The 72089-nt window shown below is 42.7% G+C and overlaps 2 protein-coding genes and 1 pseudogene across 9 annotated transcripts; all 3 read left to right on the top strand.

Annotated features, from left to right (window-relative positions):
- Positions 1-28704: 28704 nt before the first annotated feature.
- On the top strand, positions 28705-38415 carry ackr3b (atypical chemokine receptor 3b). Of its 5 annotated transcripts, none has more exons than XM_031735089.2 (2): positions 28705-29024; positions 35619-38415. In XM_031735089.2, exon 2 carries the CDS (start codon positions 35635-35637, stop codon positions 36730-36732), a length of 1098 nt encoding a protein of 365 aa, XP_031590949.1. In that variant the 5' UTR covers positions 28705-29024; positions 35619-35634; the 3' UTR covers positions 36733-38415. The 5 variants fall into 5 exon arrangements, with proteins under 5 accessions (XP_031590949.1, XP_039454480.1, XP_039454482.1 ...); XM_039598546.1 differs by lacking the exon at positions 28705-29024 and adding an exon at positions 29031-29104; XM_039598548.1 differs by lacking the exon at positions 28705-29024 and adding an exon at positions 29058-29091.
- Positions 38416-44818: 6403 nt separating this feature from the next.
- LOC116316532 lies at positions 44819-45815 on the top strand (annotated as a pseudogene).
- Positions 45816-50842: 5027 nt separating this feature from the next.
- On the top strand, positions 50843-61606 carry mlpha (melanophilin a). 4 transcript variants are annotated; one of them, XM_039598643.1, is made up of 16 exons: positions 50843-51039; positions 51947-52060; positions 54148-54369; positions 54647-54759; positions 54876-54920; positions 55707-55765; positions 55853-55942; positions 56015-56108; positions 56657-56850; positions 57110-57193; positions 57278-57514; positions 58588-58758; positions 59340-59501; positions 59670-59726; positions 61163-61205; positions 61360-61606. In XM_039598643.1, exons 2-16 carry the CDS (start codon positions 51951-51953, stop codon positions 61398-61400), a joined length of 1722 nt encoding a protein of 573 aa, XP_039454577.1. In that variant the 5' UTR covers positions 50843-51039; positions 51947-51950; the 3' UTR covers positions 61401-61606. The 4 variants fall into 4 exon arrangements, with proteins under 4 accessions (XP_039454577.1, XP_039454578.1, XP_039454576.1 ...); XM_039598644.1 differs by having other exon boundaries at positions 56012-56108; positions 57281-57514; XM_039598642.1 differs by having other exon boundaries at positions 56012-56108.
- The last annotated feature ends 10483 nt before the right edge of the window (positions 61607-72089 follow it).

The following is a 72089-nucleotide window of genomic DNA, read 5'->3' as shown; positions in this document are numbered from 1 at the left end:
ATGACGTGGAAGCCTGAATCTTTCCTTGCATATTCACCGTTTGCTGCATTTCCTGCCTGCTGTGATAAGGCAGACTCCTGATAATACAGGAAATGTAGATGTGCTAACTCATGGAGAGAAAGAACTTGGGATGGAATTTACATTAGAAAAGGGGAGCAAATTTTCATTTTAACAGAAAGTCAAGGATTTCAAATACAAATTAGCAACAAAGACTTAAACTTTACAGTCAAATTTAAATGCATGATGCTCTGAGAGCTCAGGCGAACTGCAAAGATGCTATCATCCTTACCGTGCTTAGCTGATGAACCAGAGGATAAACCCAGCTGAGAGGAGAGAGTTGGATCTCTGGTCTGAAGATGTCTGATCATTATGCCGCTGGCTTTGTCTCCTTTCTTCTTCACTGCGTCAATGATACAGCGTGCCTTATCTGCTCTAACACGGTTCTCCCCCATTATGCTCTCTTTCTCCAAATCATCAAACACACCTTCTGCAACCAGGGCCTCGAGGAGCTGTATGAGGATTTCTTTTGACACCCTCGACACAAACTCTGTCCGCATTTTCCCAAGTTTCTCCTCTACAGGAAGGAGACAGAGACATAAACATGCATCACACTCAGAAAACTGCAAACATTAAATATGAGCTACTGATCACTCACTCTTCCATATGAGTGAAGTCTGGTAACATATCTTAACTCCCTACATGTCCTAAATTTGACTGATGTGCTTCACTGTGATTTATTTACTGCTTCCTGACAAGTTGGTCAAAACTTCGTCGCAACCTTAGAATCAAGCATTTTGTGGTTAAAGTGAACAACCGTGAAGGGCCGAATAAGAAAAAGACTGATTATTTTTAGACTTTAGACCTTTTATCATCATTGTGCGGTTTCTTGCACAGCGAAATTGGGTAGCTGTCACAGTCTGGCAGAGGCAGACTATAGGGAGTGAAGAAGTTGGACCCAAGTGCGAACACGCAAAATAACAAGACTTAATATTAACTGAAAGCAAGCCGTTTATTGAAGGCTGAACTTAGCAATGAAAAAACTAAAGCAAAGACAGAATTAAATCATAACCTAAACTGGGTGAGCTAAACATAACAAAACCCTGGAACATGGACATAGACATAGAGACCTGGCATGGAGACAAGGTAGCATAGCAGACGCTCGGACAAGGCATGAATGAACACACACACAGACTAAAAGCACACAGGTGGTGATCAGGGGAAGTGGAAACACATGGGGAAAAACAGCTGACACAAATGAACATAATGACATGCAGTAGAAGAGTAAGACTAAACACAATGAACACATGACCTCTTCAAAATGAAACAGGAAATACAATGAGAGAGACATGACAACATGAACTTAACAAATGACATGCAGACATGAAACGCATGGGACAGAGGAGACTTAATACAGGGGTAGAAAACACAAAGGGAAACTAACAAACAAAGAACTATAATGACAACCTAGGCATGATAGAATGAACTTAGAAAACCTACAGGATTTACACATAAACCAAAACACTGATCGTGACAGAGCCCCCCCTCCAAGGGCGAATTCCAGACGCCCTTAGCGCGGAAAACAAAAACAAAACAACCCACCAGGGGCGGGCGGCGGGGGCCCAGGACGGAGGGCCCGAAACTGACCAAGGCCAGGGCAAAAGAACACATGGAGCCCATAAAAAGGTCCAAAACAAAAGCCCACAACAGACACTGAAGCTCAGGGAGCAGTTCATAAGCACTTCAGGGGGCCGACCCGGAGGCCGACGGCACAACAGTCCACTGTTCAGCAGGTCAGGGGGCCGACCCGGAGGCCGACGGCACAGGAGCTCATGACCGAGTTCAGGCGGCCGGCCACGGGTCCCGTGATAGCGACGGAGCAGATCAGGGGGCCGGCCACGTGGAAAGTGGTGGTGGTGAAGCGGCCATGGCTGACCACACTTTGATGGCATGGCCGAAGGTCGACAGTAGTGTGGACGTGGCTTGGCGGGTGAGGCAGGACCAGGCGAAGCTGAAGCAGGAGCCGGACCAGGCGTGGATGAGGAAGCTGGAGCCGGACCAGGCGTGGATGAGGAAGCTGGAGCCGGACCAGGCGTGGATGAGGAAGCTGGAGCCGGACCAGGCGTGGATGAGGAAGCTGGAGCCGGACCAGGCGTGGCAGCCACAGGCGACGATGGAGCCGGACCAGACGGTGGCGTGTGTTAAGGTTCAGATATTGAGGAGGAATCCAAAAATAATAACCACTGATCCGGGCTGGTGCAATTAGACGGAGATTTTAATGTACACACATGCGGAGTCCAACACTGTGCAGATTCAGGGTTGAACTAACTTACAATAGTCAGAACAAAGACTTTATAGGGGTGAAAATAGTACAGCCCCTTCTTCTGTTGCCAGGCAGACTCAATACAGCATACGTCAATCCAAAACCACAACTGTTCTGTTGACGACTTTTAACATAGTTTAAAAAAGAACATTGTCTTCGGCTCGAACCCAGGTGCTTCCTGTCACCATCCTGCCCAGGCTTATCTTCTGGAACATCAGGCCCACGTTCTGCACAAACTGTCACTCATGCAGGCACAACTTTGCAGTTGCAAGCAAACCATGACTAAACTCTTACCTATATAAATGAGTCTAATACTGTGTGTGTGTGGGTGTGTGTGTGCTGTCCTTTATTTCACCCTTCACTTCATCAGGTAAACCTTTCCACCAGACAGAAGGCCCGCACGTACACAACTGAAACTATGTGTGTGTATGTGTGTAATAATCTTGACTCACATATAAAATGTATAAAACAAATGTTTCAATCTAATACAACTACTTAAAGCTTAATCAAAGCTTAATCAAAGATAAATGCATAAAAGATAATAGCATCATCGAAACTGCTCCTCAGAATTACTTGCACTCAGACTCTGCTTTCGGTTTCCCTTCCTGCAAAGCATGCAACTTCAAAAACATGTAACTTCCTGTCTTTACACAGAGTATATTTCCTGTCCCTGCAGTCTGCACAGAAACATTTAAGATTATAGGAGCATTGAAAAGCATTTAAAATTATAGATTCAACTCAACAGTTTAAAGTGGTTCTTACTGGACCTGTAATAAAAGCTTAATTGGGTGCCAATATGTTTAAACATTTAAACGCACTATTCCTACTTGGAGATTATGTGATTAATGCCATGGTAATATGAACAATAGCAGGGAAATAATTTCTCTAATCCCCACACGTGGCAGCCACAGGCGACGATGGAGCCGGACAAGACGGTGGCGTGGCAGCCACAGGCGACGATGGAGCCGGACCAGGCGGAGCAGAAGCCGATGCAGAGGCTGGACCAGGCGGAGCAGAAGCCGAAGCAGAGGCTGGACCAGGCGACGGTGAATTGGACCCCCCAGCGGAGACGAGGAGCGGCTGGAGAGATTCTCCTGAACCCCCAGCGGAGACGAGGAGGTGCTGGCCGGGCTGACCAGAGCCCCCAGCGGAGACGAGGGACGGCTGGAGGGGTTCTCCTGAACCCCCAGCGGAGACGAGGAGCGGCTGGAGAGGTTCTCCTGAACCCCCAGCGGAGACGAGGAGGTGATGGCCGGGCTGACCAGAGCCGCCAGCGGAGACGAGGGACGGCTGGAGGGGTTCTCCTGAACCCCCAGCGGAGACGAGGGACGGCTGGAGGGGTTCTCCTGAACCCCCAGCGGAGACGAGGGACGGCTGGAGCGGTTCTCCTGAACCCCCAGCGGAGACGAGGAGGTGCTGGCCGGGCTGACCAGAGCCGCCAGCGGAGACGAGGGACGGCTGGAGGGGTTCTCCTGAACCCCCAGCGGAGACGAGGAGGTGCTGGCCGGGCTCACCAGAGCCGCCAGCGGAGACGGGTGCAGAGCCAGCAGGTGCGGAGACCCCTGGCTCAGCGGACGCTAATTGTAGCGGCACAGGGCACGCAGCCGGCTTAGGATGCAATGGCTGGGGCTGTGCAGTGCAAACAGTCTGTCCAAGCTTTGTCAGTACGACGCTGTCCTTAACTGGCTGAGTGAGCACACAAGAGCTTTCAGCAGAGGATGGCAGTGACTGAGCAGGTGGCTGAGCAGATAACTGAGCTGGTGACAAAACAGGAAACTGTGCTACTAACTGAGCTAATGACTGCGCTATGGACAAAAGTGCAAGTTGTAGTGATGGTGAAACAGCAGGTAGTTGAACTTGTGACTGAGCAGGTGTCTGAGTCTTGGCTGCTCTCCTCCGGGGAACAGGAACGGGTGCAGGGCCTGGCCGAACACCAGCCATCCCCACCCGAGGAACAGATACGGGTGCAGGGACGGACTGGGCTCTTGCAGCCTTAACCCTGGGAGCCGGCGTAGGTGCAGGAGCTAGCTGGACCTCTGCTGCTCCCACCCGAGGTACTGAGACGGGTGCAGGAGTCGGCAGGGTCACAGCTGACCTCACCCGGGGAGCCGGAACAGGTGCAGGCAACGGCTGGGTGTCCATCAACCCCACCCGAGGAGCAGGTATGGGTGCCGGGATGAATGGAGCCTCTACCAGGCTGGAGACAGAAGCAGGGACCAGCTGGACCTCAGCCACCCTCACCCGAGGAACTGATACGGGTGCAAGGGAAAGCTGGGCCCGAGCTGCCCTGGAAACAGGAACTGGAGGTGGAGAGCGAAGCACAGGAACAGTAGCAGTCACTGGGTAGACCAGGTTAATGGTACCAAATGCAGTTTCAGCAAACCATGACTTATGGTGGGCTGGTTCCAGCAACTCTGTACATAAGTTGTCCATGTCATAAGTAGCAGCCTTCAACACAGTCATTATGGGGACAGATTCAGGCTTAGCAAACTCTGGGTCAGTAACTCTCGGCTCAGAATGGGTGATTACAGAAGCAAGTGCGTCTTCACAGACCAACTCAGAATGAACTGGCTGGTGGGCTGCATAGTCCAGAGGTGTAACAATTTCAACCACAGTCTTTTGAGGTGTAAACTCGGTGTTAACAGGGACTGGCACAGAGGCAGGGTGAGCTGGTTTATACATGAATGACTGCGGAACACAAAACTCAACCTGATTCAGTAGTTCTGACGCAGTCCAAACATCTTAGCTAGTTTAACCATGGCAGGTGGCACTCTGTTGCCATTTACATTTACCAGCTGAAGCACTGAACAGTCCCGGGTTTGAGCGGCAGTCCCATAGGAAACAACACCAAAGGGTGTTTCGTGAGGAGCCTCCTGAACGTTCTTTGCGGAGACTGAGTTAGATGCCTGGTGCACAGAGTTCAAATGGTCAGACCGTGGAACACAACACTTAACTGAGCCCATAAGGTTACAGTCATGGATTTCTGGTGACAGAGCAGGTGAGCAGGTAAGACAGTCACTATGAGTAGCTACATGGCTAATTGTCTCTATATTACCAGGTTTAGGCAGAACAGAAGAATGACTTGCTCGCTCATTAACACTAGATTTACTCAGAGGAACAACAGGCACAGAAACAGATGCTACTGAGTTAACTGCCTTAGAACCCTGACACTTTAAGTCTGCTGAGTCCCAATCTACGGATTCAGGTTTATCAAAGTCCACGGAGGGAAGCACAGTCTTACTCACTGAGGGTGCAATGTCCGGAAGCCTGGGAGCTGAATGCTCGAGCGGAATGTGAGAAACACGATCACTCTCACCAAAGGAAGAAAGCTGCTCCGCTGCTCGGGAACGCCGCCGGCGTGAACGCCGTTTTCTTCTAGAAGCAGTGGTTGTGGAGGCAGGCGCTGTAACAGCTGCCATGAAAGTAGCCTCCCGTTGCGGTGACATGGGCATGGTGACAGGTGAGAGTCTGAGAGCGCCGACTTTTACTCCCGTAGCCGGCGAAGGGAGTGTTGCGTCACCGCGGGCCCGGGAAGATTCAGCCCGCACACTGGCCAGCTGCTGTGGTGGATGGAGTTGGAGAGTGGTGTGGAGAAAATCTGCTATCAGAGGGTGTATCACCTCCACAACCAGGGAAATGCCTCAAAACATCCCTGCAGCTGATAAACTTTTTCCTCCCGGGCCTCTCTTTCCGAGAACTCCCACCACGCGCCGCATAACTCCTCCACAGTCTGATTTAACCTCTCTCGGAGCCCGTCCGAGGGGCTTGGTGTCACTGGGTCCGTCATGGTCCGAGCGTTCTGTCACAGTCTGGCAGAGGCAGACTATAGGGAGTGAAGAAGTTGGACCCAAGTGCGAACACGCAAAATAACAAGACTTAATATTAACTGAAAGCAAGCCGTTTATTGAAGGCTGAACTTAGCAATGAAAAAACTAAAGCAAAGACAGAATTAAATCATAACCTAAACTGGGTGAGCTAAACATAACAAAACCCTGGAACATGGACATAGACATAGAGACCTGGCATGGAGACAAGGTAGCATAGCAGACGCTCGGACAAGGCATGAATGAACACACACACAGACTAAAAGCACACAGGTGGTGATCAGGGGAAGTGGAAACACATGGGGAAAAACAGCTGACACAAATGAACATAATGACATGCAGTAGAAGAGTAAGACTAAACACAATGAACACATGACCTCTTCAAAATGAAACAGGAAATACAATGAGAGAGACATGACAACATGAACTTAACAAATGACATGCAGACATGAAACGCATGGGACAGAGGAGACTTAATACAGGGGTAGAAAACACAAAGGGAAACTAACAAACAAAGAACTATAATGACAACCTAGGCATGATAGAATGAACTTAGAAAACCTACAGGATTTACACATAAACCAAAACACTGATCGTGACAGTAGCTGGACCACAAAGGTACAAAAGTAAAGAAAACAATATAAAACGAGGGAAAAAAAGCAATATATATCTATACATATATGTGAGTAAACTATATACATGGTGTATGTGTAGAAACACTGAAACAGAAACATTGTGGGGCTGTATACAAGGGCAGTTATATAATATAATAAATAAATAAATAAGGGTGGAGGGGCTATGGTGATTTAGGGTGGGGATGGTAATTCCACTGAGACCAAAATATTGCACATGATTAGGCTGTGTACAGGCAGGAATTGGACCCAAACGCAAACTCAAGGGAAACAGGACTGAACTCAAAATACAGCTTTATTGCTGACAGAAGTTAAAGGCGATACAAAATAATATGAAACTAAACTGGGAGATACTAAAGGAACTGACTCACACACAGAGGGGCACACTGTCATGAGGGAGGACGCGACATGGACATAAATACACAGAAGGATAACGAGGGACATGGGAATACACGGGGAATACAGCTGACACAGATAATCATAACGAGACACGGCAGGAGTAAAGACAACACTGAAGTACACTGAGGGGAGGCTATCAACGTAAAACAGGAAGTACACAGAGACGCAGATCAGAGGGGAAGAGACATAGACACAGACATAGCGGGCTGGGGAAAGCATGGAATAAAACACAGGGAGGAGAAACGAGGCATGGCACACAGATACGTGGAGGGGGACACGTAAATCTAATAAACAAAACTGAACAACCTAGGAATCATAGAATAAATAAAGAACAAAATACAAAAACACAAGAAAACTAAGAACGCTGGGTCAAAATGACCCAGGACCATGACACACATGGGATGGCAGCAACATAGCTGATCAATAGCAACATATAAGAAACAAACACACGGCTTAAATTCTGACAATGTTTCAAGAGTAAGGAGCTTTCTATGAAAGGCTGGATTTTAGGTTTTAGTTATATTAATGACGCAGATTCAAACTCACAATGAGCAGCTGCCTGAACACTACTCCAACAGAGATCAGTTATCTTGTTAATAATTTTACCTCCTCACTACATATGACTCTGGATACTGTAGCTCCTATGAAAAATAAGGCCTCAAATCAAAGTATTTGACTCCATGCTATAATTCAATTCAATTCAATTCAATTTTATTTATATAGCGCCAAATCACAACAAAAGTCGCCTCAAGGTGCTTTATATTGTACAGTAGATAGCACAATAATAAATACAGAGAAAACCCAACAATCATATGACCCCTATGAGCAAGCACTTTGGCGACAGTGGGAAGGAAAAACTCCTTTAACAGGAAGAAACCTCCGGCAGAACCAGGCTCAGGGAGGGCGGGGCCATCTGCTGTGATTGGTTGGGGTGAGAGAAGGAAAACAGGATAAAGACATGCTGTGGAAGAGAGACAGAGATTAATAACAGATATGATTCGATGCAGAGAGGTCTATTAACACATAGTGAGTGAGAAAGGTGACTGGAAAGGAAAACTCAATGCATCATGGGAATCCCGGCAGCAGCCTACGCTCTATTGCAGCATAACTAAGGGAGGATTCAGGGTCACCTGGTCCAGCCCTAACTATATGCTTTAGCAAAAAGAAAGTTTGAAGCCTAATCTTGAAAGTAGAGATAGTGTCTGTCTCCTGAATCCAAACTGGAAGCTGGTTCCACAGAAGAGGGGCCTGAAAACTGAAGGCTCTGCCTCCCATTCTACTTTTAAATACTCTAGGAACAACAAGTAAGCCTGCAGAGCGAGAGCGAAGTGCTCTAATAGGGTGATATGGCACTACAAGGTCATTAAGATAAGATGGGGCCTGATTATTTAAGACCTTGTATGTGAGGAGCAGGATTTTGAATTCAATTCTGGATTTAACAGGAAGCCAGTGAAGGGAAGCCAAAACAGGAGAAATCTGCTCTCTCTTTCTAGTCCCTGTCAGTACCCTTGCTGCAGCATTTTGGTTTAATTGAAGGCTTTTCAGGGAGTTTTTAGGACATCCTGATAATAATGAATTACAGTAGTCCAGCCTGGAAGTAATAAATGTATGAACTAGTTTTTCAGCGTCACTCTGAGACAGGATATTTCTAATTTTAGAGATGCTGCGCAAATGGAAGAAAGCAGTCTTACATGTTTGTTTAATATGTGGATTGAAGGACATATCTTGGTCAAAAATGACTCCAAGGTTCCTCGCAGTGTTACTGGGGGCCAAGGTAATGCCATCCAGAGTAAGAATCTGGTTAGATTTTCAGGGCTGAGTAAAATGACCTCAGTTTGATCTGAATTAAGGAGCAGAAAGTTAGCAGCCATCCAGGTCTTTATGTCTCTAGGACATTCCTGCAGTGTAACTAATTGGTGTGTGTTATCTGGTTTCATAGATAGACAGAGCTGCGTGTCATCTGCATAGCAGTGTAAATGCATACTATGTCTTCTGATGATACTGCCGAAGGGAAGCATGTATAATGTAAAGAGAATTGGTCCTAGCAATTGAAGTCTATTAGATAGATATGATACAAACTAGAGATGGCACGATACCACTTTTTTTATGTCCGATACCGATATCATAAATTTGGATATCTGCTGATACCTATATGAATCCAATAGTGTATTTTTTTAATCAATAAAACTGTTTTTTTAATATCTTGCTGCATTTTGTATAAGTTCATACTCAAGTTTAAAAAAAAAACAAAAAGCTAAAGCTATTCTGTTAAACCTGTATGCAAAAAATACACTGCACCCAAAAAATTTCATAGTTCAGCAATACTGATCAATCTAATAAACCTACACCATCCTCCCTATTCTGGTATTTTAAAGAGTACTTAGCGGAAATATTAAGCAACCTAACTAATAGGGTTGCCAACTCCGAGCAAAAATAATAGGGAACCACCCTCCGCCTCGCGATGCTTAATCGACGTAATCAACTGTAATTTAATGCACCTGTAAAAAAATAAATAAATAAATAAAAAATGCACAGAAATCAATTATTTTTCTAAAATAATTAAATAGAATCAACATCTTTCTTCCACAGAATTGCACACTGCACAGATGGTACCTTCCCAAAGGAAAAAATACTATAGCTTCAATCAATCAAAACTTTATTCATCACATGCAGGTTGCCCTGCCTTTCTCGGAGATGACATGCCGGTTGGTAGCGAGGCTCCAAATGCTCAACCAGATCGCCGAGAGGTCTTGCACGCCACAGCTGCTCTATCACGTGACGCATACTGCTCCGACATGCTAATTTATGAGCTGAGTTACGCCATGTCGCAAGTTTTGTGAGGTGCTTTCGTGATATTTAATGGATCAGATTACATTTTTTATTTCTCTCCGATATCCGATCCAGTAATTTAGGTCAGTATCGGACCGATACATAATATCGGATCAGTCCATCTCTAATACAAACCACTGCAGTGCAGTATCTGTAATACCTACAGCATGTTCTAATCGCTCTAATAGGATATTATGGTCAACAGTATCGAACGCTGCACTGAGGTCTAGCAGGACAAGCACAGAGATGAGTCCACTGTCAGAGGCCATAAGAAGATCATTTGTAACCTTCACTAAAGCTGTTTCTGTGCTGTGATGAGCTCTGAAACCTGACTGAAACTCTTCAAATAAGCCATTCCTCTGCAGATGATCTGTTAGCTGTTTGACAACTACTCTTTCAAGGATGTTTGATATGAAAGGAAGGTTGGAGATTGGCCTATAATTAGCTAAGACAGCTGGGTCTAGAGATGCTTTTTAAGTAAAGGTTTAACTACAGCCAGCTTGAAGGCCTGTGGTACATTATGTCAGCCTGGCTACAGTGCTGAAGAGAAACCTAGGGTTGTTCTTATTTTCTTCAATCAGACCAGGAGTGACATGTTTAGCCGCATGTTCTCCTTAAATTGCTGGCTGTCTGAGTGGTGTCCAAAAAACGATGTGGGCTTCATAGATAATTGGGAAACTTTCTGGAGGAAACCTGGTCTTGTTAGGAGAGACGGCATCCATCCCACTTTGGATGGAGCAGCTCTCATTTCTAGAAATATGGACAAATTTATTAAACCCCCCAAAATATGACTATCCAGAGCTGGGACCAGGAAGCAGAGTTGCAGTCTTACACGCCTCTCTGCAGCTTCTCTCCTCCTGTTACCCCCCCAAAACCCCATCTCCATTGAGACTCTGTCAGCTCCCAAACAGACAAAAAACCTAAACTAAAAACCAGCAGTGAAATGTGGATTATTAAATATTAGGCCTCTCTCTTCCAAGTCTCTGTTAGAACATGCCTTAATAATTGAACAACAAATCGATTTACTCTGCCTTACAGAAACCTGGTTGCAGCCGGATGATTATGTTTGTTTAAATGAATCAACACCCCCGAGTCATTCTAACTACCAGAAACCTCGAAGCACAGGCCGAGGGGGCGGTGTGGCAGCAATTTTTCACACCAGCCTATTAATCAACGAAAGACCAAGACAGACTATTAATTCATTTGAAAGCCTGATGCTTAGCCTTGTCCACCCCAGCTATAAAACTCAAAAGCCAGTCTTATTTGTTATCATCTATCGTCCACCTGGGACATGCACAGTTTCTGTCTGGTTTCTCAGACTTTTTATCTGATTTAGTGCTCAGCTCAGATAAAATAATTATTGTGGGTGATGTTAACATTCATGTAGATGCTAAAAATGACAGCCTCAACATGGCATTTAATCTGTTATTAAATATCTTTGATCCTGTCTTCCTTCTCTCACCCCAACCGGTTGCAGCAGATGGCCCCGCCCCTCCCTGAGCCTGGTTCTACTGGAGGTTTCTTCCTGTTAAAAGGAAGTTTTTCCTTACCACTGTGCTTGCTCATAGGGGGTCATATGATTGTTGGGTTTTTTCTCTGTATGTATTATTGTAGGGTCCTCCTTATAACATAAAGTACTCTGAGGCGACTGTCTTTGTGATTTGGCGCTGTATAAATAAATTTGGATTGGATTGAATTGAATTGAATGAATATCTCTTTTAATCCAGATCAGATTTTTTTTCTTCTCAGAGTTTCTATGAGAAAACCGTGTGACACCCTGTAAGGAGTTAGGGCATCTCCAGTCCAGCCACCCTGACATTAAGGTTCTGAGTGATGAAGAGCAGCAGGTTCTCCATGGAGACAACAACAGCTATGATTGGGTAGCTTGGAGTGCATGTGTTTCTGCCTCATTAACATGTACTGAGACCAACTACTGATCTCCTACCTGCTGATCCCATCTTCTTCTCCTCTACAGGTCCATCCATCATTACAACATAAACCCGAGGATGGTCCAGTGTGAACTCTAATGCAGAGGTGGATGTCAGTAGAACTGCTGAATGCTCTGATGAGGATGAAGATGAAGTGCTGATCTCAGCTGAACGCCTGTGGGAGATTTTGGAGTGACATGTTAGACAGCATGCTCCACCAGCACCATCATCTAAACACAAAGTAAGGCCACAGGTGTTTTTATTTTAATGGCATTCACACACCAACAGAGTTCATATACTTTTAAGTGAACACCATTGAGGCCTGAAACTGGTCTATACATCCCTCCCCCCATCCATCCATCCATATAACCCAGGGTCCCTTCAGTTATTGTCACTAAGACCATATCTTTTTCTTTTTTTATGTTTTTAGTTCTCGTCTACCCCAGGCTGTGGAACATCAGTGCCTGAAGACATTAACATGACTTTAGATAATAACATGGACCCCCGGCCTCCTACATCAGCAAATGAAAATTCACAGATTTAAATAATTTGACACTAGGCGGAAAAACAATCCAGAAACAACAGGAATCTGCAAACCTCTCAATTTTGAAGTACCTGAGAAGCTTTGGTAGTATGTATAGAGTAGTATAATAGTATAGGCTGGAAGGAGAGATCCTGGTCTTCATAATAATTAGGTTATCACACAAGAAACCCTCAGATATGTCAGGAGAAGAGTGGGTTAACCTGCTTTCAGTTTAAGACCAATGAAATGTGTTCAAGTAAAGCAAACGGTGCCCCTATTTTTGCTGCGCCTGTTCTGGATCTGTCCTGTGATGTTTGGAAAGCCTGATCTGGATCTATTATGATGAGTATTGAGTGTGTGCTGGAATAATGTGACTGTTCACTTCAACAATAACAGAAAGGGCTTCATCAGGAAGGTAACATATCCACAAAGCCAAAGGTCGCCACTCCTAACCTTCATTTATAACGTTAAAATTAAACAGGCTTGACCACTCATCCTCTTCACTCCTGTGCAAGGGCGTAGATTTGGTTTTGGCATTGGTGGGGACGGATGATTCAACCACCGAACCCTGCCCAGTTTCTTTTTTTTTTTCCTTTTTGTCTTTGCTTCTTGATAAAAAAAAGGAGAAATATACTTGCCTACATATGCTATTCTGCATGCTTTTAAACCATTTAAAATTACAATTCATAGTTTTATATGTGAATTATATAATGTTAAATTATCATTAAACAAATGACTGACTAAGTATTTTAGACTTTAGTTTACTTCAGCCATATTCCATATAAATCAGGTATCATACAAAAATAAAAATAGCTTCAAATACAGTCATAACAATAAAAGAATATGACTTTAAGGACTTAACAACTGTTGCGGAGTAGGTTCAGCAGCTAACAAGATGGTGTATCGGTCAGGATACAGGAAGGAGGACAAGAGGCTTCCACTTTGCTGGATTGTCACAGCCAGCTGTTTTATTGCCACCTAGATGAAATAAACCAACACATCAATCTGAATATATACATAACATAACATATGACTCAAACTATACCAATGTTACATCTCTCGCTCCAAACACAGAAAGAACTCGTAGCAGAAACATCCACTCTAACTGTGAACTAAGGGACTTTGGCGCCATCGTGTAGCTGAATAAAATTATTTCATAATGGCGGCAGCAAGCGGCACATGCTTCTAAGCACGAGGTTAAAAAATGCGCTGCTACAACGCAGTAGAAAGTAACTAAAGCCGCGGCAAACATCAGGATCGGAAAATAAATATATTTAACACATTTTTAAGGAAACTTACTTCCAGTCATGAACTTAACACTCGGAGCATCACTATGAAGGATGGCAATCAGGAACACAGCTTATGTGATGAGGTAAAACAGAATTAACACGGAAAAACAATCTCCCCTTCTGGAGTAGCAGCGCGGTACCCCAAACTTCTGCCTACGTCTTTTCCCGCGACTCCACCCCACACAATAGTCGTGTCTAAATTCATGGGCTGCATCCTCCTGAGGACCCGGCCTTCGCGGTCTACGTGGGCTGGGTCCTCAGAAGGTCGGGTAGGCCGGAAGTAAACGGCTGTGAAATTGGATGGTCTAGCCTTCTGATTTGCGTCACCGCTGTCTCGGTGGAGTTTAATAAACTCGGCCGTCTGCTCCTTGCTGTCTAAAATATAACAGGACACTGGCGTAAACTCTCGACCATCTCACACTTCTGTTTAATCAGTTTTCTGTTTGACGTTTATTCAGCTGTGTGAAAACCAAGGAGGAACCCAGCCGGGGGATTAATAAAGTTTTATTTTACCTCGAGCTCCCGGTCAGCTATCGAGCTGGTGGGTAACAGACGTCTCCGAAAACGTCAAAGCACTTTTGCAAATATGCGATATCTTGATAAACCGAGCAGATATTTGAAGTTTACACAGCCACATTCTCGCCTGAAAACATTTTAAAAGTTTATTTTGTGACCCAGAAAGATTAATAAGAGTAATTTTAAAACTTAGTAGTGGCCGCCATTGCCGTAAACTGGAGTTTGGCTGGGCCACGCTATGAATTCTGGGATATGGTTGGCCATGAAAGACACACCCGACACATCCTTCAAATTCGGGGAAAATTTGTCGGCTGCATTCGGAGAAGTCTACGAATTTGGACAGCCTTCGGCCCGTCGCTGTGACGTAATCGGTCTACAAATGCGTCCTCAGGAGGATGCAGCCCATGAATTTGGACACCCCCAATATTGCAGAATTATGCAACATTTTAGGCAAACTATCCGGTCTTTAAGTGATGACGTGACGAATCCTGCTTCCGGGCCCAAACTACCCTGCATTTAATAAGACTTGTGTTTTTAACATGTTTTAATTTAATTGTATCTTGTTCTATTTAATCTCAACAAGCCCCTAAAGACAGTCAGTGATCACTGTCGGCCTCTCTCGGTTTTTATTACCACTATTCATTTTAAAGCTCAGTTTTTAAAACCTTACCATGTAACTACAGCCCAGCCCATGCAGCAGTATATGAATGACTAACCTCGTATTGTGGATGGATTATCTCAGTTGTTCTCCTGACTGAAGTTCGGTCCATTTACAGCATCCTGCCATGCGATTGCATTTGTCCCTTACCACCGAGAATCCTCACGTTAACTTTTATCGAGTGGAAAAGAGTTAGCGTTCATCCTCCAGCTTCCCTGTTCATATTATGCTAACATAGCTGTCGCCAGCGATCACGTAGCACATCGTTATATACCAGGTAGCCAAACTTCAGCAACCCTACAAACGTCACTGTTGTTTAGTTTTCTGTCATCATTGATGTCGGAAGTGATAGCAGAGCTGTACGTCTTAATTTGTTTCCGAAATCCCTCAGTCAGGACATACTATATTGTATTTAGATGGAAGCTAGCGAGCTAACTCCCTGCTAACTTGTAACTCCGTTAAATGTCATAAATTCCGTTTTCATGGATGCCTGGATGTTAAACTTAATTGTTACACCTGGTAGAGCAGCAACGCTGATCATTTTATTTAGACAGTTTTTAACGCTCAGTGATGCCACAGTGATTGCTTGACTTATGCACCTGCAGCGGAGTCTGGGCCCAGACACAGCTAATGACGTCAGACTTAAAGACCGGGGCTTTGGAGTTGATGTCACGGCGGAATGCGTTGTAGGAGCGCGGCACCATTTTAGGAGGCCACTAATCAAAACAAACACACTGTGTTGGAAGGAAGATTGCTTCGAACCATACTTAAAAGCAGCTCAAAAGAAAACGGAGACAGATTGCGTCCGGATGCAAAGAGATGGTACTTGCAAAAAAATAGCGTGCATTGGAAATGTGGACCCGTATGAAATACGGCAGTGGAGTAGAAACCCCGAAGACCAACCGCTATTGACGTAGCCTGATATATTTTCGTGTCTTGTCTGTGGAGTCAGCGCATACACGGCGAACCAATTTCGCAATTATAAATCTCTGGAGGCCCACATCCAATTCACCAAGGATTGGGTACAAGATTTGGCTATTTTCAAGCCTCCACGTTGTGAATTCGCCGTCATTCAAACAAAGGTAAGTCAGCTTGAGTACTGCGAGTAAAATGCGTTTGATTTCCCTCCGAACATTCAGATTAGTGCAAGCATAAATTCATTCATGAGGGGGAAATTACAGTGAGAACATGAGGAGGCTGTTAGATGGATAACATAGTGAGTTCAGTGCATTGATGTCACATTGTCCTGAAGGATTTAGTTATTCTCTATGGTTAAAGAAATTGCACTAATTAATTCATATTTATTATAAATAATCCTAATTATACATCTTGCTTCCGTGTTTACATCCTGTGTAACTAAAAATACATTCTATTTTGGTTTTATACATTGATTAATGACCTGTAGAATCTCCTTATCATATTAAGTGATTCCTAATTGTCACTTAAAGTCGAACTTTATGCTTTCTCCCTCTTGAAAGTGATTACATACTTTGGGTTCATTTTTTGCTGGCAGATATTAAAAACAAAAACAAAAACAAAAAAAAAAGGCAGATTTAGAATATAACATGCAGCGTTCTATAGATGGATACATAAAAAGATAAAAAATTACATGCATGTGCTAACTTTCTAAACACTTTATTTGTTACATTTATGATAAATGGATTTGAAAGTAGAGAAAACACATTTGTGTCAGCCTTGCCTCATTAAAGTTTTTGTCTTTAAATGAACTTTATCTGTGTGTGTTTCAGGTGCTGCATTCTCAAAGACTGAATGAACCAGCATTGCAGCCATGGGTCATTGTAAGCATCACAGGGAAGGTTGAAGCCGCCCACTGCACCTGTATGGCCGGAGTCGCGGAGACCTGTCGCTGCTCTTCTGTTTAAAGTAGAAGCAACAGTGTTGATCCGTGGCACAAGCACTGTTACAGATGAACCTGCATACTGGGTTTTGCTGGGTAATATGATCAAGATACAGCCAGAGGTTGGCCATAAGATAGACTTCTCCTCTTCAGCTGCCCAAAAAAGGCTCTCAATCAAAACATAAACAGACCATCTGTAGTGACAGGTAAAAGAAGCTGTCCTCAGGAAAGAAAAATTCCACCTGCTACTGTGGAGGAGTTGTCTCAACTGATGGGAAAATATTTCTCCAAGCATAGTTCTGTTCTGAATAACCCATGATGTTTTATTTAGGGGGTCTATGTAAATAATTTGCATTTACTGAATATGTACTTACTAAGTAACACTGTTCAAAAGTTGAATAAAGAAACAAACAAATGTTTCCCTTTTTTTTAATTAAAACCACTTTGTTACTGATGTGATGTTCTACAATGTAGAATCCATGCCGTTGATAGTTTACAAATGACAAAATGTTCACATAAAATCATGACAGCATTTAAATAATATCACCCACTACTAGCATTCTGTAATTTACTGTCTCTTTTGAAATCTTATCACTACATATACAGCACAAGACTTTTAAGAGTATTTAACAAGAGCATTTTTCCCTGGTTTTACTACCACACTGGGGCACATGTTCACCAAAACGCAGCAAACCTTCACCATCTTATCCAGAAGGGTCACCTCTTCACCCTCACATTGAAGTAGTAATCTGATTGGCATGGTGGTATGTAGCATGTGGTTTGAAGTAGGGATTTCGCAGTCCCCCATGTGTAGTGTTGGAACCCAGTCAGGATTTGTTTCATTCATTTCACAGGCTGGTTTGACTGCAATAATGAAAAACTATTAGCAACTCTATAAATAGAACGTATGTCTGCAAAATCACTCATTAGGATGTTTGTTCTAATTTGCTATGACCTCAAAGCGCATTGAAAATAAAACTAATAGGCTATAAAGAATAATGTGAACTTATTTAGAACTTACCTGAATGAAAATGTCTGGAGCACACCAACAGATATCTGGGAATGGTAGAGAACTGGATATCAGCTCGTCTCACAGGTGCTATCCAGGCTAGACGCCTTCTTTTGGTAACATCCGATACATAAGCTCCCTCACGTTGCTTCCAGGTGGGGAAATGATAAAAAGAGAGCCTATTTTCCAGCTTATTCCCTTCCCAGTCGTGCGATCTAACATTACAACCGACAACACAGCGAGTGTGAACCATTGCTGATGCTATCCGTGTGCTTTCACTCCTTTGGCCCTTTGTTTGGCCTGCTAAAATGGCACCTCGGCGGTCATGCCCCCTCCCGTGACATCACGCTCCAAAGCCCTATACAAACATTACTGATGAGTCACTCATCAGTAATGTTTGTAGGGTGAGTGCATTTTTAAAACAATTTGTGCAAACTGCACTACAAGGTGGAATATTTGCAAAATCATGACTACCTCATGATATGTGTCCTCATGTCTCAAAAATTAACCCTATGAATATGTCAGTACCATTAGGATGAAATTATTGTGTCACCAACATTTTAACGTTAGTGATTCCTGAGATTGAGGACAAAACAGGTTTTAATTTTCTAAAATATATTTTTTGATTTTTCAAAAATATATTTACATATAATTGTTACACAAAGTTTCGGCTGTCTCACCATGTTTTCGTACAATCTCCCAGGTGTAACATTTTTTAATAATTTATGTTTTTGCTGGAGAAGTGCAAGGTTTTTGTCAACACCATCAGACACAAAGAAATGCAAAAATATATATTTTAAATTAAGTTGTTTCAGCTATTTCGACTATTAGCAGCTTCTCTGTTCTACTGTTTATGCACATATGTTTTCAAACTAATTATACCACGTTTAAAAGTAAGATTGTTTTGGCTTTTTATTATTAGAGTTACAGTCATACATATTTTCAGAAGCTGGTATTTAATCTCTATAAGAAACAATCATATTTAGCAGCATGCAAATTACACATTTATTGAAAAGATTACGTATTTTTATTGGAAGATCAAGAGGGAGGAAAATATATGGTTCTCCAAAAGAGAAAAATAAACAAAAACTCCATATTGTGGAGTTGACAAGGTGCCGACGGTGGTGACACAAATCTGACGGTGGTGACACACTAGTAGAAAACAAGATATTATTTCTTTCAAAATGACCATTAAACCTTAACAACTTGTGTAATATTACAAAGACACATCATAACAATTCTGTTTTTGCACATGTCAAGTTCTACATCTTAATAGTTCACCAGCAAGTAGCTGCCTACTCCTCCTTGATTCCTAAAGTTCTCTGTGGTTGCGTGATCCTGCTGTACTTTCTCTCCTTATGTTTCTCTTTGCTTGTTTCCAAAACCTTCTCTTCTGCCTTTTTTCTCTTTCTTTTAGATCACTGGTGTTCTTTATTTTTCCCTCTTTCACTCTGTTTCTCCATCTTTCCCTTTCCTTTATGAGAAACTCTTTCTTCAACTCAGGCTGGCTGTTAATTTTTTTTCTCCTTCTTTGATACTTCCTGTTCCTTCTCTTTTGTTCCTCTACTGACAGGTTCCACTTTGCTATTCTAGCCTGAAATGTACCATTTTGTAATTACTATAATTTTTCTGAACCATATGCATTTATACAGATTAAGGATGGATATTCACAACACAATTATGTATTAAGCAATAGAGATGCTATCCGGTCTTTAAGTCTGATGTTATCAGCCGTTTCCAGGTCCAAACTCCGCTGCAGATCCCAAAGTCAAAGGAACTCTGCAGCATCACTGAGAGTTACAAACTGTCTAAATTCTTTCATCTTTAATAAAATAATCAGTGTGGCTGAGTTAGAAGTTAGCTCGCTGGTTTCCACCTACATTCTAACATAAATGAAGACAGAAAACTAAACAGCAGTGACTTTTGTAGAGTTACTGAAGTTGGACTAGCATCATATAATGATGTGCTAGGTGATAAATAGCGACACAGCTATGTTAGCATAACATAAACACAGTGAAGCTGGAGGATGAACGCCAACTTTATTCCACTCGATAAAAGTTAATGCAAGGGTTTCTGATGGTTAGGCCAACAGTGATCACTGACTGTTTTAAGGGGCTTGTTCAGATTAAACAGAACAAGATAAAAACCATTAAAACATTTTAACAGCACAACAGGCTTAATAAACAGAGAGTAGTTTGGGCCCGGAAGCAGGATTCATACATCATCACTTAAAGACCACTTTTGTGTCATTTGTCAACACCATTAGAAAAAGGGTCAACACCGTCAGACAAAAATCCTGATGGTGTTGACATCTGATGGTGCTGACAAAATACCCTACTTTCTCTCATAACACATGTTTTTCTGACAGAAGCCATTTTTCATCAGTTGCTTATGGCCTCTACAATCTACCTAAATGAAGCTCTTTTTACAAAAAAAAATAATTAAATCTTGCATTACACACTGAAAAAAAGGCCATGTTGGATTTACTTGATTCAATAGTGGACATCGGTTGCACACAAATGTTTTGCTTTGGCAGAAACTTAAACAATTGAGTTCAATCAACACAACTTATTCATATTCAATAAACCTGTGCATTTTGTGTTCATAAAACGCGATTGAAACATGTTCAGATGAAGTAAGTTGAGCTCTTGGAATATTTTAATCCTTCACAATTTTGTCATTTTATTTCAACACTATTCAATAACTTTTACCCCAATACTACTTGGTCACTTAAATACTACATGTTCTCTTCATATTATGTAATGTTCAACAAAGTCTAGATCCTGGTTACCATAAAAATTGAATAGATGTACAACAACTACCATCCTCCCTCCTCTTTATCCTGGTTGCAGGGGGGCTGGGAAATAACCCTGAAGTGATAGGTTACAAGGCAGGGTACACCCTGGACAACTCATAAGTCTATCACAAACAACCATTTGCACTTACATTGACAGGTAATTTAGAATCACCAATTAACCTAACTCTAACAACTGCATGATTTTTAACTGTGGGAAGAAACCAGAATACCCAGAGAGAAACCAGTGCAAACTAGCCAGACTGTGGATTTGAACCCAGGATCTTCTTACTGTGAAGCAACAGCACTAACCACCATGCCACCAATCCAGACTTAACAAAAGCAGGAAAGCTATGATTTCAAGGCTTGATGCAGAATTTTTTGTATGCGTTTTGTCCTTGACAGGTTAAACCACAATAAATAGCGACAGCATACACGTGGTGTGTGTGTAATTGTCTGCCTCTTATAACTCCAGTGATTTTCCTGCAGTTTGACATCTCGTGCGATCTTGTGAATTTCATGAGTTCAGCAACTAACCACTCTGACTAGATTGTATCAGGTCATCTCAACAAGAACAAATTAAGTTGTTGGATTTCATACAGATCCTTCATGATTTAATTACGTTTATAGAAACATGATATTATTGTGTTTAAATTACAAGTTAGACTTTTTTAATGTAACAACCACCCAATTTGCTCAATTTGACTGAGATGGATGCCTTCCTGAAACCACGATCCAAAGCATACGAGACTGAAAGTTATTGACTTACTTCACTCGAACATGATATGAACAATTTAATCTAGCCTCTCTGCATATCATGTAGTTTCTACACTATATAGTTACACTTAACTTTAAAGCATGAGGCACTTATGTTAAATACATGCAAGATGTTTACGTAAATCCAAGAGTTGGCCAATCCCTTTTTTTCAGTGCAGATTTCTTTTTAAGTACAAAAAAATCAGGAATTATTGTGGGTAGCTTACACTCTGAGGACCCCTTTACCACTTCCTGTTTGATACACATGCCATGAGGTCACTGCTGTGATAATTTATTTTATTTTTATTTCATTTATGGCATACCTTTCTGATAAAACTCTGTGTCACAACCATAGTGTGTCAACACCAAAGTCGATGCACTGAAAAAAAGGGATTGGCCAACTCTTGGATTTACGTAAACATCTTGCGTGTATTTAACATAAGTGCCTCATGCTTTAAAGTTAAGTGTAACTATATAGTGTAGAAACTACATGATATGCAGAGAGGCTAGATTAAATTGTTCATATCATGTTCGAGTGAAGTAAGTCAATAACTTTCAGTCCCGTACGCTTTGGATCGTGGTTTCAGGAAGGCATCCATCTCAGTCAAATCGAGCAAATTGGGTGGTTGTTACATTAAAAAAGTCTAACTTGTAATTTAAACACAATAATATCATGTTTCTATAAACGTAATTAAATCATGAAGGATCTGTATGAAATTCAACAACTTAATTTGTTCTTGTTGAGATGACCTGATACAATCTAGTCAGAGTGGTTAGTTGCTGAACTCATGAAATTCACAAGATCGCACGAGATGTCAAACTGCAGGAAAATCACTGGAGTTATAAGAGGCAGACAATTACACACACACCACGTGTATGCTGTCGCTATTTATTGTGGTTTAACCTGTCAAGGACAAAAAGGTACAAAAAAATTCTGCATCAAGCCTTGAAATCATAGCTTTCCTGCTTTTGTTAAGTCTGGATTGGTGGCATGGTGGTTAGTGCTGTTGCTCCACAGTAAGAAGATCCTGGGTTCAAATCCACAGTCTGGCTAGTTTGCACTGGTTTCTCTCTGGGTATTCTGGTTTCTTCCCACAGTTAAAAATCATGCAGTTGTTAGAGTTAGGTTAATTGGTGATTCTAAATTACCTGTCAATGTGAGTGCAAATGGTTGTTTGTGATAGACTTATGAGTTGTCCAGGGTGTACCCTGCCTTGTAACCTATCACTTCAGGGTTATTTCCCAGCCCCCTGCAACCAGGATAAAGAGGAGGAGGATGGTAGTTGTTTAGATCCATTCAATTTTTATGGTAACCAGGATCTAGACTTTGTTGAACATTACATAATATGAAGAGAACATGTAGTATTTAAGTGACCAAGTAGTATTGGGGTAAAAGTTATTGAATAGTGTTGAAATAAAATGACAAAATTGTGAAGGATTAAAATATTCCAAGAGCTCAACTTACTTCATCTAAACATGTTTCAATCGCGTTTTATGAACACAAAATGCACAGGTTTATTGAATATGAATAAGTTGTGTTGATTGAACTCAATTGTTTAAGTTTCTGCCAAAGCAAAACATTTGTGTGCAACCGATGTCCACTATTGAATCAAGTAAATCCAACATGGCCTTTTTTTCAGTGTGATGGTGTTGACAAAAACTCTGGACACGATTTTAATCACTTAAAAAATGCGTAAAAATAAATTTTCAATTGCATATTTTGATATTATATAAGGTATTGACTTAAATACTTAGTGACGAGAGCCATGATGTTTAATTTTACATTACTTTTAATTTTTTTTCTGTATTTTAATATTATCCCACCTGCTTCTGGACAATGGATTTTTAAGGTACTGGTAATGTATTGTACCATTTAAAATAAATATATAGGTATAAAAAATGCAAAATCATACTTTAGTTGTATAAATATTGCCTTGGTTTGTCTTTTAGTCAGTTGGGTTAACACTTGTATGCATATTTTTAACCCCAAAATTGGGTTTTATCTGGCGGACATGTTTTGTCCCTCATCTCAAGAATCACTGGTTAGACATATAATTTTAACAGCCTCTATAAACTAATGTCCTGGCTTGCTCGAGGCTCTCTCTGACAGTTTTAACTTTCATTCAGTTTCCAAAGCACTTTTTTCATGGTTACATACAATTTTAGACTTATGTGGGCCAAAGCCTAGCATAGCCTGTAACGTTATTATGACCAGTGTTGGTCAAGTTACTTGAAAAAAGTAATCAGTAACTAATTACTGATTACTTCCCCAAAAAAGTAATCCCGTTACTTTACTGATTACTTATTTTCAAAAGTAATTAATTACTTAGTTACTTAGTTACTTTTTAAAAACACAATTTACAACCTGAATACGTGATAAAGCGATAGATCTTTCAGCCCAATTCTACTTTTTCTGCATAATCCATCATACAAAATGTAATCAAATGGAAAAGTCTCTTTTTAAAACTTGTTTTATTAGTTTTAATCTTTTAACTTTATGCATCAAGCAAAAATTAAATTATATGCAACATTCTCTGACTGGAAGAAATTTGTTTAACATTTAAACCTATTTTCTGCACATTCCAGCACATAAAATAAAATATTTTTTTGTGTTTACACTCAGTCTTTCAAATAGATGCAAGTAAAACACAACAGAAGGGATTGTTCTCGGCACCACTGTTTTACTGCTGCTTCTTTTCTGGAAGTGAAGCTTCAGATCTGAGTGGCTTTCTGATAAAGTTCACTTTAGTCTCTCATGTTTGACAGCTGGAGTGTTGTTTATGATAAGGTGTCAGCAGTCTGTGGTCTCAGTGAGCACTCAGCTCGGTTTGCTGCTGTTCAAAATGAGAGCTAAATGATCAGAGACTCCCAGCAGTGACCCTGAGTCCTGACATGACAGAAAGATGGGCAGGAGAGGCAATAAGGAGCTAGGAAAAGAGAAGAGCGGTGACAGAAGCATGCCACAGTGAAGATCACATCCATCATATCAGAGCGTCATTACTGCGCTGTGATTGGAGAATCACAACCTGAGCCTGAAACATGACAGGAATGAACATCTGTGATCCAATCACAGATCAAATCAGAGGAACAGATCAAACCACGATGGCGCCATCTTTGTCTCACACCAATGACAGACTGAAGATAAGAGCGTCACAGATGAAGATGGTCTGCTGCAGAGTGAAGCGCCCTCATGTGATCATCAGCTGTGTGAACCAGGAAGCAACAGATGACGGGCATAGTCAGAGGGGCAGAGTCAGTCTGTGTTTATATTTTGAAATGTTGGAGCATAAAGATATCTGATAAGGAATAAAGATAAAGGTCTGACATTTTCTCTGCTCTCAGCATCAAAGTGAATGCAGAGCTGTAACGTGAGAGACATTAAAACATATCAGAGGCATATTCATAAAAAGTCCACATTAATGATAATTCAATGAGCTACATTTCATTTCATTAGACCGTCATATTTGCTCCATCCAGCAAAGTAACAAACAAAGTATGCGAGTAAACAAACTATTCTTTATTTTTGCACCACTGAGAAATATAAATATCTCGAAATGATTTCACGAGGTATCTTTTACAGTATGAAGTTTTTTTCATTAGTGTGTGCGCTCAAACCTGGGACTTTGCAGGAGTGCTGGACATTGTCCCAAATGATAGATTTAATAATTTAAAATTTCAGGCTTTCTTGGTTAATGTTTCTGTCCTGGTTCACAGTCTGATACTAACGGACCGATACTTTGAGAGAATCATCAGAGACTTACCGCAGTGACACCGAGACCTGGTTTCCTGAAGACTGGTGAGGGCGACCGCAGTCCTCCGAGTCCTCCGAGTCCTCTGATCCACAGCTGCTTGTAATGTTGTTGTCTTACACGGGGGCAGGGTGTGTGTGTGGGTGGTGGTGTGTTGGGTGGGGGGGTTAACCGTGTGCTGTCAGGCCTGAACATGAGCTCATAGCTGTGTGCTTCACGGAGCTGCTGTGACATGAACTCTGACTGTGATGTCTGATGTCTGAGATAAACTCACGTGAGTCACAGTCTGGTGGAGAAAAATCAGCAGAGTGAAGAAAACAAAGTGTCCAACAGACCAAGACAACAGGACAGCATGAGAGGAGGGAGTCAGCTGCATCACTGAAACACGTATAAGAAAATGAAACAGTCCTTCTACCACACAGAGGTCCCCACAGGACAGAGTCAAAAATCAACATCAACTAGAGTTCGTTGATGTTGACTTGGAGTTTGTGGAAGCTGTTTACTGGAGCAGGGCTCTGTCTCCTCTGATCTCCTTCTCTGATCTCCTCCTCTGACTCTCTGATTAAATCAAACTCCTTCAGGATGTGTCTGGGCCTGAAAAACAACTGTTCTCCATCCCACAGATCCTGAGCTGACACAATGAGGAGCCCTGAGAGGATGAATGTATCCCACTTGGGTGGCATCCACACCACCCACCCAGCTCCGTGAGTCCGATCCACTGAGACTCCTCTCTGACATAGTAACGGCACTCTGCCTCTCTCACCTGTGACAGCAAGGAGCCAGTCACTTTTTACAGCGTACAGTCAGGGATGCTCTGTGACTGATGAGTTTTAACTGTAGTTCCTCGCAATAAAATGGTAAATGGACTGATTCTTATATAGAGCTTTTCTAGTAAGTAAGTAAGTAAGTAAAATTTTATTTATATAGCACATTTCTAGATAGAAATCACAAAGTGCTTTACAAGATATAACAGATTAAAAAGACAAAATACAAACAAAGTTAGCAAAAAGCAATTTTAAAAAGATGTGTTTTCAGCTGTTTTTTAAAAGTAATCAATGAATCAGCGGATCGTAAGTCCTGAGGAAGGGAATTCCAGAGTCCAGAGTTCTACTGTCACAGAGCACTCAAAGAGCTCTATACAACATGCCACATTCATCCAATCACTTACTTCTAAGCTTTTAGTGCTTCCTAGCTAACATTCATACACATTCAGACGCCGATGGATACATCTGGGATACTGGAGGAGCCAGGGATTGAACCACCAACCTTCAGATGACCTGCTCATTTATGATTTATGGAGGAAGTCACAGTGAGAGTTGTATTTGAACATGTGTACTGTAACTATAGCTATAAACAAATAAATGAGTACTGGTAGTGGTATAATAAGTATTTGTCAGCATCCGGGTGGGTCAGAGGCAAACAGGTGAGGTCAGGTGAGTCTGTGGCAGCTCAGCATGGACACACTGATTTCCTGTTCCACTTCCTGTCTCACACACACACTCAGAGGACCAGGACATGTCAGATGTGTGTGTGTGTGAAGCTTCATTTTCTCAGGACGAGGCAGGAAGTGCTCCAGGTGCAGCTGAATGAGCACTTCCTGTTGGTAAACGTCGACTTCCTGCAAAGGATGGCAAGCAGCTGAACGATAAAATAGCAACAATAAACAAAAAACATCTGAGACGGCCTGAGGCAACCTTGCACAGCATCATCATCATCATCACTACAATTATTATTGTTATTCTTATTAATCATAGTAGTATTGTATTTTTATTATCATCTTATTTTAATAGTAATTTTATTTATTTTGTTTTCTGTTTTTTGTTTTATTTCCTTTTAAACTTCCTGAAAATTTATATTTATTTTGTGCTTTTCTCGTGATTTTATCGACTTTTTGTCAGTTATTTTTTATTTATTTATTTTACTTTAGGTTATTTGATTTGTTATACATTTATAAATATTTATTTTTCTATTATTTCTTTATTTTTGTTTGTTATATATGTTTTAAATGTTTTAATTAATCTTCTTCTTTTGTTTATATTTTTCTTTCTGTAAATATTTGTATTTATTTTCATGATGATTGATAATTATTGATCATTGATTATTGGGGGCATGACCTTCCTGCTGCCGTCTGCAGCTGCAGTTAATTGGCTGTGTTTGAAGCTCGGTGGTCAAAGGTCAAACTGCTGCCGCTGACATGAGCTGTGTGCTGCAGGTCAAATGTCAGACAGGGCTCGCTGAGCTCCTGTGGTCAAACTGAGCCCTGGAATCTGGATAGCTGAAGACCTCGGCCTGTTGCCACGGTGACCAGCAGGCCCGGGAGCCCTCCCCCTTCCTCCTCCTTGTCTGTGGGAATCCTCGATGTTTGTTCCTCTGAGGGAGCGGAGGAAGACGAGGAGGAGGAAGCTCATTATTTTTATGAATAAAGCTTGTGGATTCAAATACTCAGCTGTGTTCATTGTTCAGCTTCCTGTTTGAGTTTACACTCAAACATGCCTCGGACACCTTTAACACCACAGAACACCCGGGCCTGCTGTTTTATTTTGAAATCCTTCACTTTTAAACTTGCAACACTGTTAGCTCCTTCATAATAAGAGCCTAAATGTCTGAAGCTCAGTTTTGGTGAAGTTCTTAGATTTTATTTGAATGTTTCTGAGTACAGCTCAGAGTCTATGAGTGATGGCCATCTTTAAAATACAGTCTGGACTTTATTTTGAAATTCTGACCCAAATCACTCCATTCATTGGCTCCACACAGAACGTGTTTTAATTTGATGTTTTTACAACTCAGTTCTGAAAAAGTTGTGAAACGTTTCAAACATGAATAACAGAGAACATTTTATTCACATTAGAACAAAGAACACTGAGCTTATTTTAAACTTGGTGGCAGAAAAATGTCTCAGAACAATCCCCCAACCCGAGGATCACCACAACATAACCTAATAGACCTACACCTTAGTTCACAGATTCACTTTATCTAGGGTTTATTTCTGAGATTTCGCACAACCCAGGATTCAAATCATGAATACATAATGGGCTTGGATTTACAACATTATGAATGAAATCTGCTCTATTTGGAAGCACCCTTTCCTTTTGACGATTTGTGTGTGAGACAATTTTAAATTGTTATTGATCCCTTTACCCCTGGTCCTAAAGTGTATATTTATTTTCTTACTCTTCTTATATATATTGTTTGTTTACTTGCACTGCTGTAACTGGAGCCTCGTCGTCTCGTCTCTCTCTATACTGTACTGTATGTAGCGAGATGACAATAAAGTTTACTTTGACTTCAGCTCACTTTTCGTGTATAGAATTTCGAAAAAACATACGTGCAATTTATAAGTCTGTATCATAATGTCTGGTGTTTTCGTGTTTGTTGGTTTGTTTTTATTTTGTTTTATTTTGCGAGTTGGTTAGTAAATGCTGCTTCAGCCAGCCAGTGAATCCCCCCCCGCCCTCTCCTTTCTGTGCCGCAAGCAGCAGGCGCACCTCGCAAAGGGAGGGCGCCCTTACTCCCAGCAAATAGGCGATAGAAAACCTTTCGGTGCCTATGACATTCCCAATATTCGCGGGCATTTTTTTTTTTTTTTTTTTTTGATGATGCCCGTGATGCCGCCCTCCACCACGATGCCGCCCCGGGCAACCGCCCGTGTCGCCCGTATCAAAAACCGCTACTGCTTCCTCTCATAGTTCCTTCTTCCATTCCTCCTTTCCTCCCTGTTCTCTTTCTCTAACGCCTCCGCAGTTTCATTGTTCCGCAGCTGAAGCCGTAATAAATCATGCATAGTGGGGCTGCCTCTGTGGGCGTTTCTTCTTCTTCTCTCATTTAAACCGCAGAGTGAGGGGGGACCCGGGGAGACCGCCTGCGACCCTCTGCCGGACTCTGTGCCCTCTGACCCGCCGTGGATCCGGACTGATCCGGACCGAGCCGACCCGTCCTTGCTGTAAGTTGTGCAGCGTTCAGGCTGATATCCGCTCCAGGGTCCGCTGGGAAAAGAGCCGTTTTTACAGGTTAGGGATGCAGGTAATGGCTGTTTATAGCATCAGGTGTGACTCAGAGATGAACGGGCAATGAAGCAGAGCGGACTCTGCGCCTGTCATCAGTTTTCTTAAATATCTTCATCCTTCTGCTGTAAACTGCTTACTTTTCACCATCGAGCAAACAATTCTTAAATGAGGCGTTTTTTTAAATGGAGTTCGTTGTTGTTCCAGTTTGTGCTCCACTAAAGCTGATCGGAAAAGTTTATTTCTTAATCGGCTGTCACGTTTAGCCAGAATCGGTTTAAAAAAATGTCCTATTTAAGTTTAGTGGTGCGGGCACGTGCACGGTCTCATGCATGCGGAGGGCTAAAAGTTCCCACCAGCCGCTGAAGTCGCCCCATGCCTTCGGCATGCAGCTTGTCCGTCTGCGCAGACTCAGTGTTTGTTTTAGGCAGTTTGTGTTTACCAGCAAACTTTACTTAGCGGGTGTTTTAACGCATTTTTTAGCCCGCAGTCCTCAGTCAGCTCAGCGCGCGTGCACACAGGCAGATAACGTGTGGACGCGCCAACATGAGCTGTTTTTGCAGCGTGCACGTGCCTTTAGGTTAGATGATATCAGCGTGCAGGCACGTGAATTTACGTGGATCTTAATGAGGCCTTCGCCTGCAGCGGGAAGATCCGGGGATTAAAGGGTCAAAGAGTGGGTCCGTACAGGCTTGAGCTGTGCCGGTCCACGGTGCGTGAGCTGGGTTACAAAAGACGGTGCGTGCGCTCACGCCTCACACTTCATGCTGAAATGCCTCAAACTCCAAACAAACCTTAGGGGATTTTTGAACGGACTTTGGCTCTGAGGGACGCTGAGGCTGATTTGTGGCCCTCTGATTGGTGGTTCACGGTGTGTTCAGGGACCTGGATTCCCATTGAATGGAGCTCCGTGCTGACTGTATGTATGAGGACTCATTAGCATGAGCCCCGGGCAGGTAAACACAGGTGTGAACCCAAGCTGCTTTATTACACAAACACGCTGTCACTTATTACAGATGTAACAGTGTGTCTGTGGCCGGAGGTTCATCCAGATGTTTAAAACAGCTGCGCTGACCTTTGTTGGCTTCCACTCTTTTAAAGCATCAAAGCTGGTGCCTGCTGTATGCACACCTGTGTGTAAGTCACATGATAAAGAGCTCATATTTACCGCCATCTGTAATGCATTAAAGCCTGCCGAGGCCCGCTGACTTCATTATATTTAGCAGCTGTGTGTGTGTGTGTGTGTCTTTGTATTTGAGTGTCAGTGTGTGTGTGTGTATGTGGACTGGAGCTGAGCTCAGTGACGTTCTTAGATACCTTTATTTTGTTAAAACCTTTCTTCAATGCTTTTATTTTGGTAGAATCTGAAACTTTCAGTCTAAAAGACACCGGTTGGAGTTTTATTGGAGAGCTAATTGACTCTTTGCCACAACGCTGCAGTAAAATTTTTATTTTGAAGGTCATGACCTTTCAGTCTAAAGTGCCCTGCAGAGTTTTTATGTGCAGCAGCAGTAAAACACTCCTCCTCCTTTTCATCCTCCTGCTGCTGTCTGAGTGCTCAGTTTTCTTCTTCTTCTCTGGTTTTAATGCTCTCAGAACACACGTGGACTCATAAAGATCAGTTTTAATCTGCTGCGACCGGTTGGGGTGAAAGAAGGAAAACAGGATGAAAGACATGCTGTGGAAGAGAGACAGAGATTAATAACAGATATGATTCGATGCAGAGAGGTCTGTTAACACATAGTGAGTGAGAAAGGTGACTGGAAAGGAAAAACTCAATGCATCATGGGAATCCCCGGCAGCCTACGTCTATTGCAGCATAACTAAGGGAGGATTCAGGGTCACCTGGTCCAGCCCTAACTATATGCTTTAGCAAAAAGGAAAGTTTGAAGCCTAATCTTGAAAGTAGAGATAGTGTCTGTCTCCCGAATCCAAACTGGAAGCTGGTTCCACAGAAGAGGGGCCTGAAAACTGAAGGCTCTGCCTCCCATTGTACTTTTAAATACTCTAGGAACAACAAGTAGGCCTGCAGTGCGAGAGCGAAGTGCTCTAATAGGGTGATATGGTACTACAAGGTCATTAAGATAAGATGGGGCCTGATTATTTAAGACCTTGTATGTGAGGAGCAGGATTTTGAATTCAATTCTGGATTTAACAGGAAGCCAATGAAGGGAAGCCAAAACAGGAGAAATCTGCTCTCTCTTTCTAGTCCCTGTCAGGACTCTTGCTGCAGCATTTTGGATCAGCTGAAGGCTTTTCAGGGAGGTTTTAGGACATCCTGATAATAAAGAATTACAGTAGTCCAGCCTGGAAGTAATAAATGCATGAACTAGTTTTTCAGCATCACTCTGAGACAGGATATTTCTAATTTTAGAGATGTTGGGTAAATGGAAGAAAGCAGTCTTACATATTTGTTTAATATGTGCATTGAAGGACATGTCCTGGTCAAAAATGACTCCAAGGTTCCTCACAGCATTACTGGAGGCCAAGGTAATGCCATCCAGAGTAAGAATCTGCTTAGATACCATATTTCTAAGATTTTCAGTTTTATCTGAATTTAGAAGCAGAAAGTTAGCGGCCATCCAGGTCTTTATGTCTTTAAGACATTCCTGCAGTTTAACTAATTGGTGTGTGTTACCTGGCTTCATAGATAGATAGAGCTGCGTGTCATCTGCATAGCAGTGAAAATTTATGCTATGTCTTCTAATGATGCTGCCTAAGGGAAGCATGTATAATGTAAACAGAATTGGTCCTAGCACTGAACCCTGTGGAACACCATAATTGACCTTAGTGTGTGAAGAGGACTCATGAACAAATTGGAGTCTATTAGATAGATATGATACAAACCACTGCAGTGCAGTACCTGTAATACCTACAGCATGTTCTAATCGCTCTAATAGGATATTATGGTCAACAGTATCGAACGCAGCACTGAGGTCTAGCAGGACAAGCACAGAGATGAGTCCACTGTCAGAGGCCATAAGAAGATCATTTGTAACCTTCACTAAAGCTGTTTCTGTGCTGTGATGAGCTCTGAAACCTGACTGAAACTCTTCAAATAAGCCATTCCTCTGCAGATGATCTGTTAGCTGTTTGACAACTACTCTTTCAAGGATGTTTGATATGAAAGGAAGGTTGGAGATTGGCCTATAATTAGCTAAGACTGCTGGGTCTAGAGATGCTTTTTAAGTAAAGGTTTAACTACAGCCACCTTGAAGGCCTGTGGTACATAGCTGATTATTAGAGATAGGTTGATCATATTTAAGATTGAAGCATTAATTAATGGCAGGACTTCTTTGAGCAGTTTTGTAGGAATGGGGTCTAAAAGACACGTTGATGGTTTGGAGGAATTAATTATTGAAGTTAACTCAGAAAGATCAATTGGAGAAAAAGAGTCTAACTTAACATCGATGGTACTAAAAGTAGCTGTAGATAATATTACATCTGTGGGATGATTATTGGTAATTTTTTCTCTAATGATAAAAATTTTATTTGTGAAGAAGTTCATGAAGTCATTACTAGTTAACGTTAAAAGGATGGTTGGCTCAGTAGAGCTCTGACTGTTTGTCAGCCTGGCTACAGTGCTGAAGAGAAACCTGGGGTTGTTCTTATTTTCTTCAATCAGTGACGAATAGTAAGATGTTCTGGCTTTATGGAGGGGGCTTTCTTATAAAGCAGCAAACTATTTCTCCAGGCTAAATGATGATCCTCTAAATTTGTGACACGCCATTTCCTCTCCAGCTTACGAGTTATCTGCTTTAGGCTACGTGTTTGAGAATTATACCACGGAGTCAGGTACTTCTGATTTGAGGCCTTAGTTTTCACAGGAGCTACAGTATCCAGAGTCGCATTTAGTGAGGAGGTAAAATTATTAACAAGATAATCGACCTCTGTTGGAGTAGCGTTCAGGTAGCTGCTCTGCTCTATGTTGGTACAGGGCATTGAAGATGATAACAGTGGGTGGATTATATTCTTAAACTTAGTTACAGCACTTTCAGAAAGACATCTACTGTGATAAAGTCTACTCTCCACTGCTGTGTAATCAATTATTGTAAATGTAAATGTTATCAGGAAATGATCAGACAGCAGAGGGTTTTCAGGAAACACTGTTAAATGTTCAGTTTCTATGCCATATGTTAAAACAAGATCTAGAGTGTGATTAAAGTGGTGGGTGGGTTCTTTTACATTTTGAGAGAAGCCAATTGAGTCTAATAACAGATTAAATGCCATGTTGAGGCTGTCATTTTTAGCATCTACATGGATGTTAAAATCACCCACAATAATTATTTTATCTGAGCTGAGCACTAAATCAGATAAAAGTCTGAGAAATCAGAGAGAAACTCTGTGTAAGGCCCAGGTGGACGATAGATGATAACAAGTAAGACTGGTTTCTGAGTTTTACAGCTGGGGTGGACAAGGCTAAGCATCAGGCTTTCAAATGAATTAAAAGTCTGTCTTGGTCTTTCGTTAATTAATAGACTGGTGTGAAAAATTGCTGCCACACCGCCCCCTCGGCCTGTGCTTCGAGATTTCTGGTAGTTAGAATGACTCGGGGGTGTTGATTCATTTAAACTAACATAATCATCCTGCTGCAACCAGGTTTCTGTAAGGCAGAGTAAATCGATTTGTTGATCAATTATTAAGTCATGTACTAACAGAGACTTGGAGGAGAGAGACCTAATATTTAATAATCCACATTTCACTGTTTTACTCTTTGGTTCAGATGTGGATACTGTATTGTTCTTTCTTTGGGATTTTTATGTTTAAGTTGTTTATTGCTGGTTTTTAGTTTGTTTTTGTCTTTTGGGAGCTGACACAGTCTCAATGGAGATGGGTTTTGGGGGTAGCAGGAGGAGAGAAGCTGCAGAGAGGCGTGTAAGACTGCAACTCTGCTTCCTGGTCCCAACTCTGATTAGTCATATTTTGGGGGGTTTAATAAATTGGTCCATATTTCTAGAAATGAGAGCTGCTCCATCCAAAGTGGGATGGATGCCGTCTCTCCTAACAAGACCAGGTTTCCTCCAGAAAGTTTGCCAATTATCTATGAAGCCCACATCGTTTCTGGGACACCACTCAGACAGCCAGCAATTTAAGGAGAACATGCGGCTAAACATGTCACTCCTGGTCTGATTGGGGAGGGGACCAGAGAAAACTACAGAGTCCCACATTGTTTTGGCAAAGTTACACACCGATTCAATATTGATTTTAGTGACCTCCGATTGGCGTAACCGGGTGTCATTACTGCCGACGTGAATTATGATCTTACTGTATTTACGTTTACCCTTAGCCAGCAGTTTTAAATTTCCTTCAATGTCGCCTGCTCTGGCCCCTGGAAGACAATTGACTATGGTTGCCGGTGTCTCTAGCTTCACATGTCTGAGAACAGAATCACCAATTACCAGAGTTTGTTACAGGTATCATTACTGCTAAAGGAGGCCGAGGAGTAGCTAAACATCTGACACAATGAGCAGGAAAGTGCAGGAGGGACAGGTGAAGTAGCCATGGTGCTAACGAGTCGGCTACGAGCTAAGCTAAGCTAGCGAAACAGTACAGACACAGTGAGTGAATACTTTGGCTATAAATTAGGTAGTGAGTACACAGAAAGGGTGATTCAGATGAAGCACGTTAAGATTATACTATGAAAAAGGGATGTATCAAAAGATTTAAATTAAATTGCTAAGCAGATAAGCTACTCAGAAACACCACTGTGTTTGAGCAGGAACAGGAAGTGATACTATACCACAAATCAAACTTATCGATCTTCAGTTCGTGATTTTGCAGCTGATGAATTTCCTGAGGGTCAAAACAGGAAGACGTGGTCATCTTTTTCCTGCTCAGGTGGGAGCGTCTGCAGCAGTAAAACCTTAAGATTTTACTGCACATTAAGCCATGCTGAAGCAGCCTCTCAGCACTGATCACACACGTTATTGATCTCTGGTGATCACACACTGATGTTATTGTTGGTTCAGTCACTTCAAAGTGTTTCCATTTGTTAATGAAGTCTGGATGTTTGACCTGCTCTGACTTCCATCCGTCCATCCAGCTGCTGGTGTTCTCAGTGTGTGTGGTCGGGTCGATGGAGGGTCGCAGTTTGTCAGCAGGAGTCCTGAACCTGCTAGTAATCAATAATCAATACACCTGATACGACCTCCCGTTCATCTTTGTCCCCTTTAATCTTTATTTGAAAGCACAAAGAAAATCCTTAAATTAAAGAATCTTTGAATGGAGTTAGGTGGGAAAGACTGTCCTTAAAAACAAGCCTGAGGTCTGTGGGCCGAATGTACATCAAGATTTTAATTTGAAATTTGAATACTTTCAGAAAACTTAACTTTCACATAGTCATATACACAGTTTGTACATTTTTATGAATTATTTTGTTTTGGGGTTTATTTATTCATTATGACATTTTCATATTATTTATTATTTTTTTTATTATGTGAAATTTATTCAGTGCATTAATTTAAATGTATTTTTATCAAAAAACCATCTTTATTTTTATTTATTTAATTTTTCTGACTTTCCCTGTTTTCCAGGTGTAACCTCATCGCCATGAGTCTGAGCGCTAACGAACTCTCTGAGCTCATTGAGCTGTTGGAGGAGCTGAACCTGACTGCTGCTGACCATAACATGTCCCATGTGGAGGCGCTGAGGTGTTCGGGCACCGTCAGCCACACAGCCTTCCTTCACACCCTCTCTGTCCTCTACATCTTCATCTTCCTGGTGGGCCTCGCCGCCAATGCCCTGGTGGTCTGGGTCAACCTGCGATCCGACAGGAACCGCTACGAGACACACCTGTACATCCTGAACCTGGCCATAGCCGACCTGTGCGTCGTGGCCACGCTGCCGATCTGGGTGACCTCTCTGCTGAAGGGCGGTCGGTGGCCATTTGGAGAATCCGTCTGTAAACTTACTCACCTGGTCTTCAGCGTTAACCTCTTCAGCAGCATCTTCTTCCTCGCCTGCATGAGTGTCGACCGTTACCTGTCCCTCACGCTGTTTGCCGACACCCCCGATAGCCGCAGGAAGAAGGTGGTGCGCCGGCTAATCTGTGTTCTGGTTTGGATGATGGCGCTGGTGGCCTCCATCCCAGACACCTACTTCCTGCAGGCGGTGAAGTCAACGCACAATGATGGTGCCGTCTGCCGGCCAGTGTACCCACCCAGCAACCTGAAGGAGTGGATGGTGGGCATCCAGCTAAGCTTCTTTGCGCTCGGCTTCGCCATCCCCTTCCCCGTCATCGCCGTCTTCTACCTACTCCTGGCGACGGCCATCCCTCCCACCTCAGACCAGGAGCGGCACGTCAGCCGGCGGATCATCCTCACATACGTCGTGGTCTTCCTGGTGTGTTGGCTGCCATTCCATGCCGTCCTCCTGCTGGACACCCTGTCCCTGCTGAATCTCCTGCCCTTCAGCTGCTGGCTGGAGAACCTTCTAGACGTGTCGCTGCACCTAACGCAGTGTTTCTCGCTGGTCCACTGCTGCGTCAACCCCATCCTGTACAACTTCCTGAACAGGAACTACCGCTATGACCTCATGAAGGCCTTCATCTTCAAGTACTCCACCAAGACCGGGCTCACCAGGCTCATCGATTCCTCACATGCTTCAGAGACTGAGTATTCTGCAATGACCATGGACAGCCCGATGTGAACTTCAGAGCCTTCCAGGACTCTTTCAAAGACTTGTAAATAACTTCCACCTGCTCCTGTTGGTGGCAGACCTAACTTCATCCAGAGGACCTACCACAGCAACGACGAGTAGGCCTTCAGACCTGCACCAGGTCAGGGTGTGCGTGCTGTAGCAGTTCTAACGGACCGGGTTGGCTCGACTCGTTCAGGACCTGCAGTCGATTCTATCTGCTGGTGGTAACTGCAGTCTTTTCCAGCTTGAGCCAGGTGAACCACACCAGCTGTGGTTCCTGGATGATTTATTGACCTGATGGCCAATGAAGCTTTTTAGGACTCGGGAATGCATCCTAACACCTATCTGACACGTTGGGATTACCTTTGGTAACGTGTAAACCACTGTATTTACCTAGAACTCATAAGACCTGAGAACATCCTTTTGAGGAATTCTCTGATGAATTCGTCTTACCGATGGTGATGGACCCAGCCAGTTTGGACCATTGGGACATTAGCCCCAAGATTATCCTCAGCTGTGTCCTGCTCTTTCAGGTGTGCTGGTCTTTGAGGAGGTAGAGCTTCTACATACTCAGAGTTCTCCATATTGCAGCACGTCTGAACGACCACCTAAAGCAGGGCTGAAACGAGTCATATGTTAATGAATCGACTGGTGACATATAGACGTTCTGGGCATCAGATAATCATTTGTATCTATAAAAAAAGACTATTCTTCATGCTCTGCTGTTTGTATCTGAGTAATCAAAACAAAGACAACACAAACGTTTGTGGACAGCACGACTAAACGTGTCAGGGGTGCTCTGATCAGCTGCTTTAACTCACTGAGGTTTTACCTGTTTCTGACACACATGGCTTTCACATTCAGTACATTATGTTGGAGTATTTAATACACAATATCTTCCTAGATGTATTATAACTCTCTTACGTAGAAAATGAATGAAGGCTCAAACATCAGCAGGTCAGTGTTCAGTGTTAGGAACAGCTACTCGCTGAGCCTGGTTCAGATCCTTCACCACCTAACCGAAGCTCACAGGTCAGAGGAACACTGGAATATGTAGAGTGAGCATCCACAAGCCTTCGTTCATGTCGTTGTTTGTCCCGACAGTCAGAGCTGAGGGCTGAAACTCGCCTGAGAGACGACCCGAGGAACCTGAAACTCATTGCATCACCTAAAGAAACCTAAAAAAAGTTGTTTTTTTCCACTTTAGTTAAATCAGAGGTGGAAACATGATGGAGGAAAACATTTTTCACCTACAGTGATGACTCTGAAATCTGTGGACGTGTTTCCGTCCAACAAGCTGGAAACTATTAATGGTAAATTCTGGGATCAAACTGGCGAATGACGCACAAACATCACATCAGCAACAAATTATTAGGGAGAACTTTTTGTCTTTGGCAGAAATTCTTGTTTTCTGTAATGTTTTTGCCAAATATCCACATGCTCTTTCCAGGAAACTTTATTTTGAAACTCAGAAAGAAACAGAAAGTTGTTTTTTTTTAATTATCAGCATATTTAATCTGTCTGCTGTGAGAGTATCAGACTGTGATGATGTGGTTCATTTCTGTATTACAGCTCCTGCACAAGAATCAATGATTCTGACCAAACTCTGTAAAAAAACAGGGATTTTTAGCTCCTTTTTCCTGTATGATCTCCTGCTTGTTTCTGCTTCAGTTTCACTGTGTAATAAAAATGGAGACGAAGATGAGTGTGTGTGTGGTTCATGTTTGTGTGTTTGTTGTTGTGATGAAACCCGTGGTTACAGAAATAAACATCAGTCAGTCACACCAATGGAGGCAATCCTGGCATGAACCAATTTGACAGCAGACTCAGACCTGACCCTGGCTTCCAAATTCTTTGTCTAATTCTGTATATGTGTAAGCATGCTCTTTGAAAGCCGCGAAACGCATGTGTATAACTTCAGTGCTTATGCGTGCATAAGACGAAACCAAAGGGGTGAGCCGCCTTTTCTTTTTGAACTGTTTTCTCCTGTTTCTGGGCTAGGAAGCGAGGGGTAGCTATTGTCATTTGTTTGTTTTGTTTTTTCTCAGAGTTTAGTTAGTTTTCTCTGGCAGGACTTGGAGATGGTTTTGTTTATTATTTTGGCCTGGGTTCACCCTGGAGTTGTGCTTCTTGTCACTCAATAAAATCACCTTTTTTTTTTACTCATAACTAAGGATGGGTACCGGCACCGGTTCTGAAATAAACGGTAGTAACCAGACCGAAAAGCAACGCACATTTCGGTGTTTTATTTCGGTGCTTTTTTTTCCTGAGATGTCATACACTTTGGATTCTAGCCAATCATTTTACCTTTCTGAGGATAGTAGGCGGGCCCAGGTATGTGCGTTCTTTTAGAGCAGAGCTACAGATTAAAAATGTCCAAGGCGAAGCGGTCAAAGTCTGGCTGTACTTCACTACAAAAGATGCAAACTCAGCAGCCTGCAACAAGTGCTTTAAGCTGATACTGTGCAAAGGAGGTAACACCTCAAATTTGATGAAACACCTGGCGACGCATAGTGTTTTTTTAAAAGCCGAGAAATGCGCCGTATTTGAGAGCTTGCTACGAGACCTCACACCGTGCACATCTACTGCGGGTGTGGTGCCTGTTATCGGACCCGGAGTTAGCAACATCCCCCAAAAACCCGAAGAGTAGAGTCCTGGCCCCCAGCCCTGCCAGTGTAGCAGAAATGATGAGGATGATGATGGCAGCAGCAGCCGTTCTCCTCTGAGTCAGTAGCTTAATTTTGTTCGTGTGTAATTTACATTGAGTAGGCTAACCACGTTATTTCATTAATGCACATAAGGTGAACTAGCAAACACCGTTGTAGTTCAATGTGGCTGTCTTCTTGTTTGATGGCAGATACTCCCATCACCCTGGCCAAAAAGGCTAAAATGACCAAAGAAAAAGTGGAAAACAGCTAAACATGAGAGGTTTTTGGACAAAGTTTGTGTTTTTTCCATTGTTTAAGCACTGCTTCCAGCCAAGAGTGATACCATAAATCCCCTATAGCTGCAGAAAAGGCTAACATTGTTATCTTTTTACAAAAAAACAGCTGAACATGAGAGGTTTTTGGACCAATTTTGTGTTCTCCATTCTTTAAGCACCGGTTCAAGCACCGTTTAAGCACCGGCACCGTTTCAAAAGTACCGGTTTGGTACTGGTATTGGATAAAGCCTAAACGATACCCATCCCTACTCATAACCAGGTTCGTGGTTTTTGGTTTGGGAACCAGGGCGGTACTTGCTTCTCTCTCCTCAGAATCTTATGCGCATCTCTACACACCTAGACTAGGGGTGTAACACAGGCCCATGTAGAGCAAAATTTAGTATTATGGTATAGACAACCCCAAATGTGGTGTCTACATATGTGGACGCCAGGTCCTAGGAGGTTACTCACAAATATATAATTATAATGTTTCATTACTACACCAGTGAAATATAAATGTTCAGTTATTATTTAATTTAAAAGTAAAGTTGCAGATTGATGAACTCAGGTCCATCAGATCCAATAACCCCTGCAGGCCGTTGAACACCAAAGACAGGACGCATCTGAAATGTGACAGTAACATGAAAACACGAGGTATCCGTGAGGCTTTGTGACGCCGGCAGCTATTTTGATGTGCATAACTCCACAACTCTTTATTAAAATAGGTTTAGAGTACATAAAGTCATTGTGTTTGATCTGATTGGCCAGCATGTGTTGACCTTGAGACCTCTTCCTGTCAGCAGGAAGTGGGTATTCAACCGAAGGTCTAGAAAGCCTGGAGTGAAGGTCTGGTTAGGTTTTGTGTGCAGCGCTCTCAGACTCACCTTTTTTCCATCCAGGTGAGTCTGAGAGCGCTGCTGCTGCTGCTGCTGGTGGTGGTGGTGTGAGTCACGTCTTCCTCCAGCATCAGGATCAAAAGAAAGAAAGAAAGGAGAGGAACAGATGAGCAGAGCTCAGGTAGCAGGTTAGCCATGCATTATCCATCAGCAGCTGCAGTCAGGCGTGTTTCAGGTGTGAGGTTATTTTTAAAAAGGATTTTCTTTTAAAAACATCAAAGACCAGAAGAAAGTTAAAAACACTCAAAGACACTGAAGCAACAGGAAATTATGTAACTGTAACCATGAAGATGCTTTGGCAAATCAGAGGCCTACAACCTGCGTGAGGTCATAGCATGACTCTGAGGGCAGGTACATCCACACCTGTTTGAGGAAAAGTGGGAGTGGGAGTGGACCTAAAACACTTTAAAACCTCCTTCCAGGAGCTTTCAGGACCTCTCAGCGTGCGTCAGGGACCCTCATCTGAAATCCTGATCATTTTTACCTCTCAGGAAACGTCCTCGTGCGAATTTGATTTGAGCGAAGTAATGAGAACAGGTCTCACCTCCAAACAAAGAGAGCGCTGAGGTCACAGAGACTGAGTGCGCTCAGCGGGTGAGAGGAGGTGAACTCTTTAATAATCACAGAAGGCTTAAAACGCTGCTGGGCCTCTCTGCGGATACTGGGCCGGACGCCATGGCAACCACAGAAAGAAAAGGAGGAGGAGCAGGAGGAGATTCAACAAGCCAGAGAGGGACCTGAGTCACCATGGCGACGGTTATGAGCATGCTCAACAGTTGAACTTTCAGACCTCTTCATCCCCTTAAGGGCCTCTGCAGTCTGATCCAGGATGAGCCAAGGAGGTTCAAGGCCTTTCAAGGACCCCTGGAACATCTGAAAAACCAGACTCCTCAAACCCTCACTTTGCTTCGAGCTCACACACTGAATCACCATCAGACTTACAGAGGCAGCTCAGGCCTGGAGGACCCTCCAGGACCTCCTAGACCCCCTTGGAGCCCCCCCAGATCTCCTCAGACCCCCTCAGAGCCCCTCGGAGCCCCCCAGACCTCCTCCTGTTTGCACTCACTCCCTGATATTTGTGCCTGAACTCTGATGGAGATGGTATTTCTCTCAGTCTGAGGTTTATCAGGTCAGCCTGTGGAATCTGTGATGTCAGTGAGCGACCTCACAGTGTGTGAGTGTGTGTGTGTGTGTTAATAATAGTTGGACTGTGTTTGTTGTCTTCTGGTCTTAAATCAAGCATTCTTTGAATGGACTTCTGTGAGCAGGGACACTCATCAGCAGCTCCTCATGTTAAAGGAACCAATCAGAGCAGGCACAGAGGCTGACACTGAGCATGCTTAGTGGGGTTTGCTTTATTGATCACTGATTATCAGTGATCATAGCGACATGAGCATTAAAAGCAGCAGCTTCAAGAAAGAAGCTCAAATATGACTGTGTCAGACTGTGTGTGTTTGTGTGTGCGCTGACCTTTGACCTGCTGCATTTTGCCACCACAGAACAAAAAGACAAAAGAGGTGACTACAGTTGACCTTTGACCTTCTGTGTTTACCTTCAGCAGATCAGCACATTCCACACACACACACAAACACACACAAACACATGCACACGCGCGCACACACAAACAAACACACACACACTACTTTTGATCACAGATTTAAAACATAATTTTCTTATTTTCATAACAGAGATAAACAACAGACACATGAATAAACTCCCTGATGAAGAGTCTGAGCTGCAGCTGCTCCCTCAGGTATGTAAACACAGGCTTTTATTGTGGAGGAATGCAGGCGTCATCAGATAAGCTCAGGCTTTTATTTTGTAAAGACAGAAACATCACTTTACTGAGTTCTTTCACCATAAAAGCCCATCAGCTGCTGGCAGCATGGAGGTCAAAGGTCAGCCTGGACAGCGCTTCTGTGGATCCTCCCTGTGTGTGTGTGTGTGTGTGTGTTAAACACAAGCAGTCAGAGTAAACAGCTCCCCCTGCTGGCCACGCTCAGCGTTACACTCAGTGAGCCAGATGTTTCAGATGTCTCCAGATGTTTCGGGCTCTTCGTCAGGATGAGTGGGGTCCTCGGGAACGCGGTGACCACAGGACAGGACAGGAAGTCCTGGTGCAGCAGGTGCAGTCTGTCTGAGCGCGCGGGTTATTGCACAGTGGTGGTTTATAGAGGGAATCCTTGGAATGGGGGGTAGAACTATGATGTCAGTGCATGTGTGAGTTCATGGTGGTTATGGGTGGTAGAAACTGTTCTTGAGTCTGTGGGTCTTTGTGCTGATGCACCTGTAGCGCTTCCCTGAGAGAAGCAGGTTGAACATGTTTAAACCAGGGTGGGAGCTGTCCTTGATGATGTTTGCTGCTCTGCTGAGGCAGTGCTGTTCTGTGCTGCCTTGACTACACTCTGAAGTCTCGCTCTGTCCGTCTTAGGTCAGCTACTATACTGTGATGCAGTATTTTAGCAGGCTCTCATTGCACGAGTGGTAGAAGGTCAGCAGCAGGTTGGAGTTCAGTTTCTACTTCCTGAGGACCCATATTGAATCGGTATCCCGGCAACCAGTCCATCATGTGACCTCTGCTCCCAAAGGCTCCCTTGGTGTCTGAGCAGGAGAACACAGTGGACCAGCGTGATGTCAGCGTGATGTCAGCATGATGTCAGCGTGCTCACCTGATCAGCGAGCGGCTCAGGTGTCTAACCCACAGGAGCTCGGCTTAGACACTTAGCTGACTGAGAATGATGAACTCACCGTCTGTGAGGTCATCACATGTCTGAGGGTGGAGGTCTGTGGATGATGATGATGATGAAGGGTGGGCGACGTGTGAGCTCCAAACAGGTCAAGCTGCACATTAAACACACATTTCCATCCAGCTGCAGGCTGATGTTCCTCTCACGACAGGAAGAAACCAGCCTCTGATCAATACACTGATCAGACCACTGATGACGTTTGAGAGTCCACACCTGCAAAGTTCCTCTTTAGACACTCTGTGCTGTTCAGACTTATTAAACAGGAAGTGAAGCTTTGTTTTGGAGTAATCAATAATCTGATCAATAGTTCTCCCGGTCCCCGTGGAAATATCAAAGTCTTAAAAATAAACGATGTTTGCTGGACTCCCTGTTTCAGATGGTGAGCAGGACGTCCAGCAGAGGGAGATGTTTCCCTGCACCCAGCAGCTGACTCAGCTGTGAGGTCACCACAACTGGAGGAGGGTTTAAAGCACACCTGTGCTGAGCCCACACCTGCCTCACACGCTGCACTGACACGCAGATGTCATGCGTGTTTGCTGTGATGGTAGTACAGAGGCTCAAACATGCTAAAACTCTCAGGTCAGGTTTATTCCTGTAGGACATTTAAAAACAACGAGTTTGACCAAAGTGGACAGAGTCCAGCAGCGATCAGCCCGATCCCCTCTACACTGAAACCGTCCCTCTGCTCTGTGGGGTCAAAAGTGTTGACAAGTTTGTTTAAACAGCTGTAATGTTTAAACAAACTTTACGTAATGTAAACTTTACATAACTAAATCTTAGAAACAGTTTAAATGATGCAAACCAGCAGCGAGGCTGTGAACACATGCTCATGTTCCTTGGGATACAGTGGGCATGTCTGAGCCGCGGTCAGCTGATGCTGTTTATGTCACCACGTCATAGTCCATGCAGCCTCAGGTCACAGTCGTGTTTATTTGGAGGTCAGCATTTCAGGAGTCTGAACACTGAGCGGCAGCAGCTGCCCTGCACCACCCCTCCACTGAGGCGAAGCCAGAGACCACACCCCTGATGATGATGATGATGTCAGCTCAACATTCCACTTCCTGCTGCCTGAAGGCGCATGATGTTTACACACACACACACACACATACAAACAGACAGACACACACAGGTTTGGGGCCAAAGGTCAGTCCTTCTCTGTGTATTTGTGTTTCCTCACTTTTATACACAAACAGTGATGATGTCATTGCCCTGCGTGGTCATGTGACTCAGCAGGTGTGTGAACCTGATCAGTCTGTAACCACATTAGGTTGTTGCTGTGGTTCTGGAGACACGCTGTGGTGATGATGTCACAGAGGGGGTGGGGCCTGGTCCTCAGTAGGGCACATTCTGGAGGAAGGGGAGCGGGTCAGCTGGAGTTATTTTCTTCTGACAAACACCCTGAGAGGGGGCTGGGGGCAGATAATCGCCCGCCCCGGGCATAAAGGTGGAGGCGTGGCATGTTTCTCAGACACAACCACTCAGACAGCATGGAGATCCGGACCGAGTTGTCGCCGCGGCTGCCGGTCGCCATGGAGAGCCTGGAGAAGCAGCTGAGCTGCCCCATCTGCCTGGATGCGTTCACCAAGCCGGTTGTCATCCTTCCGTGCCAGCACAACCTGTGCCGTGGCAGCGCTGGCGACCTGTTCGAGTCCCGGAACACCTACCGCCTCTCAGAGGGCACCTTCCGCTGCCCCACCTGCCACTTCAAGGTGGTGCTGGATCGCCACGGCGTGTACGGGCTGCAGAGAAACCTTCTGGTGGAGAACATCATTGACATCTAGAAGTAGCAGCTGGAGAAGGGGGCGGACCCCGTCGAGGTCACACCCCTTATGGACAAGGCCAGCGAGGCACCGCGCTGGCAGGAGTACGAGGACGAGTGGATCAACATCTACTGCGTCACCTGCGCCACGCCAACCTGCTCCATGTGCAAGGTGTTCGGCCAGCACCGCGACTGCCAAGTTCCACCGCTGCTTGCCAGCGGGGTGAGCTGTGCGCCGCCATCGAGCTGCCTGCCGTCGCCAACGGCAGTGTGCAGGCGGCCATGACGCAGATGGAAGAAACACGGTGCCTGGTGGAGGAGAGCGTCGAGCTGCATAGGCGGCGCCTGGGGGAGAGCTTCAACCTCCTCTACGCTGTCCTGGAGGAGCACAAAGGTGAGCTGCTGGAGCGCATCGATGGTGTGGAGCGGGACAAGATGGCGACGCTGCGGGCGCTGGCGGAGCGCTACCGGGAGCAGCTGCAGCTTAGCCGCCAGCTGCAAGAGAAGCTCCAGCGGAGCATGGAGCAAAGCGGCACCGCCCACTTCTCGCTGACTGCCAAGCAGCTCCAGCAGGAGGCGGAGCAAGCTGTCAAGGCGATGAACCTGCAACCGCCAGAGCCCGGCTATGTCAGCATGGAGCTCCTGAGGGTGGACACGAGGAAGGTGGAGGCGCAGGTGCGACATATAGACTTCACGTAGAAGTAGGAGGAGGAGGAGCAGTGATGAAGATGGACTGTTTCTACTTTTATACTTTTGTGTTTTTTATCTGTTAAACTTCATTGATCCTGTTTGTAAACCATGAAATGTGTGAATAAAATTTATCTGACTGCCCCTGCTGTTTCATTTCTCTCCCACAGTCAGTGAACGCCTCATGGCCTCTTTTAGAGTCAGCTGGTTATTTTCACTGCCGTCTGGAATAGACGTGCTGGGGGGGAGGGGGAGGGTTTCAGAGGCAGCTGCCTGAGGCATGCTGGGAGCAGAGAGGACAGAGAAGTGACCGGGAGAGCTTCCAGAGCTGACAGGGAGGAGGGGGAGGAGGGAAGGGGTGGCGGGTGGGGTCACAGCGAGGACATAAAATTAAAGAAAGTTTGAGTTTGATGAGGAAAAGTTTGCTGGTAAATAAATTTAGCCCACGATGACCTTTTACCTTGCTGGCTTCAAAGTTCACATGTCCTCCCCACTTTAAACCTGTTGCTCCACACAGCGCCTCCTTCACTGAGACGGCTTTCATTCAAATGTCTCACTAAGGCTAATCTAAGCACCGCCCACTTCCACACAAACAGGAAGTGCTGAATGTCACCTTGTTTGTGGGATTCTGGGAACCATGTGTCTTCCTTGATGACACCCGGACATTTGACTATCGGTGGTTTAGGAGTTTCTGGAGGTCAGAAAGGTCTGTGTGACCGGAGCTTCAGGGGGCATGGACACAGGAGTCAGGTGATGTGATTATGGCTGTGGTAGGTGTGCTGATCACAGGTGAGAGGGTAGATACCTTCACTGGTTTCCTGTTACAGTCTGAGCACAAACATTCACTCCTGCAACATCATAGGTGACATCATCGGTGACACTGCCAATCAGATTCAGCCCGCAGGTCTGTGATGGGGCGCGGTGCTCAGGCGGTGACCTCCTGAGGCATTGTGGGATATCTGAGTGCAGACTGCAGTGATAACCAGTGCAGACCTGCTCTGCTTCTGTAAATGCCACAGCAGCGTCGTCAAAACGACTCTTATGAAGCATGGCGAGTCTTAGACGCTGACAGAGGACAGAAACAGCTGACCGAGGCCAGAGCAACAAACTGTCAGCAGGAAATAGACCGGCCCCGTCAGGAATCATCAGAAACATGGTCACGGGCCGGTTTAACCTGAAACCCTTGGCTGGCTGTCAGCCTGTGGCTTTGTCTTTTATAAATGTCACAGAAACTAGGAAACCACAGGTGAAGAAGAAGAAGAAGCAGGAGAAGGAGAAGAAGAAGAGAGCTCTGCAGCTGTGATTGGAGTGAACTAACCGACTTCCGATAGATTAAAAAACGACCCGGTGTGAGTTGCAATGAAACACTTCAGAGTTTTTTCCATATTTATTCCATGGTTTCAGAATCAGAATCACTGATTTCACAGCAAGCAAAAGGAGGCTCCACCACCTGTTTACCACACCATGCTCTGAAGGAGGTTTCTTCCTGTTAAAATTGAGTTTTTCCTTCCCACTGTTGCCTTGTCTGATAGTTGGGGTTTCTCTGTATTGTTATAGGCTCTTTACCCTACAATATAAAGCACCTTGAGCTGACTGTTGTTGTGATTTTACACTATATAAATAAAGTAAAAAATACAAAAATCAGGCACAGCAGCTGAGATATGAAAATATCAAATAAAATATAAATAAATCAAACAAAATACTTTCCAGGCACCAGTCTGGACAGATACGTGTTCAGCTGTTTAGCCAGGGATGCCATGAAGTCAGCGTTTGAAGAGGGACGTGAACAGTTTTGGTGCTCAGATAGAGGTACCTGGACCACCTCTGTCTGCGAACCTACGGGTAGAAGTCCACATGTCCATGAGACATGACTAAGATACAAAAATAAATAACATTTAAGAAGAAACGACATCACTGAAAACACAAAAGGGGAGAGTTTTCTTCTTCATGTTTCTAAAAACAGGAAGGAATATGCTCAATCTGCTCAAATGGCCAGCTCCATTAGGTGTATATTGCAAGGTAAAGACCCTGCAATATAAGTCCAACAATCATATGACCTCCTATGAGCGAGGACTTTGGCGACAGTGGGAAGGAAAAACTCCCTTTTAACAGGAAGAAACTTCTGGCAGAACCAGGCTCAGGGAGGGGCGGGGCCATCTCCCGCGACCAGTTGGGGAGAGAGAAGGAAGACAGGATAAAAGACATGCTGTGGAAGAGAGACAGAGATTAATAACAGGTATATTAATAAACTGCTGCACTGTAGAGGACAAGAGTGGTCTTGTACATAACGTGCACGAGGCCCCAGGCGTCTGGTTTCCTGTAGGTGTGTCAGCCTGATGAAATGTTAAACATACAAAGTGCTGAAGAGGGTTTCTGACTTTTTGTGCCTCCGGCTGCTTTTCTAATCTGTGCTCGCTCTTATCACCGCCGTCTATTTTAAATGCTTGGCCCTGAAAGGTGCTGTTAAAAGAAAATTGTGCATAATGTGATCAGCTACATGAAATGTGCTCTTTTTTGGATCACTAAGCAAACCACATGTCTACGTGACTTTTCACCTAATAACTCTTGTGATGATGAACTTATTCAGCTACTAATCGCTTCCTGTTTTCAGAGAACATTCAGATGTAGAAAAGGGAAAAACCCGCTGCTCTGAGTGACGCTGTTATCTTTGTACACACACACACACACACACACACACACACACACACACACAGACAAGTATAAATAAAGCACGCAGACAGTGATGAGACGCAGGTCTTGCGTTCCATGACTGCCCCTCGCGAGTAAAGATAACCGCAGTGTTTGTGTTTTCTAACTCAGGTGTCTCAGCTGAAGAACTGCGGGGTGATTTTTAGAAATCCCCTGTCAGGCGCTAAGACTGTCTGCAGACACTGTACTTTAGGGTCACCTCTCCACCTTCATGCTCCATCTACAGCACAGCTTTATGTATCTAAATAAAGACTTAACAGACTCACAGCAGGCTGAAAACAGCACAACAGGAAACTCTCCACACTTTACAACATTATTTGGACGTCATTATTTGGACGAGATGTTGGTGACGCTCTTTTAGTACAGTGACTTCACAGCAGCCATATTATTGGTCACACGATGTCATTAAAAATGCCCCAAAGGCTCCAACAGCACAAACACGTTCCTGAGATAAAGCTCAGCTGAAGCTGGCAGACCGCTAGTGGCTACAGCCATCTGTCAGTCACAGAGGCCACGCCCCCAATAATACAATTTAAACAGGTGAGTGGTAAAAACATCACCCCCACCGTACAGTTGTTATGAAGGGGGAAATGTTGTGATTTGAAAAACAAGAAGGATATTTCAGTGTGAATAAAAAGTGGAGGATCGCTAACGGAGCCCTGTGGAACGCCACGATGTTGGACTCACAGTGATCCCTGATGGGTACGGCTCCCAGAAATACTCTGATTCTAAGGTAAAATCCTAATGTCAAACCTTTAGAGGCTCATCATACACATGGAATCGTGTTTTTAACACAAAAGCCCCGCCCACTATTTCCAGCACTCTAATATTCTGACATGAATACATACAGGAGAGTTTCCCCCATACAGCTGTTATAAAGGGGGGATGTTATCTATAGAGACCAGTCTGTTTGTGTATCAGGCTGTAAACATGTTTACTGCAGCACTGGCGGCTGACTCACTGCTGCCCCTGCTGGACATCACAGGAACAGCAGCTTCATGTTTTTCGATTTTTTTAAACTACAGCAGGATCATTTAAATTAAATAGTCATATTTGAACAGCTGTGTCTGACTCACTGATTGCTTAGCAGGTCAGAGCTTCGATCAATGACAGCTGTGACTGAGCATGTGCAGGAGCAACCCTTGTCCTATCAATCAATCATAAATAAATCCCTTTATTTGTCTCCATGATGCGATCAGCTGACTGGCAACAAACAAACAAAGTGTAATCATTAAAACTGCAATCAGAGCAGATCAGAGGATGATTCTCAAACAGACACTGCCCCCCTGTGATCACACTCACACACTGCAGTGAATCTTTGTTTGTTGTTTCTTTTTGTTTTTTCTTTGACATTTTTGATGTTTTTTATTTTTATCTTCTATATTTTTTTATTATGTCATTCCAGTGTGCAACACTTTGTGTCAGCTATGATTGTTTTTCACTGCTGCATAAATAACAATGGTTTGTTTTTAAAAGCTTAAATCATTTTTAATTACAGTTCAAATATTACAAAATATTTACTGTTGGTTTTAAGAAAATTACAGCCTGATTCAAGGTTCACAGTAAATTTTTCCTGTTATATTTTTAAAGGTCAACAGTTTTATTTACTTAAATTTTTTTTTGCTTTCAAGACATTTCATTTTTATTTTTTAAAATATTAAAACAGTTCTCAGCTTAAATCAAAACTCTTTTTTCATTTAGACTCAAGCTTTTTCACTTTTTAAAATATTTTTTCCGAGTATTACCGACAGGATACTTTAAATCACAATAACCCACTTGCCAAAAATAAAAGCCCAGGAATAAGTTTTAATGTTTTAAACAGCTTCCTTTAAACAGCTGATTTTTATAGTTTCACAAAAACATCACACTTACCTTTTAAATGTTCTCACCCTCAACCCATAACTACATCACTTACCCCGTTAATGTCAAAATAAAAGCCCAGGAGTGGATTTATTGTCTCATAAAGTCTGAAAATAAACTTTTTATTTGGGAAAAAAACATTTTCCTTGTGATTTTATGACATCATGTTATAAGACATTAAATTATTATCAACAACATTATCAGATTCTCTCCACGTCATGTGTATTTATGTTCGTAAGTGGCTTACAGTCACATTTATTATTAATAAAGATAAATACACTCAAGTTCATGCAATTATTTCTTTGTATTTATTATCTCGTTCACAGTGTTCATCTGTAGGTATAAAAGTATTTTATTAAGTCTTAATATCTAATGTGTGTTCAGTCACATCTTCAGTGTCAGAGTAAAAGTCTTCACTGAGTGTTTGTTGATGTCAAATGATCTCAGGTCTCATGACTTGCTGTTGGACAAATTGAGCTTTGACTCTAAATGCTTCACACTTGTCACACTTTTAATTTCAGTTTGTGTCCCTGGATGTTTGTCGTCTTCACTGTGGACGTCTGATTTGGTTTTTCAGAGTTTAGCCTGCAGCCGTGTTACAGTGTTTGTGTGTGTGTGTGTGTGAATGTGTGTGTGTGTGTGTGTGTGTCAAGAGGTGAGTCATGTGATCAGCTGATGTTCTCAGTTCAGTTTCGCTCATCTCATCATCAAGCTGCAGACACACACACACACCGGGTGAGTTTTTGCTGTTTTTCACTAAATTGTAATCTCATTTATGAACTTTATTAAATTCATCAGAGTTTAAACAAATTAGTTTTTAAATCTAATCTGAGCTTTGAACGAAGCCTCTGTCTCACACGACACATCACAGACCACACAGCGCTCACTGACTTGTCTTTATTTAACTGCATACTGTTTTATTCTGAAGGCACATAAACAGTAAATTAATGTTGTTTTTAGCCCGGTAGACCTTTATTTTGAAAGTCTTTTACTGTAAATATTTTTGCAGATTGAAGTTTAAATTTAGTGGGATTTAGTTTGTGGGTGTGGTGACAGAGCAGCAGCTGACACTGAACCATGTTCATATCATATGTTTCAAAGTAAAAGAGACTTCAGCAGCTGGACATCTCCAAATCTGATTATTTATAATTTTTAGAAAAACCATGATAATAAATCCACAAACACCTCCGACTCTGTCGATCATGATCCACCCGCAGCTCACAAAGGTATCGTGGGCAGATCACATGACATGTATTGTTTAATTAAATATATCTATAAGTAACTATATATTGATCATTTTGTAATGTAGGCAGATCATTTGGACCTGATCATTTTTAAAGCTATAAAGCTGCTGGCACCCCTGCTGTAAAAAAAAAAAAAAAAAAAAAAAAAAAAGGTGGATCCATAACAGATGATTACTGCCACTGATCAGGGTGAAAAACATTTATATTAAATTCAAAGTTATACAGTTATTTGTTACATCTATTTACATCTATTCTTGGAGTTTTTCAAAAGAAAAAAAAAGAAAACCTTGTTACTAAAAGCAGAGGACCAACAACGAAACCCCGAGGAACTCCACAACTGCCACCTCATATGACTGTTTGATTGACTGTTTTTTTGATTGATTGATTGATTCTTTTAGTGTCATGGAGCGTAAGCTGGATCTTTCCCGTCTAACGGACGAAGAGGCCAAACATGTTTGGGAGGTGATTCAACGAGATTTCAACCTCCGCAAGAAAGAAGAGGAGAGGCTCAGGTACTGGTTTCCACACTCAGAGAGTTTTCATGTACAAATATCAGGAACATTACTAAAGTTTCAGGATGTTTTTCAAACTGAAGCTGAAATATCAGCATTAATAACAGCACACAGAAAATACTTACATAAAAACTGCAGAAATAAAAAAAAAAACCTTTGAAGCTTCTGCACATTTTAATGGAAGTTTGAATATTGTATGTATTCAGTGTTTTTGAAAAAACGGGAAAAAACAGGCAAATCAAAAATAAATCAATGTAAAAAGAATCAGAGAGTGAATTAAGTCCTTTTTAAAACTCATCAAAAATCAAATATGTTGCCAGATCAGTGAAACAAAAGTAAACACAGTAAAAACAAAGAAACTGAAATGAACTTCAGACATTCCCTCAGTGAATTTTGAGCTGTTTTTGGCATGTTTTCCTCTCAGAGTTGATATTTTTAAGTCTCAGATAAACCCCAGACTTTCTTAAACTTTCTCTCTGTGACTCTGAAGCTAAACGTTGTGTGAGTCCCGGAGTTTGAGCTGTTTTTGTTCATGTGAAGTCTGCAGGAATTCCAGCGTGAAAGACGTTGTTGTTGTTGCACTCGATCACGCCCCGGTCACATGGAGTCACCTCACAAAGACACTCTGTGTCTCCTCCAAATACTCCAACTCCCATCAGCCCCAGGGGGGAGGGATCAGCCACACAGGGACTCATGACTGGAGAGAAATCATCAGGAACATGTCATCTTCATCCTTGAACAAGCGTTCAAATCAAACCGAGAAATCAATAAAAACTGATCAGAATTCAACATTTAAAACTATGAAAGAAGCCAAAATGAAATCTATAAGAAGACTTTTTTTTATACTGTGGACAGATGAACTGGACAGGTGAGGAGTTCAGACTTTTGGGAGGGATTTGGACTAGAGTTAGGTTCATAAGGAGCACGCTGCCAGCTCCTACCGGTAGGAGCAGGCCTGATGTAGATCCGAGACAGCAGGAAAGATTAGGTCCTTGTGCTGGCCTGGGAAGGCCTCTGTGTTCCTCCAGATAAGCTAGACGAGGTGGCTGTGGAGAGGGAGGTCTCTCCGTTCCTGTTCCTGTGACCCAGCACCAGATGAACAGCAGAACACAGAGGGATGGTCCAACTCTAAACAGAAGTCGAGTCGTGGTCGTCGCATGCTCTCAAGGTTTTTGTGGCTCAGCCCCTCCATGGTTCTCTGTCTAAGGCTGGTGGGCCTGCATGTGGACATTTGTTTAAGTGATGGATCACATGAAGCAGGGATAACACATGATTCCTTCAGAGCCAATCATTGAGGGGCTGTGTGTGAGTCACAGATTGGTCATTTATCTTCTTTATGACTGCTGTTCCCTCTGTTCTCTGTGAAAATGTAAAGAACCAAACTCTCACATTGGTTTCTCGATCAGTTTTATAATTAATACCTTCACCCGTGCGCCTTAAAACAGTCCATTGTAGCTCCGTCTCCAGAGGGAATCAGTTTCTTGGTTCTGGTTCTTCTTCCTTTGTTTTTTATTCTAGCTGTCTATCTGTCAGCTCAAGGTTTCTATAAGATCACCTGGAGTGGAATTTGAGTTGTTGTTTGCACCCTGTAATCTGGAGCTTTGGATATTTGGCATCAGCCGACCTTTCAGAGAGGTAACTCGTTTTTGTGGAGCATGCTGCTGAGGTTTGATCCTTTGGTGCTTTACTCTGGCTATGTTTGGTTTGTGCCTAGATCTTCATTCAATCAGGTTGATGCTCAAACATCTCAAACACAGATTTACCTACTCTTTGTTCTGAAAAGCAAATCCATCGCCATACTGTTCTTGAGAAACAAAATGTCAACGCTTTTGTTTCTAGCGTTTGATCTTCCAGATCTTCATCATCAGCTCTTCCTTCAGATCCTCAAAATTCATCAAGAAGTCCTCTGTTATGGTTTTAGTCTTTTGTGCATTCCTTGGATTGGTCAGAGTGTTCTAATTTTATGAAATCTATTTTAATTTGTTATATTTGTTTGGGAAGCTGCAGTTATTTTTGCTGAAGTTTCCAAACCTCGAGGTCCCTACTCCGTGATGAACTCTGTGACTATCTTTTCATGTCTTTTGCAGTGAGCTGAAGAATAAGATAGAGAAGGAGGACTCAAAACGAGAGCTGCTGGGCTCTCAGAGCAACTTGTCCGACTCGCTGTGTATCCGCTGCCTGCAGCCCTTCAAGTTCCTGGTCAACAGCAAACGCCAGTGTCTGGACTGTCGCATGTACACCTGCAAGTCCTGCAGCCGCTACAACAAGAAGGAGCACGGCTGGGTGTGCGACAACTGCCGCATGAACAGGTGAGCCTCCAGCACCAGAGAGCACTGCGTCAGCGTTAGCTCAGAGTTAGTTGGTGGTTATGGTAGTGTCTTTTATGGTGATGGTGAAATATTTATTTCGGTCAACAACAACAGATTATCATTTTACATAAAACTACTCAATCAAACAGTAACCGTTAAAGGAATAGGCTGAAGCCTTCTGGCTTATAATTATCCTATCCTTTACTCCCATAGGAATAATCAAATGGTAGGGTAGATGTTTATTATATTCTCTATATTCTGCACTTGTGTTGTTCAGGGTGCTCAAGATCGGGACTCTGGGTTGGTACCATGACAACGTGAGAAACCGTTTCAAGCGCTTTGGTAGCGCCAAAGTGATGAGGTCATTGTACAAGAGGCTGAACGGAGAAGGTGAGTTTGCCTGATGTTAAAGAATTCTGAGATAATGAGTCAACTGTGAGCTTTTTAGGGTTTTTAGGGTTTTATTGAGTTTACACGCTAACAGAAAACTTGTGTTGGTGCTTCAGGTGGGCGTGATGATGACACCCAGAGTATGCCGGATGTCCACAATCGTGAGTTTCTTAAATGTTTTACTATTAACAGATTTCAATTGGAAATTTTCTTCCTATTTACTGTGCTATTTAAATGTTACTGTCAAATGTTCCTGGTAACTATGGGCAAAGGTTCAAATTAATCATGTAAAGGTCCAAAGCTAAGACTCACTGAACAAAGCCAGGCTTCCAGGACTTAGCCAATCAAAGGAACGTCGGCTCAAAGGCTTAGAGTAGAGAGTAGAGTACTAGAAAGTACAATGACTACCAGAAAATTAGAGGTCATCCAGGTCTTTAAGACATTCCTGCAGTTTAACTACCGTACTTTCCGCACTATAAGGTGCACTTAAAATCGTTTATTTTCTCAAGAATCAACAGTGTGCCTTATAATCCGGTGCGCCTTATGTATGAATTCTGGTTGTGCTTACTGAACTGAACTCTAAAATCTGTCAAAAATGTTTTAGCACGACTTTGGTAAGCTGCGAAGCTGCAACGCTTGATGTATTGTCGGAGCATTATGGCTACAGTAGTCAGGAGCCTCGGAGGGTAATCTGGGTGTGTCATCTGCATAGCACTGAAAATATATGTCTATTCACATGTATAATGTGAACAGATTTGGTCCTAGTAAAGAACCTTGTGGAACTCCAATTAACCAAGTGGTATACATACAAATGTGTACACATTACTAATGATTTGCTTTTTTATAAAGCACTGTTCAAAATTAATTGTGGGATCAAATGGTTCCACAGGAGCATCATCTAAAACTAAAACTGGACAGAATAATGACAAAACACGTTGCATTTTCAGACGCATATAATGGCAATGAGGATGATCAAGGAGAATTCGAGGGTCAGCGCTACAAAGTGGTAATAAACATAAAAGTGATAAAGATGTGATGTTATGTCTGTTTTATGAAACAATCCACATTCAGGCCTAATGTGATGTGTTTTCAGATGAGGAAGAACAAACGTCTGCTGTCTGTTCATCCTATGGACTTTGACAATGAGGATTATCTGCCTCACTCACGGCGTCCGTCTGTGCAGGTAAGTCAAAGTTATGCAAAGCAAACATAAAAAAGAGATCTAAAACCGTGTGTGTAACTTTGGATTCAGCAGGATGATCGGTACTATAGGAATGACGTGGACTACGACCATTACAGCCACAGAGGAAACCGCAGGAAGAGCCTGGACCGATACGCCATGAGACCTGGTCAGTATACCAGCATACCGCTCTTCCAGCAATGTGGTGCAGGTCCCGAAATACACAACCAATTTCACATGTCCAACAAAATAAACTATTAAAACCACTGAGGTCTATATGGGGGTTACTGGGGCACACAGAGTCTGTCCACCATGATTTACCTTCCCACAGAAAACTTCTGGGAGTAACCATAAACAACATTCAGCTGTGAAAACTGTGGAAATGTGGGAATAAATGGAAATACTGTTTGTCCTGTAGCTGTTGTCACTGGGGCTCCACCTGGTGTCTGTTGGAGGTATCACAGCTTTTGTTTCACGGATTTATCACATCTAAACTTTTTTAAACTTAAAGCAGAGGCCTTCAAAACAAGCCTGTCATACTGGATAAGATAACTAATCAGAACTTTTACTTATTACCAGGTTTAGATAAAATTTCTACTTTGGATGTCCGACATGCTGCTTTTTATCTCCAACATGTACATTTACCTGAATGCTTTTACTTACCTGTCCATCTTTGTAGGTCTGCATCCACCTGAGTGTTTCTGTGTTTGTTATCAGATGACAATGGAGAGAATCGGATGGTCCGGACTCGCTCTCTGTCCAAGATCACCTCGTCGGTGGCTCGGCAGCAGTACGTTGACACGTCAGACGAGGAAGAGTACCAGAGGTACCCGCAGATGTACCAACAACCACCTCACCGCCGAAGGGGCAGTAGAACCTCCTCCCAGGAGAACCTGGGACAAGCCCCGCCGGTAAGGACAATCAACCAGTCCCTGGAAATTAAGTTTTGTTTGCATAAACATTGGATTTTCTTCTCTTGATTCTTGGAAAACCTGTTTTAATTCTATGTTTTGTCTTTTTTTCTTCTTCATGGTATTTTGTATAAACAAGTTCCAGTCCGTATAATCTTAGCCATAAAGAACCAGGAGATATTGTTAATGAAAACTGACATGGAGTCTTTCTGTCATACAAAATTGTCTCCTTGCTGTTCATGTTGATTTTACATTGCAGATAAATGAACTGAGCAAACGAATGTCAGCCATCGAGACTCTGCTGAGCCGCCTGGAGGAAAAGATTACGCCTGGTGTAAACGAGGTGAGGTGAGATGATGATGTGGGATAATGTGAGATCATGTCCTGAAACCAGTCAGTACAAACATCCTGTAACTTTGTTTTACAGCAGGCATCAAATCCATCAGCTCAGAATGAGGAGGAGAAACTGAGAAGGAAGCTTAGTGAGCTGGCGGGGAACCTGAGTGATAAGGGCCCGTCATCAGATGACGAGGCTGGGAAGAAGTCCTTCTCTGTGGGTAAAGGTTTGACCAGACTGAAGGGTGGCCCAGCGATCGCTCTGAACTCCCGGAAGGACAAAGAACTGAGCTCATCCAGTGATGAGATGCCCACTGAGGCTCAGAAGGTAGGAAGACCGATTCAGTCCACTGTTTACAGAATTCATTGAATTCCAACCCATAAATCCAGAGAATGGGAACCTGGAGGTTTCTCAGACCACCAATGGATCCGATGTTCAAATTTCTCGTGCTTCAGCTATAAAAACCTCACTTTTGGATCAGTGCACACTCATTTAATGACATATTTGTTTTTAACCTTGTTTTCAAAGAACAAAAAAGTCTAAAAGGTTTCTTAACTCTTTATTTTGTCTGATGTCTCATAAACATCCAGGTTCCCATGTGTGATACATTCAGTGTTTCTACAGCATGGCTTGGCTTCTCCCCCAAAAAGCTTTTTTACTCCATCTATAATGGGTCTGAATACCATGTTTCTTCTTCATTCTCATGTTTTTGTCCTCATAAAGAGCTCCACTCCTGAAAATACTGAATATTTCTCTAAACTTCTCATTGGTTTTCTCATTCCATCCGTGACAAAAAAAATCATGAGAAAGAGGTGTGGTTCCTGTCCTAGTAAACCCAGGTCTACAGACTAGACATCCATTGACCTCCTGATGGAGGAGAACTCTTTCTGATGCATCACGGACTAGTCCTCACTAACCTGCTGCCTCCTGCATTGACTAACAGCTGTCTGTTAGGTTACTGTTACTGTGAAGCTCAGCAGCTACCTGCCTGGACCACACGGACCCCTCACCTGTACAGGTGTTTACCTGAAAACTAAACCTCTGCTCAGTCATGTGACACCAAACAGGAGGAGAAATCTGTAAAAGCACTGAGTGTTGGGAAACCTCTTCGTCTGTCTCTGAATCATAGCTGGGGAATTAGCAGGATAGTTTTTAACACTGTGGTCAGGTCTGTCTGAAACACATGCCACCATTTTAGGAACAAAAGGTGTGCACCACATTTAAATGTAGACAGGTTTTTTTTATGGGCAGAGTCCTTTTTAATCGCAACATGACCTCCCAGAGACACAAGTCAGACACAAGACACGCTGTGGTGCTGTGGGGCATCCAGCCCGGTAGCTGCTGCAGGATGGGATGTTGTTTTCCAGCTGCTAACATCTGTCCCTCTACATGGCTTTCAGAGATCGACTGCCGCCGCCCTCTGTGACCTCACCACTGAGGTCCTGAGAACCATTAATGCCACAGAAAACGCTATGGTCGAGTACGGCCTCTCAGAGCCGATCGACAGGTCCCACTTAGTAGGCACTGACGTAAAGCAGGCCGATGATGCGTTCAGGGAACTTGAGGAAAATGTAAGCCTCCAACATGAACTGCACGCCTCATTGTCCCTGAAACCCAACCCTCCGCCTCGTCCGAAGCATGATGGAAATGTCTGGACTGGCTTTAACCCTCCCGGCTGCTGTGTGTCCGTCCATCAGCGACAGGGCTGGTGTCGGTCAAACACACTGGGTCCAGTCGCAGTCCAGTTTGAGTCCAGTTACAGCAGTTCTAGATTTAGGAAAAGGTTACATAATCATTTGAAACATGCCCCAGAACAGTTGGTAAAACTAGGTCTATGCTCATTATTGCCCAACAGCCTTAAAGTTATCAGTAAAAATGGCTGAGAAAGTATACAAAATAAGAGATGTTTTTCTAGTTTCATCATCATCAGGTCATCATGTCATGATGTAAAGATCCTCATGACTGAACTCTTTATCCTCTGATGAGACCGTTGAGACCAGGTCTTCTCCTGTTACCTGTTCAGTGATTGAGTCAGTCAGAGAACCAGTGTGTTTCACTGATACTCAGGCCTGTCTTCATCACCATCATCATCATTCTCAGTGGTCTGGAGGCGTGTCAGCTGACCCAGGGGTCTGTCCTGTTACCTGTCCAGGTGTACATCACGGCCGGTCAGTCCTATGAGCTGGAGTCGAAGCTGCGGCAGCTCGAGCAGAGCGCCAAGAATCAGTTTGGAGGGACAACGGACTCAGAACTGTCAGAGCTTGAGGACGTGGTGGCACTGACCGCCGCCAGAGTCCAGAGTGCTGAGAGCGAGGTGGGTCAATGGCTCTGGATGGACATGGTCATGTTTACGCAGTGTCTAGGAACAAAATGGCTGATACTGGAATAAACACAGATTTCTTACTTACAGGAAACTTTTCAACTCTTCCTGTTTTTAATAAGCAAACACAACAGTTTCCCTTTATGTTTGTTCCATCTGCAGGTTTCTGATATTGAGAGTAAAATCGCTGCTCTGAGCGCCGCCGGATCCAAGAAGAAGGTCAGTGTGTGAGGAAATGATGTCAAGGTTACATTAACGTGTTCTCACTCACAGGAACAAATAAAAAAGTTATTGGGTTTTAGCTGTTAGATGGTCGAGAAATGAGAGAATAAAGAAGATATAACCATTGTGCTTTCTCTGTTTGGCTTCTGAACATTTTAAAACCTTTGTGTGTTTGTGTTTTTGTTCCTGCCATCTTGGTTTTTTGTTTCCAGAGGTGACCATATTTGGACAAGAGGGTACAATGGTCCCTCGTTTATTGCGGGGGTTACGTTCCAAAAATAACCCACGATAGGTGAAATCCTCAAAGTAGCCAACTTTATTTTTTACAGTTATTATAGATGTTTTAAGGCTGTAAAACCCCTCCCTACATGCTTTATACACTTGTTTTAGACAGGCACGAACATTTTCACACTTTTCTCTCTTGTTTAAACATTCTTAAAGTTCAAACCTTCGTAGAAAAAAAAAGTCCAGTATTATAGAATGAAACCAATGACACCCGCAGGTGCCTTTGACGGTGCAAAACGTTTTGTTGACATTGTTGTATTCGTTGGGGAGAAAAGAAACATACATGTGACATGGCTGCAGGAGAAGCCGATGCACTGGAGCTGCATCAGCTCATCACGCCGCTCTGCATGAGCAGTACTGGGTCCTGAGTGGGAGTGTTGTTATTGTGGGTGATGTGTGCGGCTGGCAGCAGGAGAGCTACAGCCGAGTGTGTACAGCAATCATAGTGAAATAATAAAGTATGCTGAAAAGCATTAAAATATCGTTGGGTCTTCTGCTAGTGATCAAAGATTTATGTAAATTTGACAAGTTGAACGCATTCTGTACTGTACAGGAGACACGGCAGGAGATTAATTGACACTGGTCTACAGCCAATCAGGACGCAGAACACAATGTGCTGTTTTTTAAAAAAAAAAAACAGCATGCAAAATTGCACCCCCAAAAAATCGGCAAAACAGCAAGGCTGCGAAAAGTGAACCGCGATATAGCGAGGGACCACTGTGTGCTAAATTATGTGCTAATGCTGGCTAATTTGGTTATCAGTCCAAAAAGTAATCCCAGAATTTCACTCTGCAGAACTGGACCTCACCCTTCTTGGATGGTCTGTTAGTACAGTAACCTCACAGCAGCCATACTATTGGTCACATGAGGTCACCAAAATGCTCCAACAGCACAAACACAGTGCAGAGGTCTGGTTCAGGTAAAGCTGATTTGTGTGAGCTATAGCACATTGTCAACATGTTGGACATTTTAACATGGGAATCTATGAGGACTGAGTCACTGCTGGAGCCTCTAGTGGACGTCAGAGGAACTGCGGGTTTTGGTTTTCAGAGGTAGACGGTTGACTGGATGCCATGTTAGCTGCATGGAAACACTTTTTTTCTGACATCACTCAGGACTAAGTGAAAAACTTCCATGTTTGTTTGCAGGTTTCAGGAACTCAGAGGAAAAAGTCGACTCAGGATTTTCAGAGTAAGAAACAAACTCACGCTGCTTTCTGCACGTTTAAAGTGAAGAAGCTAAAACATGTTACAGTCACGTTCCAGACCAACAGATGGCATTAAATAGTTGTGATGCGTGTTCGTTAACAGTGAAGAACTGTGTTAATGATCATTTCTTGTTTCAGAAGCTAACGGCACTCAGTTGAAATCCAGCAACATGTTCTGACGCAGAAACACACCTTCAGAAGCTGCTGCTCGCTCCTCTTCCTCATGAAGCCTTCATCAGACTGAACACTTAAAGAGCAACTTTTATCTGTAACTGCTGCTGCTTTTGTGTTAGAAACATAACACACGATTACAGCTGGTTGATTTAGACAAAATATGAGAAAACATGAAAAAGTACATGAATAAAGTACTAAATGAATATTCAAATGTAGAACCATTACAATATTTCTTTGAAGCTCAGAGGCAGCTGGACAGAATTACATGGAAATGAAGTAACATGAAAATGTTTAAAAATGTATAAATCCAAAATATTTCATTTTAACACTGACAAGGTTTTGGCCTGTCTCAGCAATGCAAAGCCCCCAGCATCCAACATCAGCATGGAGGAGAGGAAGGCACTCACATCACTTAGTAATGTCAACAACATTATCATCCTTCCGGCAGACAACGGCAGGTGCACAGTATTGATAAACCAGAAAGACTATCATGAGAAAATTTTGTCACTGCTCAGTGACGAAAATACATATGAGCCCCTGAAACAAGACCCAGGAAGTGGCTACAGGAAGAGGGTGAAAGACTCTCTGAAGCAGTTAGAACAAAACAATGCTATTGACCTGACCTCATACCACAGGCTATACCCAGGGGAATCTACACCAAGTCTATATGGTTTACCAAAGATACTTAAAAAAGGTGCACCTTTAAGACCGATTGTCTGTATAATCAACTCGGTCACCTATAACAACCCAAAGTTTCTGGCTTCGATCCTCAACCCGAAGGTAGGCAGCTCTGAACACCACATCCAGAACAACTTGGATTTTGTTGAGAAGGTGAGAAATGTCATTATGGAGGCAGATGAAACCATGGTCTCGTACGATGTTACATCTCTTTTCACTTGGATCCCAGTCACGGAAGCGTTGGAGGTAGTCCGTAAGAGATTACAAGATGACACCAACCTCAGCAACAGGACCACTCTCAGCATCGACCAAGTGTGTTTGAACTGTGTGTTCCACCTATTTCACATACAAGGGTCAGTACTAGAGGCAGAAACATGGGTGTGCCCTGTGTTTCCCAGTTTCACCCACTGTGGCCAATTTGTACATGGAAGAACTGGAAAAGAAGGCTTTTCTATCCTACCCTGGAACACCACCAAGTCATTGGTTCAGGTATGTTGATGACACCTGGGTGAAAATCAAATCTCAGGATGTACACCATTCATGGATCATTAACTCGATGGACCAACACATCAAATTCACCAGGGAGGATATGAAAAGTGGCAGGTTAGCTTTCTTAGACTGTGAGATTTCCATCAGTAATAGGGGACATCTAAAAGTTGATGTGTACCGTAAACGCATACGGATCAGTATTTAAGGTTTGACTCTCATCATCCATCTGAGCATAAACTGGGTGTCATCAGGACACTACAACATAGAGCGAACACCATCCCCACAGAAACAGCGGCCAGGGAAGCAGAAGAACATCACAGCAAGAAGTTCCTGAAAAAATATGGTTATCCCAGCTGGACTTTTATCAAAGCTGGGAAGGCGCCTAAAGAAAGCTCTAGCTGATCCAGGAGAGAAGGACAACCACTGCCTAGGCGAAAACTCGTAGTGATCCTGTATGTGTCAGGAGTATTGGAGCAGTTGAGATGCATTTTTTCGAAACACCATGTCTCTGTGGCTTTTAAACGCCAAAACACGCTGCGTCAAAAATTGGTCCACCCCAAGGTTGGGTCCCCCGACACAAACAGAGTAACATAGTGTACACTGTTAAGTGCCAGGAGGATTGGAAGGATTTATAAATCGGGGAAACCAAACAACCTTTGGCGAAGCACATGGCACAACACAGAAGAGCCACCTCGTCAGGCCAGGACTCTGCAGTCTATTTACACCTACAGGCCAGTGGAGAGTCTTTCAATGATGAGGATGTACACATCCTGGACAGGGAGGAACGCTAGTTTGAGCACGGAGTCAAGGAGGCCATTTACGTGAAAAGGGAAAGACCATCTCTGAATCGAGGAGGGGGCCTAAGGGTACATCCGTCACCATCTTACAGTGCTGATTGCAGCCATTCCCCAACTCTCTGTGAATGGTACTCATGGCCATTGATCAGTGGGTTTTGATCAGTGATTGTTGATCAATGGTCATTAGAATTTGCATAATTATGATGAAGGAACTGACCTCCCAGACCAGTGTTCATTTAGTGGGCTGGTTTCAGTCATTATACAAATGTAATGTTTATAAGATTGGGGAAACCTGCAGTCAGCTGAGACTGAAGAAGTTAATTGGATGATGAAACGTTTCTCCCACTGAAAACGCTATGCCCAGATAAACAGAATCAACTTTTGGTGACTGACAGATGACAGATATAAAAACGTTATTTTAAAATAAAATCTATTAACTTTAAAAACATTTCTAAACTTAATCTTCTCTGATGCACTTTTATTGGCTCAGACAGACAATTCACTTTTTACATTTGTGTTTAATTCTGGCACCACTGAGCTTCTATAGTCTTTGGTCAGCTGTTTATTGAACTTCTGTTTGTATCACTGCTGATACGATCAATAAAGTTTAAAATCAAACCCTGTTCTTATGTGATCCATGTATTGATTGTCTGGATGAATGGTACTGATCATAAGAACTGATCACATTTAGAGTTTAACATATTTAGTTTCTTTGATTATTGATAATATTTGATCTGCATTTGTCTTTATGATCGATAAAACATCAAATCAATTCAGATTTTTTAACTTATTTTATGTATTCATGAGAAAATTACAGAATTCTTTATCATCAGTGTATTCAACCTTCAGATTAGTGAAGCAGTTGTTGGGATTTAGAGATTCTTTTATTGCTGCCATATACTCTGCCTTATGATAAATGCGTTAAGAACATGTTTTACAGTATTATTTTATCAGTAATATTTCTTACAGGGTTCATATTGCATTGAATGTTTGTCATCACATTGACCTTTCTATTTACAGGTGTAGTTATGATCATTTTATACACATTGTATATCTGTGCTTGTTTAGATTTGATGTTCTATCCAAGAGGGTTTTAAGCTTCACTGGTGAGAGTGTCCAGGTGATACATGTTGAGGGAAGATGAGAACATAGCAGGTTAATTGCATGCATGCTTACAATACACATAAATCTAGTAGCAGGCCTGAGCGAAGGCCCAAGTGTCTTCTGCTTCTTATTTGAGACCTGCGCCAATTCAGTCTACTTAGAGATTGAGGACGAGGGTCCATTATTAGCCCTTAGAGGCCCTGAAGCTTGAAGTTATTACCTTAAAAGGAAGGTGTTATCAAAAAGAGAAGTTATATGTCTGTTTATAGTTATTAAGATGTACAAGATGTACCCTTGTCTGTAAACAATGACTGTACACAATGTATTTTTGATCTGTATTGACGTGTATGTGGGGGTGTGATCCTCTATGCTATAAAACCAGAACCCAGTGTATTTTTATCAGAGCAAATAAGCCATATGCTGATGGTTGTTCTCCGTTGTCAATAAACTCATCGTTTGATTGCACTTTTCTGGAGCCTCCGTCGTTTGTTGTCTGATCTGCAGTTGATCGATCTCGCTTCATTTGGTGGAGGATGCAGGGCAACTAAAGATCAGCAGAAAGAAGTACAGGTGTTTGTTGTCGGCGGAGGTCGAGGCCAGATCAGGTGATCGAACAGCAGACGTCACGGTGATTGCTTGACTATTGGGCCCACGAAAAGGTAAGGCACAAACCTCTTAAACTGAAATTGTGCTGTATTGGATTATAATTCTAAAACAGGTAGTCAAGTGGTCATCCGTTGATCTCTGTTTTGAGTTTTGTTTGAAACGAAAATCTTTGTTTGCAACGAAAAGTGAAACTTAAGAGTAGTGTTGCATTCACTGTCAGCTCGGAAAAAGCAGTACTGAGCTAAAAGTAACTAGAGATGTTGTTTTAAGGAAATAGAGAGGAAAGAGACTGATTTGTGATTAAGGAATAAAGGGATTATAAGTGTCAAGTTCAGGGGTGGAGACCCCCTCCCTATTGGAGACGTCCATTAGGGTCCGTCGGCGTGCGGGACTCCAGACTGACCATCTGCCACAGACTTGGGACCTTGGTTTTAAAATTGGTTATGATCAGAGGATCATTTTGAGAGACACTTAATTGTGAGAAAAAGAAAATAAATACCGGACGCGAAGGTCCGAGGTGTTGATATATGATTTAAGAGAGAATAAATACCGGACGCGAAGGGTCCGAGGTGTTGATATGTGATTTAAGAGAATTCAAGTTAGCCGCGAGCCGATCAGTAAAACAAATGTGGCCGAAGGTTGGATCTGATATGAGGCGAACAGAAGACCGGTCTAAAAAGATTAGAAAAGGTACGCACAAACCTGTTCAATAAGCAAATTTGTGCAAATTGGCTGAATTCTAAATTATCTGTTCGCTGAGTAGATGATCTTAACTATTGGCGCAGTAGTGGTAAAACTGAATTCTTGAGAATAAAGTAAAACGTTGAAGTAATGAATGAGTAACGTTGAAGTAATGAGAAGCTTTGAAGCAAGGATAATGAAACTTTGAGAAACAGACAGTACTGAGTTAAAAGGTTATATGGTATTTCATGGTAAAAGAGAAAAAGAGACCAATGCATGTTTAAGAATAAAGAAGAATATAAGAGTTATTGGTCAGCTTATGGTTTAATAAGTGTCAAACTCCAGTACCTCTTTGAGACTTCAAAGAGGAGCTCCGGCGTGGGCATACGTCAGGTGGTGTTGCCGAGAGTTGTGGGCTCGGTGAATAGCTAATGATCAAGAGGATCATTTTGGGAGACGCTTATTTGTAAGTAAAAGGATTAAGTTCGAACGAGGAGGTCCGACAGAAACACCTGGTGTTGTCAGGATGTTTAAGCGACATAGAAGTTCAGAAAATCGAGTCAGAAATGGTTTTGTGGCTCTTGGTAAACTGATTTTGAAGGAAAATCAGTGTTTATTGTGCTGAAGTAACAGATCTGGTGGTCTGAGGAAAAGAAATAAATCGGTGAATGGTTGATATACTCACATGAATTTTGGTGAATCCGCTGAGGTCCAGAAAATAATCAATGCGGACTGTGTTGGTTCGAACGTTGATAAATGATCCAGGAAGAATTGCCCTGGGTCTGTGTCTGTGTGTGTGTGTGTTGTTCAGTGACAACATGCGCAGTTTAAATTGGGCGCTGTTCCTTCCTCTTTTTGGTTTCAAAACACAAAGGCTGTTGGATTAAGAATTACTGTGTGAAGAACGGCTTCACTTTTGATTAGGGAAATAATATGCTTACTTTTGGGTCTATGAAGATCTTGGAACATTCCGGGGGAGATGCCGGGGCAAAAAGAGTGAGCTCGGACGAAGGAGCCCGAGAAAAGAACACCGTGAGTTGAACAAGGTGTTTAACTGACTCAGGATTTCAGAGAATCGAGTCAGGTGTGATTTTGAGTTCTAATGGTAAGTTGATTTTAAAGGAAAATCAATGTTTACCATGTTGAAGTAATTCTGAAAATATTACTAGGTGAAGAATAAGTTGCGTACATGGGGATACACAATTGTGTTGAGATTGATGGATCGGCTGCAGTCCATCTGATAAGTGAATGCTGGGTAAACTGAGACAAGAAACTGTTTTTAAATCTTCACTGGCTGCAGTGATGTACATGTGCTGAAGATTACTGGACCCGGCGAGGTCCGTATGATGAAGTTCTTGGGGAGATAAATGACAGAAACAGTTTCTGAATTTTGAGGAGAATTCTGAAGCACTGAGGTTGAATTTTCTCTGTGCTTGGTGTGCTGTGTGGACTTATATCAGAGTTATAAGTCCAAAGGTTATGACCTGGAGGTCATTCATGGTGTTTAAAGAAGAACAGGAATTAGAAAAGGATATTTAATGTCATATTTTGTGTAAATTCAGGAAAACTCACCACATGTGTTCACCTTTTTTCATTTAAAGGGACACAGACATTAACACACACACACACACTACTTGGGTGTGAGTTACTTCCTCTTTTAATTTTAAACTGCGACACGTGTTCATTGAACTAGAATTTCAGCAGTGGATGAGACAGGATTTAGATTAGGGCTAGTTAAAGATAAAGATGACTTTTATTAGTCCCACAGGTGGGAAATTTGTTTTGTTACAGCAAAAGTGCAAAGTTATGCAGCAGAAATTAGAAAACACTGGAATGCAATAAAATAAAGTAGAATAGAATAGTATATACAATAGAATGAAACAGAATACCAATACTATATACAGCTGAGTAAGAAAATACAAAATACAACTTTGTCAAAGAAAGAAGTGCACATATAGCAGTCTTAGTCTTAGTATGAGGGTTCTGGTAAAGTACTAGTTCTGGTAAAGTAAAAGATTATGCTCAAAGTTTTATGCCCTGGAGGCCAAGAGTCGTGTGTAGAGAAGAACATGACTTGGAAACGGACATTTAAGGTCACATTTTGTCTAAGATGGGGAGAATTGTCCCATATGTGTTTATTTCTCTTCTTTTTTAAGAGGACAGACGCACTGAGTGTTGTCTACTTCCTCTTTCTGATTCTAAGCAAGCATGTTTGATAAAATACTCTTAGGAAAGCGTATTTTGAGTGCTTCTAAGTGTGTGAATGTTGTGAGTACTTGATTTGAATGATTCTGTGTGATTTGTACAAAATAATAAATAAGTAATAATAACACATAGGAGAGTGAGTGGAAAAGTGGAAGTCTGAGAGAAAAGTGTGTGCGTAGGCAAACTTCAGAGTGTGTGTGCGTCAAACAGGAAGTCTGATTATAGCTGGGGAGAGACGTTGCAGCATGAAAACAGAGGAATTAGAGACTGAATGTCTTAAGAAAAAGTAATAAAATTATATTAATTACATGTTTTAGAAAAGAGAAAGACCGAGAAAATAAATACATGAACTAACAATTACATTAATGAATAGAAAACGCACGTACACAAATTGCTACAGGAGAAATTATTGTTGGAAATAATCAGAAGTGGGATAGTTTAATACACCCAGGCAATGAAGGAAGCAGCTTACACTCCTTTAATTTCCAGAGTCAGTGTGTCCCCCTCCTCATAGCACTCATGCCCACTTGGCCCCCGTATCAGGCGAGTATGGAAGGCTGGACAGCCCATGACGGGTAAGATCCCACCTCGAAACCCTGGGACAACCTAAGGCAGGCGCAGTCACGATTGCTCGAAAGTCCCTGTGAGCCTGGACTCACTGGTGGAGACGGGGCTTCAAGGGTAAAGCCGCTGGGCTGAGGCAGAGGGGGAAATGTCATTAACAATGACCAGTGATGAGCCAAAGAGGGGAGACACTCCCTGTCTTTTAGGGTGAATTGTTCCCTGAACCTGAAAAGCAAGCTCTAACTTCTGGCTGAGGACAAGGAATGCTGTTATTTAAGGCGGGAAATCAAAATTGAGGTCAGCAAATTTGGGAGAGAGAAAACTGGCTGTTTAAGTGGAGAATTGTGAAGGAGTCTGAAAAAACCACAAAAAGAAACATACACACAAATAGAAAATGCATTAACCTTAGAATACAAAAGAGTTCATGAAGATCAGATAGCAGGTTTAGCATAGGAGTCTGTTTATCATCTTGTCCAACTCGCTTAGTGTGTAGTAGTTTTCAGAAGAGAAAATTTAGAATTTAGTGATGATGGTGTGCAAGTTGTGTGGCGTTTAACGAGATTTTCTGTGTATTGAGCAGGTGAGATGATGTTAGTTGACCTGAGAGTGTCAGGACCTTGAAGAACTTGTGGCAAAATGTTCTGTGTTTAAGATTGTTGAGGTTGTTGTTGTAGTGATGGGTTACTTCTATCGGTTAGATTTGTGTTGTTTTCTTATTTTAATAGAGGGAGTTTTATCAAACATGCACATGTCTAAGGGGGTCCATCATTTTGGTAACAGTGCACTTAGAAAACCCTGTCAGGTGATTTTGTTTTGTGTTTTGATGAGCTAATAATCAGCTCTCTTTTTCTCATTTTTGTTCTAAGCAGGCCTGCGAAAGAGTGAACAACAGCGCTGAAAATTCTCGGGAGAACAAATATAAGGTGACCTTCTCCAGATTACAATGGGCAGAGGAGAAGGCTAAGTCTCTGTCTAAAAGATTGCCGCGAGCCAATCCAGTCCAAAAGCAGAAAGAACTATTTTCCTAAAAACAAAATAAAACACATGAATGAGCTCATGTTGCTGAGAGTGAAGACTCTGATTATTGGCGAGATAGTCTCCACTGTCAGCAATACCTGATGTTAATGCATGTGAGTGAATGTGTGTAAATGGATGGTGACTGGATGGACGAGGCAGACCATAGGTTGGACCGACTGGACACTGACATAAAGACTGGACTAAGGTTGGACACATGACTGATAACTGTTCTAAGTTTTCTTTTTATAACACAGGTTGGATCATAAGTGGGGAAAAAACTGAGTATGAAATGTGAAGTTCTGGTTAACATACAGGTTTTTGTTTCTAGGAAGTTCCAAGGATGCAGGCTGTGGATGGAGCCAAGAAAAGATTTGACATGATGATTAATTTGATTTCATTCCTTAAACACAGGTTTGAAGGGCCGGAGCATGTATACCTAATATGATATGATTAACCTTTTTCTTTTAATTTCCTAAGCTCGAGTGAAGGATTTTGAGTTTGTAACACATCAGATGTGTCACAAAAGGGGGAGTTACAGGATTTAAGGTTTAATTTGAAATGGGTTTCAGGAGTACTCGATGACGTTTGGGGTTTTTGATAATTTAGATATGGTAAAATTGAGGCAGAAATTGTTTTGTGGTTCTTTTTGATCTGTTTTTATGCTTAGATGGTGATGGTTTATATCTTACCCTGGGTGTGTTTAACAAGGCTAACAGTGTTGCTCACACACATGAAGGGCATGGAGATTAAGTAAAGTTAATATAAAGGACAGAGCCCAGAACATGATATGGTGAAACAACTTTGAATGATTAAAGGAACCTTAGATGAACACAGTAGATTAGTGAGGTGTAGCAGAGAGAGGCTTTTTGTTTTTTGTCCTTTACAGGAGAAGATTTCAGGACCACAGCGACCACAGGGGTGGCAAGAATCCTGGAAGCCTGAGATCGAACGGAACCAACCAGAGAAAGGAGAGAAACAGAGCACAAAGACACCTAGTTGTTTATATTACAAAGAAGATCAAAAGCTTGTTAGACATAGGTTATAATGGAAGGATAAAAGGGATGAGAGGAACTTTACATAAGATAAAAATCCTGCAACAATTCGTAAATTGCCCAAACACAGTGTTCAGACCGGATATGCGCTACCCGTTAAAGGGGGCGAAGAAATCAGGCCGAAGTTTGAAAGATGAAACAGGGTAACTCTATAGAGGATGTTTCCAAAGGTTGAGAAAATAATCTAGGACCTTTTACCAGGAGAAAGTTAATTGTATCTTTTACACTTTACAGTGTGCACTGAGGAAAGTCAGGAATAGTTTAAATTAGGATTGAAAAAATTAAACTAGGTGAAAAGGGGGTGTAGCAAGTAGATTTAGGGCAGCTCACAGCCTGGCGTAAACGCAAGGTGCTGTCACACAGCTCAAGTTATTTGTTTGATTTATTTTTATGACAAAATAATAAGGAAACATTGAAAACATACAACCCATTGAGGAGACAGATAGGGTTGGGGAATTGAAAGGTTTTGTTTGTTTAGCATAATTTCTTTTGCTATATTTTAGCTTTAACAGGGAACATGCCTCTCTGGAGCTTCTCTCCTGATGCTACCCTGCCAAAGACCCTTATCCATAGAGACTATGTCAGCTCCCAAACAGACAGCAACAAACCAAATGTAGCAATAAACAACTTAAACATCAATAGTAACAAAGCAAGAACAATAGAGAATCCACATCTGAACCAAAGAATAAACCAGTGAAATGTGGATTATTAAATATTAGGTCTCTCTCTTCAAAGCCTCTGTTAGCTCACGCCAAGCGGTCGCAGCAGATGGCTGCCCGTACCTGAGCCTGGTTCTGCTGGAGGTTTCTTCCTGTTAAAAGGGAGTTTTTCCTTCCCACTGTTGCCAAAGTGCTTGCTCAATAGGGGGTCACATGATTGTTGGGTTTTTCTCTGTATCTATGAAGCGCCTTGAGGCAACTTTTGTTGTGATTTGGCGCTATATAAATAAAATTCAATTGGATTGTATTGAAGTAAACTTAAATGTTATAAATTAGGAATTAGTTAATTTCTCAAGTGAGAAATGAAAAAGGGGGACTGGTGTTAGGAATAAAAGAAATATTTTTAATGTGTATCTGCTCATTATCTTGTTTTATGTACTTTAATAATGAAGGCTTGTAGAGCAAGGCCACCTTTGACTCACAAACAAGAGCTCAGCCGGACTGAAAAACAGGAAGTTTTAGTGCACAAGGCATATTAATAGATATAGACACAAAAAAGAGGAACTCCCCATACAAACAATGTTCAAGACTGTGTGACGTGTAAAGTACCGAAATAACACCATATAAGTCACAGCTGATGATTCTAATGTTAGAGAGCTCTTGCAACTGGTGTCTGAGCTGTGCAGAGGTCTCTCACCCCCGGAAGATGATTGAATAAAGAAAGACAGGTACTTATGTGTGTCAGCATAAGGTTGAGTCCAACAGAAGCAAGGCACCCTACATGCGCACAGCATGCAGCAGGGGTTGCCAAAATAATATAGAAAACAGCACATGTAGTGAGA

The sequence above is a fragment of the Oreochromis aureus genome, linkage group 15 (genome assembly GCF_013358895.1).
Source record: "Oreochromis aureus strain Israel breed Guangdong linkage group 15, ZZ_aureus, whole genome shotgun sequence".
Classification (NCBI taxonomy): domain Eukaryota; kingdom Metazoa; phylum Chordata; class Actinopteri; order Cichliformes; family Cichlidae; genus Oreochromis; species Oreochromis aureus.
This window is presented reverse-complemented; position numbering and strand designations above follow the sequence as displayed.

Coding starts and splice junctions, on each gene's coding strand:
- ackr3b (XM_031735089.2), top strand. CDS start 35,635: ATGAGTCTGAGCGCTAACGAACTCTCTGAGCTCATTGAGCTGTTGGAG.
- mlpha (XM_039598642.1), top strand. CDS start 51,951: ATGGAGCGTAAGCTGGATCTTTCCCGTCTAACGGACGAAGAGGCCAAA. Junction 55,943..56,011: donor CACGGCGTCCGTCTGTGCAG/GTAAGTCAAAGT, acceptor CTTTGGATTCAG/CAGGATGATCGGTACTATAG. Junction 61,206..61,359: donor GTCGACTCAGGATTTTCAGA/GTAAGAAACAAA, acceptor TTCTTGTTTCAG/AAGCTAACGGCACTCAGTTG.